The sequence below is a fragment of the Diplotaxodon limnothrissa genome, linkage group LG11 (genome assembly GCF_057381915.1).
Source record: "Diplotaxodon limnothrissa isolate DT_005_m linkage group LG11, D_limnothrissa_male_GT1.1, whole genome shotgun sequence".
In the NCBI taxonomy this organism is placed as follows: Eukaryota; Metazoa; Chordata; class Actinopteri; order Cichliformes; family Cichlidae; genus Diplotaxodon; species Diplotaxodon limnothrissa.
This window is the reverse complement of record NC_140606.1, coordinates 38,247,498-38,309,141: the sequence shown is the minus strand read 5'-3', so window position 1 is coordinate 38,309,141 and position 61,644 is coordinate 38,247,498. Positions and strand designations below refer to the sequence as shown.

Sequence of the window (61,644 nt, the reverse complement as noted above, 5' to 3'; positions counted from 1 at the left end):
CGTCTTCTATGCTCCTCAGTTGTGCTCCTCATGCCTGCTTGGATTTGATCTTTTGGACTTTGCTAGTGTTTTGTCTTCTGCATCAGCCTCAATAAAAGGGCAGCTACTCCTCCTTGTGCATTTGGGTCCCTGAAACAACAGTGGCCCTCGAGTGGCTCACTAAACAGAAACTTAAAATGTGGAAAAACCCAGTACTGTAAGTTTTGTCCCTGACTCCGTTTAAAGCTGACCCTTCCTTATTATAACCTTTGCATCCAGTAACTGCAGAGAAACAGTTTTAAAACATTCCCTCATGAGTCACATACTTACTGTAAAGCCTGTGAATTTCAGCCGCACTAGTTTATCAGACACGGAGGTATGAAACTTGGGTAGAAGGCTGCACTCCAGCTTTCCCATGACCACAAGACAGAAGTGGTTCTTCGTATGAAGCTACACATTGGTTGGTAAAATAGCCCAGTGATGACCACAGCCACAAATAATAAAACAGTGTGGTCTTTGGTTTGTGTGTCTGTGCTGCTGTCAGTGTATTCACAACCAATCACAGGTTTAAAGAGGAAGAGGGCATTTCTGTGTCACACTGCTCTTGGACATGACATCACAACTTCCTGTTTTTTAAAGCATGTTGTAAACACTGTTTTTAACGGTGCTATATCAATAAAGTTGTTTTTGACAGTTCATGTTTACTGGCTGTCTTTCAGGTGCTTTCTCTTTGGTCACTGTTCACCAGCCTGCTGTGCTCTCTGCAGCTCTGGGTCAGGATATCATCATGCCCTGTGAGCTCCGGCTGCAAGATGAGAAGCTCCTGTCCCAGCCCATCCTCTACTGGTGGAAATTAAATGAGATGGCTGCTGATTTCATACGGTTGATCCCCTCACAGACCCCGAACAATAGCCGTGCAACCCTTCTGGACAATAACGGGATGTCAACAAACAAGTCAATGATTCTGAAAAGTGTGCAGTGGGCTGACAGCGGGAAGTACCGGTGCAAGCTCTCGCTTCACACAGAGAGGAATGGAAATTTTAGGCAGAAGGGGGACACAACTTCCCTTGTGGTTTACGGTAAATACAAGGCAGAAGATTTGTTGTTTTTTTGTTTATTGCTTCACATGGGCGACCAAACGTAGTCACATTTCACAGTATTCACATCTACTGACTCTTGTTCTGCAGAGTTTGGCTGACAGAGAGGAGGTTTAAGGTTAAAGGTCAGGGGTTAGATTACATTAGACCGTGTCAGGAGGACAGAACAGCCCTCTGTGGCACGTGCACGTGAACAGTTTCCTCTGCAGACCTACAGAGCAGTCTGCAGAAAAGCTGTGAAATATTTGCTCTGAGTATGGAGGTAAAAAACACAGAAAGAAAAACAACGAGGGAAAGGCGACCTGTGTAAAAAGATTCACATGAAAGAGGAATTAAACTAGAGCTGACATCCTGTTTGATATTCTGTTTGAAAAAGAACTTTTAATTAGTGAATACATTTATTATTTATGTTAAATACTTCTGGTTCCAGTGATTAAACCCGAACTTCTGAAAGAATTTTATAAAAATATGTGTCTATGACCGTGCTGTACGTGTGTCTCTTGTTTCAGGCGCCACGGTCTTTAATGTCACCAAACACGCTCCCTGCATGCTAGGCTGTGAGGTCAGCGTGACGCGGGATGCTGGATTTTCTTTGCACATTTTTCACAACGGCCGTCGACTCCAAAATGTTACCTCAGCTCCAGGAGACGCCGACGCCGCTCTGCCGTACGTCACTCTCTCTGAGACCGTACCTCTGTGGTCGCGTGGGAAATACGAGTGCCAGCTGCACCTGAGGGATGACGTGATTACAAAGAGCATCTTCCACAGCAACCTGTCTGGTAATCAATTCAATTCAATTTTATTTATACAGCACCAAATCACAACACTGCTGCTAACGGCCATCTGCTGCAACCAGCTGGGGTGAGAGAAGGAAGACAGGACAAAAGACATGCTGTGGAAGAGAGACAGAGATTAATGACAAGAGTGATTCAGTGCAGAGAGGTCTGTGAACACATAGTGATTGAGAAGGGTGACTGAAACTCTTCAAATAAGCCTCTGCAGATGATCTGTTAGCTGTTTGACAACTACTCTTTCAAGGATGTTTGATATGAAAGGAAGGTTGGAGATTGGCCTATAATTAGCTAAGACTGCTGGGTCTAGAGATGCTTTTTGAGTAAAGGTTTAACTACAGCCAGCTTGAAGGCCTTCTGGTACATAGCTGATCATTAGAGATAGGTTGATCATATTTAAGATCGAAGCATTAATTAATGGCAGGACTTCTTTGAGCAGTTTTGTAGGAATGGGGTCTAAAAGACACGTTGATGGTTTGGAGGAAGTAATTATTGAAGTTAACTCAGAAAGATCACTTGGAGAAAAAGAGTCTAAGGGCATTGAAGATGATAACAGTGGGTGGATTATATTCTTAAACTTAGTTACAGCGCTTTGAGAAAGACATCTACTGTGATAAAGTCTACTCTCCACTGCTGTGTAATCAATTATTGTAAATGTAAATGTTATCAGGAAATGATCAGACAGCAGAGGGTTTTCAGGAAACACTGTTAAATGTTCAGTTTCTATGCCATATGTTAAAACAAGATCTAGAGTGTGATTAAAGTGGTGGGTGGGTTCTTTTACATTTTGAGAGAAACCAATTGAGTCTAATAACAGATTAAATGCCATGTTGAGGCTGTCATTTTTAGCATCTACATGGATGTTAAAATCACCCACAATAATTATTTTATCTGAGCTCAGAACTAAATTAGATATAAAGTCTGAGAAATCAGACAGAAACTCTGTGTAAGGCCCAGGTGGACGATAGATGATAACAAGTAAGACTGGTTTCTGAGTTTCACAGCTGGGGTGGACGAGGCGAAGCATCAGGCTTTCAAATGAATTAAAAGTCTGTCTTGGTCTTTCATTAATTAATAGGCTGGTGTGAAAAATTGCTGCCACACCGCCCCCTCGGCCTGTGCTTCGAGATTTCTGGTAGTTAGAATGACTCGGGGGTGTTGATTCATTTAAACTAACATAATCATCCTGCTGCAACCAGGTTTCTGTAAGGCAGAGTAAATCAATTTGTTGATCAATTATTAAGTCATGTACTAACAGAGACTTGGAGGAGAGAGACCTAATATTTAATAATCCACATTTCACTGTTTTACTCTTTGGTTCAGATGTGGATACTGTATTGTTCTTTCTTTGTGATTGTTTATGTTTAAGTTGTTTGTTGCTGGTTTTTAGTTTGTTTTTTGTCTTTTTGGAAGCTGACACAGTCTCTATGGAGATGGGTTTTTGGGGGGGTAGCAGGAGGAGAGAAGCTGCAGAGAGGCGTGTAAGACTGCAACTCTGCTTCCTGGTCCCAACTCTGGATACTCATATTTTGGGGGGTTTAATAAATTTGTCCATATTTCTAGAAATGAGAGCTTTTAGTGACCTCCGATTGAGTCAATCATCAGATTAATCATCGTCCTCCTGAGAGGAATCAATGACACTGCAGATTTTGAACAGTAAAAATTAAGCTTTACAGAAATTTTTTTAACAGGAAATAAGAAAAATCCTGAATTTCTGTGTGAGATTTTCTTTGCACGACTCTGTTCGCTTATGCTTCTTTAAAAGATGAGCTAAAATGTTTTTTAGGGGCACAGCAGCTGTGTGTCTGAAATCTGGACTTTATACTTTCTACAGTTTATTAAAGTTTTTGGTATTTCTTACTTTAATTTAAATTGTGAATTTAGTGATATATCATGTTATATTGTTGTAGTTAAGATGACTTCGTTGAATGAACATGAGCTAATAATTCCTTAATGATGTGATTGTCGTGCTTTTTCCGACGGCACAGCAGGTCGTCTGCTTTTATTTTATTTTGGTGTAGCTTTTCTTATAAATTTGACATTTTTTCTCATATAGTCACAAGTTTTCTTTTCATAAACTGGCCATTAAATCTTTGTAGATTTACTAAATGTTTTTCAGAAACTATTACTTTTACCTTATGGTAAATTTAGCAAGTTTTTGAACCCCTTTGCTCAACCTCTTCAGTGGTTATGTAAGTAAAGTGTCTAAAGACTAGGAAAGAAGTAACTACAGGTATGTTTTAGCATGCTTACCTAAACGACTAGCCTGACTGACTCACTTCGCCATCTTGTGGTACAACGTTGATATTACACAAAAGTACAGCCTGGCTCTCTAACAACTTCAGGCGCTGTCTCTTCAACACAGTACAGATTTTTTTGGACATAAAGTCCATGAAAGGTCTTTCTTTCTTTCTCCCTATGTTGACGTTCACTCTGAGGGGTTTAAACCGATTTCATGTACAATGTGTATCTTTGAAGAGGAAACCTGTTTAATCGTGAAAGGTTTTTTTCTCATTGGTTTCAGAAGTTGGAGAAGGTGATAAAAATGAGTCCACTACATGTTCATCAGCGCGTCATGGTGAGTTTGTCGTTTAAGCTTCTAGAAATATGCTCTTACTGGAAAAAGGACTCCAACACTGCACTCGTGTGTTATTGATAATGGGATCAAACTTCACACAAAGGGTTTTGTGCGTTTTGATTTCAGGCGTGTACCCAGAGCCGTGGTTCTTGTACGTGGCCCTCCTCCTGGTGCCTGTCACCGTCCTCATAGGCCTGTTGAGCGCCATGCTGATGTGCAGATGACTTTATCAGCATTTGGCTGGAATGGAGAGGCGGAGATGCAGCTGTGGAGATCCAGTCTGCCCGGAAATAATCAGAAATATTTAGTAAAGGTTTATCAGTGATAAAAGGCTGCAAATATTTATCAGTTTCCTCATCACTCAACTTTTAGAAACACATCAAGGTAACAAAAGACATTAAAGTGGTAACTATCGAGGGAACGAACTACAAAAACAAACAAAAAACGCTGCAAAATTTAACTGAAATGTTCACCACCAGGGGGCTCCACCCTGTTTTTTTCCCCTTTGCCAAGCCGCCATTGTAAATGAGGGTTTACTGTTAAAGAGCTGCCTTTAAGTAAAGGTTCAACTAACTCACCACACTATTCTTTCACAAAAACTGATATTACAGTACATCAGTAAGTAAAACTGACTCATGTCAAACGTTTCACAGATAAAAATCTCAAAGTGCTTCACAATAAAACACCAGAAATAAAAGTATTAGATGTCAAAGTCAGCCAGGACAGCCCAGCCATGTTTTTACCTCGAGATAATATCTGTTTGAGACACTATGCTGACATAGAGACACAGCGGCTACTTCGTTAAATTCTACTAACAGCTTCAGTTCATTATAAACGCAGAGTTTTTACAATAAGCACCTTAAAGCGCACGTTTCTGTTTCTTAGACGCTCCTGGTTTGTATTAGCGTGTTGTACCTTAAAAGCTTAACCAGGGACAACATCTACCTATCAGCTATGGCTCTAACTCCTACATACATGGGATCTTTATTAATGTAATAATGTTTACATGCATTACTAATGGAATGAATTATTAATCTAACTATAATATGTGAATAAACCGTGATTCTTACAGGTCTTTGTTTGTCTTTTGTGCATTTTATTTTGAAAGGTTTTGCTGTTGTGGATCTTTGTGAAACTTTGTTCTGGTTCCTCTTTCATCAGAAATGTGTTTTGTTTTGTTAGCTGTCACTTCCTGGCTCCTCAGAGGTATAAAACCATCGTTACGATTACACTCAGAGTTTTTTCTTTATGAACTGAAACATTTCTTGTAATTTTAACATCTCAGATGATGTTAGTCATTCATACGTTGCTGCATAGTCTGGATTACCAAAAACCAGCATCTCGAGTTTCATCTCCACTGAAATCTCAGTTGCCCCAACAGGGATTTATTACTGAAGCATTAAAAGGACATAACACAGTGTTGATAAAGTTGCACAGAGAGGTAAAATGACAGCTTAATATTATTTTGAGGACTTTCAAAAAAGAAGAGAAACCCTGCAGCGTGTTGAAAGGATGCTTCAGCCTAGAAACCGTTAAAAATACTGTTATGAATACATTTTATTGTAACTGAATCTCTAACATTAATATTAAAACCACGTCTGAGCTGTTAAACACCTCAGTGAAGCTGTGACAGCCGGCTAAACGGTCCCACCAACGGTCGTTTCAACAACGCGCAGCTTGGATTGATTTTTCTCAGCGGCCGTCATTGTGTGTGTGTGTGTGTGTGTGTGCATGTTTTTATGCACCATTAAAGGCTAAAATGGGGACTTGTGGTTAATAAAAGCAGCTGTGAAACCTCACTGCTGCCACCTAAAATGACAGATTGAGAAGTTAGCCGTAAAAATGTGAGTGAGCTGGAAACTTTCCGTGTGGTTGTCACTTCTGAGCTATGAATGACAAACAAGGACCTCGCCTGCTGTTCGCTTCAACATTTGGAGACTTATGATGACTAAATATTTCCTTTCTGTGCCCATTCAGTCACACGAGTCAGCCTCTTTCTGTTTGATTTTATTTTTTTCTTTGAATTTATGAATCTTACAGTCTTGCGTTTCCCTGCAGGCATGTTCTTAGCTGACACTCTGTCTGGTCGTCTGCTGCTGTGACCCTTTTATGTTCCCCTAAAAGGTCAAGGGGACGTGGGGAAAGTAACAAGTAGTGTCCGGGTTGAAAAAAGGAGACATGAAGGCAAAGTAGTTTAATTAAAGGTTTTTATGAAGATTTTTATTACTAATAAACTGAAAGTGATGGACAAACCGCTGTCTCCTATAAAAAAAGAGGAAAAATAAGAAAATCAACGAGTTGGTCATGAAACAGAAAAGGAGGTTAAAAAACGTTAAATCAATGTTACGTCCCCTGGCTAGTCTAGGGGGTTGAAGGGACGAACATAAATGTGGATAGAGAAGGAGGAGCCAAGATGGTAATTTTAGAAGGTTTATTTAATACTGGTGATGGGATTTGGGTTCAGACTGAGGTGTAACGTCAGGGAGAGCCAAGGCCAACATAACAAACAAAACATCCCTGACGTAAAAATAAAAGAAACTTACCTAACTCCAAAGAAACAAAATATACAACCTATAACCATAACCTACCTAACAACACATAAACAGGAGAAAACAGGGTGTCAAAACAAAAGGCAGCTCTCCCCTACAAGCAGTCTGAACATGAAGAAAACAACAACGCTCATACAAGATACAAAGGCATGCACAAGTATGCCAACCAAAATGGCCAGAGGGCCCAGAAGCACAGCTCCACAGGCCTTAAATAGTGCTCTGCTGATTACCAATTAGCCAGACTCTGCACAGCATCCAATCAGGACAGAGGAGGTGGAGCCTGGACAAAACAAAGGGTTAATAGGGAGAAGAGACGTCCTCCTGGGGGATGTAACACACACGCTCACCTCTCCACAGACCAGCAGAAAGAAGCCGCCACACACAGCACAGCTGGCACTACAGCTCTTCTTTCGCTGGCCTGAAGTACTCTCTGGGTATTTGCTGAGTACAGCCAGCTGTCCCAGAAAAGGTGACCCTCAAGGCTAGTGATGGGCAGATGAAGCCCCATGAAGCACTGAAGCTTTTCATCCAATTGGTTCACCCCAACGCGAAGCTTCATGAAGCTTCATTTGCTCTAGCAGGACACCTACTGGACGTAAAAATAATAGCTGGCATGAATTTGAAGAGTGTGGCATTTTGCACACAGCCTGTAAATGTCAACAACAAAAGGAGTGTGTAAAACATGTATATTGTAGTGATGGCAGTATACTGTGTATATTTATAGTGGCAGTATGGGAAATGATTATTTGGAAATGCTTGAAATGGAAATGATCATTTACTGTGAGGTGAGGTGTGGACAGTAGTTGTGCTTTTGTAACGTTGAGGTATGGACAGCTACACACTGAGGCTTTGAGCCTCAGTCCTGCCTGTTCACATTTTATTCTGTAAAAACTAAATTTTCACTGCTTTTACGTCCTTTTTAGTGGGGAGAACATAGCTAGGATTTAATGATTTAACAAATCTTTTGAATCCTTTGTCCTCCACAATGCTAAATGGCTGTGAGTCCTCAATCACCATGCTGACCAGGTCTTCATCTATTTGAGATTGTTCTCCTGAGGAAAGACAATAAAGACAAAGCACAAATATAAATATCACGCACGTAACTTATAACAGTTGTATAATATTGTTATATCATTTAGTAACATTACTGCATGCTATATTATCATTGCATTTGATGGCTCACCTGGTCTTGCTCCACAATCGGTGTTCCTCTTATTCTCATGAAAAGCTCTGTAGTGCCTAAGCATGGATGAGGTGTTGTTGTTATATCCCAGCTCCCTGGCACATAGCAAACACTTCACCTTGTACAAAAGTAAAGACAGCTTAACATAAATTGTATTGCACCATCAGTATCATGACAATACATCTTCTGTAGAAATTTACATACCTTGTTGGGAGGAATAAGATCAAAATGTTCCCACACAGGGGAGGACATCCTCCTCTTCTTAGCTGGCTCCATTCTCTCCTGACTTTCTCTCCTCACTCTCATAAACCTCCAAACGGTCTCCAAACTCTCTCTAACCGCAACTCTCCATCAAACACCCACATTTTGAATGAAGTCTGAGGGTTTATATCGCTGTCATATCTCGCGGCAAAGTTCGAACCACTTCATGAACCAGTCACGTGGTACAGCCGGGCAGCGAGGCTTCGGACGTCATCATTTTCAGCTCCTCCCATAAATGAAGCAAGCCTCGATACGCGCTTCGCGGAAACGCCCCCTCCATTACTCGACACACGCTCCGAAGCCTCGATACAGAACGTCCCATCACTAGTAAAAAGTGCCTCAGAGCAGCACACGGGCGTGTTATCGTACTGTTGTTAAAAGTTCGTTAGTTTTGGAGCAATGGAATTATGAAACAAGTTAGTCCATTGAGGAGCCCTGTACAACACGTCTTCACATGGCTACCAGACACGCCCCCCGTCATTTTGTTATTATTCAATTCAGAACTGCCCAGACCAGACACAGTGACGTTTCACCAGAATCCCTTTGATCTCTGATCTTCTTTATGACATCAGCACACTAAAACCTATAAATAGGGGAGAGGTTCTCACTCTTGGCAGTCTTTCAAAGAGAGTGGAAGAATTCACTAGGCAGGAAACTACTGGAAACTTGCGTTTCTGACACAGTTGACGGTATTTTTAAAAAATCTTTTAGTTGGTACAGAGATTTAGCATCAACTTCAATTTGAAATATGAGTCTGTCAAATCCTGTTGCATGCAACATGAGAGCCGAGAACGAAAAACTTAAACAGCAAATCAAAGAGCTGAAAAATGAGAATAAAACTCTCAAACAACAAAACTCTACCATACGTGACCTTAAAGTCGAGAACGCCGACCTTAAGGAGCAAAAAAGAGAGCTCATAAATGAGAACAAGATTCTCCAAAAAAACATTGAAGTTCTCTTCAAACGAAGTGGGTTCTCTAAAAACAAGAGGAAAAGAGACCTGCAACTAGAGAATGAAACAATTCACTTCAAAATTCAAGAGCTGGAATATTTGAATACAGTTCTACAGGATTCACAAAGCTCCAATAGCAAAGAAATTCAGCAACACAAAGAGGTGATGCAGGAAATGCAGGATGAAATCAGAGAGCTGCAAAGCAAAAAGGCAGGCTATGTTATAAAAGTGAAAGGCATGGAAAAGGACAACCAGTCTTTAAGAGAGGAAAATGATGTGATGATAAAACGCATGTGTGAGCTGAAAAGGGACTTTGAAAAGGAAAAAGATGACATGCAACAGGAAATACAGGCTGTTAAAACTGAGCTCCATCAGGCAAACACAGCCTTTAAAGAGTTACAAGAGAGTGAAGAAAGAAAAAGGATCATGAATGAGGAAAACAAAACAACGGACAGTGAACAGCTCAGACAGACCCTGGAACGCCAATGCTTTGCACATGAAATTGACATATTGAGGCGGCATAACGAACTTCTTGAACAGGACCTCCAGGAGCTTTCCAAAAGGAGTGGTGATTCTCAAAAAGAACTGAAACCACACGATGAGGGTGCGAAAGGAGAATCACGGATCTCCAAAGCCACTGAGAAAGACTCCGAACATGATTTTGAAGTGACCAACAGAGAAAAGGAGTTGTTGTGCCATGAATTTGAGGAAATGCAAAGAGAGCTTGAAGAGGTCAAGAAAAATCTGTATGATTCACAGGAAGAACATAACAATCTGATAAACAACTACGATGTCCAAGTTGACATACTCAAACAACAAAATAAGGCCTTAGAAAATACGGTTAGTGACCTTACCAAAAAGATGTGGAATGGACGGGAAGCGATGAGACAAATGGAAAAGAACTTTCAAGAACAAAGGAAGCTACTCGAAAATCTCCGAGGAGAATTCGAGGAAATTTAGCACAACTACGACTTTGGCCCTCCCTATTAAAGCTGGTTAACGCAGGTTCAATAGGGCTATAACTTAGACAATGGAAGTTCATTTGATTTAATTGGCCCAAAATGAGTGACTGCACCCAGACACTCAGTAGCAAAAAAATTACAGAGATTCAAGAGAGAAAACTGTTTCTGCATAGACTCCTATAGTACTGCAAGTCGTGTCATCGCTTGGTGTCCTGCATAGAGTGCAGGTTTAAGGTATCTACGTATCTTTCAGAATTAGAAGCTATGCTGCGTCAGGGGTTATAACAGCTGTGCCCCCCCCCAACCGGTCGAGGCAGATGGCCGCCCCTCACTGAGCCTGGTTCTGCCGAAAGTTTCTTCCTGTTAAAAGGGAGTTTTTCTTTCCCACCGTCACCAAGTCTAAGGAGCTTGGAGAAAAGCGCCTGGACTTCTTTAACTTAAAGAAGTCCAGGCGCTTTTCTTTCCAAGCTCCTTAGACTACTATGGCCTTGATGACTGATAACCTTCACAGACACTGTCATCAAGGGTTTGCTCACAGGGGATCATCTGATTGTTGGGGGGTTTTCTCTCTTATATTGTATGGTCTTTACCTTACAATATAAACAGCCGAGAAGCGGCTATTTTTGCGATCCGGTGCTTTAGAAATACATCTTAGCTGAACTGAACTCCATAACATCTGGACCGAAATGCCTACACACAACGGTAGGCATTTCAATCAAGAGCTCTGTCCAAAACGTTCAATGACAAGCATCAGCACCAGGATTGTTTTTTAGCTCACCAACAGTTTTTTATTGTAACTGCAACTTTGTAAGACTGGGTTGGGAGATGTTCTTGTGGTGAGCTTTTATTCACATAATTGGTTTCTTTAATAGTGAAATAAAATAAATTTGTATAACTGGAAACAGCGTTCTCATGTGTGATTATCACATTGTATTCTTTAAACCATGTAACAGAATATATAATATATATAATTTACTCATAGTCATATTAATGTCTAATGTGATTGAGTTTCCTCATCTCTACTTATGTGCTGATGTGTTCACTGAGGCCATTGTATGGTCCATTTTGGCTGCATTTCCATGTTTTAAACATGAAATTTGCTTATTTAAAGGGTGTCTCATGTATCTCTTATGCAGAAATATGTGTTGCCTAGCTGGACAAATGTAGCACAGGTCTACTATTATTGGCCTAATGTATTTTAACAATCATTTCAGCATCCAGATAATCTCTTTCATACTCCCTTAGATGAATTTAGCCTGGTTGTCATGAAATAGGCATTTGAAACAATAACTACCAGTATCTTCGAATGTGTGTGATTGCACTAATCCTACACATTCTTTGCAAGACAACTGGGTGCTTTTATGTAAAGAATGATCTGAGAACACTGAGGCTAATGAAGTAACAAGAGAAACATAGTAAGTAGTCTTTCAGTTTGCATGATCAATTTTGATTATTGTTCATTTTCATTTACCATGTCAACATGTTTTAGAGCAACGTTTTCTGATTTTGAGCTCTTTTAGGTGTAAGTCATCGTCAGTGATCACCCTAAGCCCAAAGCAACACCAAACATGGGCAACCAAAATGCATCATTTTGTTAGCATGTAATTGTTCTCCCAATTCTTAGAAATCAGGAAACAACAAAAATAACAATTTTAACTTACAGACATGAAACACTCCCCCACCCTGGAAAAAAGTCCATTTTGCCTTTTACAAAAATATAAGGTTAGTGTAATGTTAGATTTTGCATTAATACCTATGACTGAGACCTCAAAGGTAATTCCTCGACTGCTTCAGTAACAGCCTGGTTGATTTTAACAAGTTAAGTAAATTTGCGGTCAATTTAGACTCAATTCAAAATCTCCTACTTGGGACGAACACTAAATGTAAATAGCTGACTTTCTAAATAAACCTATCCATCTTTGCAAGGTCAATTTTTGCTTTCATTAAATTCCAAATGTTTAGCCATAATTAGCTTAGCTGTCCTACTCTTGTTACTGCTCTTTCCTACTGCTGTTACAATCAAATGAACATCTCTGCAAAGATAAATTAGCTGAGACCTTAGGTTGATGGTAGTTACTAGCAAACACAGAAACGTACATACACTATATAGTACAGTTCTATGATACATCACCAAATAGAACAATTTGTGGCAATGCAGACAAGCAGAGAAACAGTTTAATTCGTTGAATTTGTTCACTTGATCGGAGGTGTGTTTCCTGCAGATATACAACATCGGATCTCAATGATTTTAAATGAGTAAAAGCCCTTGTGCGTTTAACCGGATTATTTATACCTTTAACATTCCAGCTTATAAAACGAAGAGCAGATGACTTTGCGAGCTTGCCATTCAGGTACCAAAATGCAGGTGCAGAAAAAATATGTCCCAACCTCTGGAACCCCCCCGCCCCAAAAGAAAGAGGGGGAGAGGAAAAAAAAAAGGGGAAAAAATAAATAAATAAAACGAGCCTCAAAACCCCATGCTGATCTACTATTATCCCTGAGATCGCAACCCTCCAGGCTAGGATAGCACAGTGACTAAACGTACTGTTAACCGGTGATAGATGGACAAGCAGACTAACAATTCTAAGGAACAGTAGAAGTGGTTCTCTACAAGAACCGCTCAGTGTTTGTTTTGACTCTCCCTCTCAGGTCAATCTTTCAGAACAAACTTCAGTTATTACTTCCTTCGTTGTTCTCTTGCACCCATTCCTACTTCCTAATGTTGTAGAGTTTTAACCCTCAAAGTGTCTTGAGCTGACTGTTGCTGTGATCTGATGCTATAAAAATAAAGTGGAAAATAAAATGGACTTTTCACTGATAAATCATGGCCGAACACACTTGTAAAATATACTTTCAAACATTTCAACAATATTTTTTATTTTTTATTGAAAATTAAACTGTTCTTCTTGTTTCTGCTCAGGAAATCTTGTTAGCAGGTCAGCAGCAGAGAGCTGAAGATGTCTGGCAGCTCAGGTGAGTCACAGTATTGCGCAGGTATAAAACACTCAGTGCAGTGCTTCTTCTTTTACATTTGTTTGCTAACTTATTTAACTAAAACTCTGATTTATAAACTCCTTTGTTGGAAATCCAGAGCTGCAGTGTTTCTCCCTGCAGGCTGGAGCTGTGTCTCCCCCTTCTGGCAGTGAGAGTAATTACACAAACACTGTCGGTGCTGAGGATGAGAAAAAGCCTCAGCAACGGTCACAGATGGCTTTCTCTGTCAGACCGTCATGCTTCCTCTGAACACCGAGTCTCTTTTTATCTGAATCATCACAAAGTTTTCTCTGTTTGCATCACTTGTCATGATTTGGAGTTTGAGCCTGTTTATCAGCACCGACCTGTCTGCTGCTGTCTTCTTCTTCTGTTGCAGCCTCCAGACGTCACTGAGGACCAACGAAGAAGAATGAGGCCAACGCCACTATCACCTGTAATATACCTGCTGCTGTCTCTTTTTATCGTAATCATCACAAACTGTTTTTCTTCACATTTGCTCTGTTCTCCTTGTTCTTTCAAAATAAATGAACACTCCTGCCACCATCAAAATAATAAAACTTAATTTAAAGGTTCTCCCCACAACCTTGTGTGTTCTGTAACTCCTCAGTAAGTCCGGTGAAAATGAGCCCTGTCTGCTCCTTTCTGATTCAAAACTCTCACTGTGCCTCTTTAGTAAATCCCAACTGTAGCTTTTTAACACTAAAAGTTGACTTTGCACCTGCTGCAAAGCGTTAGGAAATCTGGCCATATTCCAACTCGCATGAAGAAGTGAAATTTTCCATCCATCTGCAGTCTAAGCAGCAGGGAGAGCAGGGTGATCAGCCAAGCAAAGAGCCAGATCTCTCCAGCGTGTCCTGGCTCTGCCCTGGAGCCTCCTCCCTGTAGGACATCCCTAGAAGACGTCAGTTAAGCGACCAGGATGCCAGTGATAGAGACAAATGACAGAGCTCCTCCTGTCTCTAAGACAAAGACCAGCGACGCTCCAACCACAGCTCATTTCATCTCACCCCGTGGAGATTTGCTCCGTCACTGTCACAACTACTACAATGACCTCACCTGCAGTGATGGGTGAGTCCTTCTCCTCTTCCCCGGATTCGATTCGATGTTCTCTGTGGAAGGCGTGGCAGTGGGAGTGGCCACTACCTCCTCTCAAATCAAGTTACAGTTTGCTAGAATCATTTCAGGGCCAGCTAAAAGTCTTGCTTCATGTCCTGTCCAAACTCCTACTGAATTTTCCTCTCAGCCGCTGCCTGGGCCACACTGGTCCATGTTGAGGCTGCAGCTCATGCTTCCACCATGTGGAAGAGGCCTCTGCAAGACCCTCCCGGGACATATATGTTTAGAAACGCCAGGTCTGTCGGGTACCAAGCACCTGATTCAAGTCACCACCAAGTGCTGATCAGCTGAGCTTCTCTCTCTTCACCCGTGTGTCCAAGAAACTGCAGATCTGATGGTATGATGACAAAATCAACCACTGACCTGTAACTGAGAGTCCCGTTCAACACCATCACTCACTGAATCACACACGCTCTCTTTCTAAGGAGTGCTGGAACATCACATTTTCTCTCTGCACTCATGTTAAAGTCAACTTTAACACTTAACACCTGTTAATGTCGGTGTAAACCTGCCTCCACTGGTTTACACCGACCTCAGCAGGCATTTCCTGCTTCTAATCTCTGCTCTAAATCAGATTCCATAACAAAGTGGTTGAGTCGCAGTGTTGTGATTAAGTCTGCACTGTGTACTGTTTCAGCTGTCGTCACATGCAAAGTGCCCACTCAGAGAGAAGGTTATAACCTACATGTGGCTGACGCTTCCTGTTGGTGACCCATATTTGTCAGTAAACAGCTAACCACAGGAAGCTGCAGGCTGAATATTGCTCCATTACTTTATTACCTGCTGTCACAGAGCAGATATATTGACTGGACCCTTGATTAGCGATGCCCTGCTAGTATTGGCTTGGACCCTTTTTGCATTCAGAGCTCTCTTAGTCCTGAGATTCAGTAAGATGCTGGAAACGTTCCTCAGAGACGTTAGTCCATAAGGACAGATGGTGTCATGAAATCAATATCCTTAGTATCCTTATTTTCCTATTATATTGTTTTATGTACTGAAGGCTTGTAGAGCAAGGCCACTTTTGACTTTTGCTCAGGTATCAGACACCTGATCAGGTGACTGATCAGACACCAAAGTCTGGGAGCATTTCCCCACAAAAACGCTCTGCCAGTGTTTCAGGCTCACCCAAGGATTCCTCTGACATGTCAGAGATGAGGTCTGTATCAGCGTCATCTTCTGATGCTGAGAAAATTTCCAGTGACCTCGCCGTTCTCCTCATGATGAGAGTCATCAGAAAATCCAAACCTGAAACTCAGCACTTTTTTGCCAGGGCAGCATGTACTACAAAAGAACCTGACGCGATCCTCAAGCGTCTGAGAGATCTGATGCAGCCTGAACTCAGCAGCACAGAGTCCGTCACAAGTCTGATGAAGGACAAGAAAAAGTTCATCAAGAAAATGACCAAATGCCTCATCAAGGAGTTTGGCTCCCCAGACACTGTGTTAAAGGCTGCGATGGCAAAGGATGCGTCTTTTGATGAGGTTCTGACAAAGCATCTAAAAATGCGCCTCGGAGTCATCCCCGGTCCTCCCAAAAAGTCCAAAATTTCCAGGTTTTTTTCAGCGTTGGGAAAAACTCTGCGAAAACCCTTCAGGTGGTTCACTAAAGCCAGAGATGATTGAAATGACCATCCTGGCTTTTCCCCGCCGCCCTGCTTCTTTTAACATCTTGAAGCAGAATTTTAGCACCAAATCCAAATTCTAACAACTGTAGTTCACGCCATCTCGTCTCCTTTTTGATTTCCATCCCCCCCAACCGGTCGCAGTGGATGGCCGTCCCTTCTGAGCCCGGTTCCGTTGGAAGTTTCTTCCTGTTAAAAGGGAGTTTTTCTGCCCCACAGTCGCCTCGTGCTTGCTCAGAGGGGGATCGTTTGATTGTTGGGGTTCTCTGTAGTACTGTAGGGTTTTGACCTTACAGTACAAACAGGGAGGAGACTTTGTGATTTGGTGCTTGATTATGCAAAATATCTAATTTGGCATAAAATAAAAATTTAAAATAATTAAAAATACATTCCAACTTTGTTTGTGTTCTTCTTCTGTTGTCAAATATGTAGAAAGTGTTGCACGTGTGATTTTAGTCATTTAGCATCAACATGTAGCCAACATGTGTCTGTTTGTGATCCTGCTGCATCTGTTTTTGTCTGATTTGTATTGATAATAATAATAATAATGATAATAATAATAATAATAATAATGATAATAATAATAATGATAATACTTTTTATTTATAGGCGCCTTTCAGACCCTCAAGGTCACCTCACAGTAGCACGTAAACAACACCATAAAAAACATAAGAAAAATGTATATATAGCAAACATGGTAGATAAAATTTAGACATAAACAGTCATAAAAGTAAATATAAAAACTGAGCAGGTAAAAACGGCCTAAGACAGATCAGGTGTATGCAATTCTAAACAGATGGGTTTTGAGTAGTGATTTAAAAGTATTGAGACAGTGTGTGGAAGTATGCCCTAAGAGTGGGGCTTTCCCACACTGCGTTGGCGTTATTCATTTTCAAGCTGATATCATTTGTACAGTTAGTTTTATGTCTACTGTTTTTCTGCACACAGTATACAGCAGTTCCTGCAAAATAAAATGGATGGAAGGAAATCCATTACAAGCTGTAAATCCGCCTGAATGAAGCTGTAGTTGGTGCATTTGGCCTCTGGGAGGCAGTGTTGCATTCAGCTTCTACTTTGGACCAAACGCTGATGCAGATTTGAGCTCAGGTTAAACTGACTGAGAATGCAAAAATACAGGTGGAGCCGACAGCAGACCCTTTAAGTGCTCGTCTGCTTCAGCTACACCCACCATGCACAAGCAGCTCACATGAACTGGGTGAAGGAGGCTGGACAATCGCATGAAGTGGGTTTTCAGAGGATCTCTGGACTGAGCTGAAGCAGTTTGGACCCTCTGAGTAAAAACACATAAAAGCTGGTTGACACGTTCTGAGTCTCGGCTCGTGTTCAGTCATCTTTTCTCTTTAATTCGCCTGTTAAAGCAGGAGAAATAGTTTTTCTGGTTTGGGATCAGGCAGACTTCTGCATCGGGGTCAGGAAACACAGGACAGACATGAGAGGCTTCTTTATTATTACAAAGATGGTTTCAGACTGCAGTTTGGTTGTTGTTACATTCAATAAAGTGTAAAAGTGTTCATGTTTGACATGAGATGGTCAAACTTGTGTAGACGCAGGGAGTTTCCAATAAGAAAGAAGCTCTAAAATAACAAGACAGGAAGAGTGTTAACACACACACGGCAATACAAAAAGAGAAGTAAGTGGATTATTCTGGACTGAGGTTAGATTGTCTTTGAGGAAGTTTAAAGTTAAAGAAAATGTGGAGATCATCAAACATCGTTTCCAAGCTAATGTCCATGACCCACATCAACTCATGGACTGAACATACACACACACACACAACCACTAGCACTTTATACAGCCTCTGTAGAAATTAGCCACATATCTCACTGATCTAAACTGCGCTACTGTAAACGCCGTGTAGACAATCATACTGTACAATACAATAATTATAATTCTATAAACGGTTTATAGAAGATCAACCATCTTCTATAAACCACATGCAAGTTATAACCAGCTGTTTATAACTTGCATAGTTCATATTGATATCCTGTTCATAGCCTGTATACTCACTACAGCCTGCACATACTTAGAGCTTATTCATGACATACCTTCATACCATGAACATTGTAACAGACCCATTTCTGTAATACATCTATATTGTGGCTAAAGCACTTTCTGGATGGATGCAAACTGCGTTTCATTGCCTTGTACTTGTGACGTGTGCAATGACAATAAAGTTGAATTCTATTCTATTCTCGTGGTGCAATGTGAAGGTTTGGCCAGCAGATGGCGCCATGGTCTTAAACTCCTTAGAGTGTTACTGTGGAGGTGAAGGGCTGGACTTTTAAATGGTCAGTCACACATTTTCAGGAAGAACGATGAAGTCCTGAAGGAAAACTCGATCATTACCACTCAGACCTTTTCTACTGTTAGCATCTCTGAATAACAAAAATGTTATTGTCCAACAAAACGAGCATTTTTCTAAAGATAAAAAAGAGTCAAATCAACCTGTGAACATCAGCCATTAAAAATCAGCTGATCAGTCACTTCCTGGTGGGCAGACTAAACCGACCCAGAGTCACAGCTCCCAACTTTGGAACAGCTTTCCTCAGCCCATCATTTACTTTATCTCATTCTCACGAAAGCCCCTCCCACGGTAAAAGAGAAAATAACAAACAATACAATTATTCAAAACACATGATCATCATGAAAAGGAAAAATAAAGACATGCATCTGTAAACACATCAGCCACGTCCATGTCAGGGCAGCGACTGCTGACAACTCATTTTATAGATGAGCTTTAATCTGTTTCCTGTTGTTTTTGGCTTTTGTTCCTCTAATGTGCGTGTGCGCGTGTGTGTGTGTGTGTGTGTGTGTGCGCGTGTGTGTGTGTGCGTGCGTGTGTGTGTGTGTGTGCGTGTGTGCGTGTGTGTGTGGGGTCTGATCTGAGCTTAGGATAAAGAAGGATGATTTCCAACTGTCAGTCATGCAAAGCTACGCTGTTACAGTCCAGCAGTCAGAGTACAGAGATGGAAATAAGTTGAATTACACAGCAGATCATCTGAGGAACATCAGCCAATAACGTTCAGACTAAACCGCCACAGTCTTCCTTCTCACTGTAAGCGGCTGTCTCCTCCTCTCTGTGGAAAACCTTCCCATCAGGCTGCGTCCTCCACCTCAGCTTCACCTCCTCAGTGACTCCTTGCTCCACCAGCTCCTCCCTCACCTGAAACACAGTTTTCACACATTAACAGAAGCTCCTCATTAATCAGCCGTTGTTTCTGTAGTGAGCAGAAAACGTTGTTGGTGCTGTTTCTGGGGGAAATGAACTAAATGAACTGGCTGGGGATGAAACTGAAGTCTGGAATTAGGCCTCATTGCCTGTCATTGGTTCACGTCGTCTCCTCACAGTAATCTGAAATTAAGTGACTTCTTCAAGTTACCAGTTAAAAAGGTTAAATAATACAAATGGATGGGATTGCATTAAACGAGCCCCGTATCTCTGCAGCTGTGTGCTGTCACGTGTCCCTGAACCTGCACAGACTCACTGCTCTCTATCATTTCACAGTAGTTATAGCGGTCTGTTCCTTGTATCGGGGCCCGTGTGACCTCTGACCTGCTGCAGGATGGATTCTTGCACTGTGGGGTCGTTCAGGTCTGCAGATCCCGCCCTCAGCTGAACCTTCACTGACCTCGAGGCTGAAGGTTTGACATCTGCAGAGAAAGAAAAGGGCCATTCAATTCAATTCAATTTTATTTATACATCACTAAATCACAACAACAGTCGCCTCAAGGCGCTTTATACTGTGCGGTAGACCCTATAGTAATACATATAGAGAAAAAACCAAGCAATCAAATGACCCCCTATGAATAAGCACTTTGGCGACAGTCAGAAGGAAAAACTTTTTCCCTTTTAACAGGAAGAAACCTCCAGCAGAACTCAGAGCTCAGGGAGGGGCGCAAATGGAAGAACGCAGTCTTACATATTTGTTTAATATGTGCATTGAAGGACATGTCCTGGTCAAAAATGACTCCAAGGTTCCTCACAGTGTTACTGGAGGCCAAGGTAATGCCATCCAGAGTAAGAATCTGCTTAGATACCATATTTCTAAGCTTTTCAGGGCCGAGTACAATAACCTCAGTTTGATCTGAATTAAGAAGCAGAAAGTTAGCGGCCATCCAGGTCTTTATGTCTTTAAGGCATTCCTGCAGTGTAACTCATTGGTGTGTGTTATCTGGCTTCATGCACAGATAGAGCTGGGTGTCATCTGCATAGCAGTGTAAATGTATGCTATGTCTTCTAATGATGCTGCCTAAGGGAAGCATGTATAATGTAAAAGTGCTATATAAATAAAATTGATTTGATACTTTACTTAGGCAATCAAATTAAGATAGATTTTATGTTGTTGGTTTTAAAGAACTGGATGGATATTTTAATGTATTTTTTATTTCTATTTTTCAAGAGTTGGAGAAGTGCCCTTTTTTCATAACTTGGCCTACCCTTTTTAGTTTTGTTAATATTGGCAATAGTGAGAAGTACTATGGTTGGATTCAAATGTATTTAACATAGGGCATCTAATTAAGGTAAATGTCATGTTTTTAGTTGGTAGAATCTGATGAGCAATATTTTATTTTATTATTTTTTATTTTGTTTTTCAGTTTTCCTCCTGAGTGATTGCCACCTTAACGTGGTCAGGGGGTTTGTGTGCCTCAGTGACACTAAGATCTAGACCTGCAGAAGCTGAGCCTTCAGGGGGGACACCCAAGTTGGTCAGGTTTTAGGGTAGAGGTTTGACAAAGTGCAATCCAATTACATGACAAAAACAGTTATTCAGAGCACCCCACATTCGCCTCAGCTGCCACCATGTGCCCCCTTTACATTTCTGTCTGCCCCCTCATATATGCCTGTCTAGAACCAGCCCAGCACACCTCCCCCTCGGCCTGTGCTTCGAGGTTTCTGGTAGTTAGAATGACTCGGGGGTGTTGATTCATTTAAACTAACATAATCATCCTGCTGCAACCAGGTTTCTGTAAGGCAGAGTAAATCGATTTGTTGATCAATTATTAAGTCATGTACTAACAGAGACTTGGAGGAGAGAGACCTAATATTTAATAATCCACATTTCACTGTTTTACTCTTTGGTTCAGATGTGGATACTGTATTGTTCTTTCTTTGTAATTGTTTATGTTTAAGTTGTTTGTTGCTGGTTTTAGTTTGTTTTTTGTCTGTTTGGGAGCTGACACAGTCTCTATGGAGATGGGTTTTTGGGGGGGTAGCAGGAGGAGAGAAGCTGCAGAGAGGCGTGTAAGACTGCAACTCTGCTTCCTGGTCCCAACTCTGGATAGTCATATTTTGGGGGGTTTAATAAATTTGTCCATATTTCTAGAAATGAGAGCTGCTCCATCCAAAGTGGGATGGATGCCGTCTCTCCTAACAAGACCAGGTTTCCTCCAGAAGGTTTGCCAATTATCTATGAAGCCCACATCGTTTCTGGGACACCACTCAGACAGCCAGCAATTTAAGGAGAACATGCGGCTAAACATGTCACTCCTGGTCTGATTGGGGAGGGGACCAGAGAAAACTACAGAGTCCCACATTGTTTTGGCAAAGTTGCACACCGATTCAATATTGATTTTAGTGACCTCTGATTGGCGTAACCGGGTGTCATTACTGCCGACGTGAATTATGATCTTACTGAATTTACGTTTACCCTTAGCCAGCAGTTTTAAATTTCCTTCAATGTCGCCTGCTCTGGCCCCTGCCGGTGTCTCTAGCTTCACATGTCTGAGAACAGAATCACCAATTACCAGAGTTTGACCCCCGGCGGGTGTGTCGCCGAGTGGGGAAAAACGGTTAGACACATGAACGGGTTGGTGGTGTACCTGGGGCTTCTGTTTAGGACTATGCTTCCTCCTCACCGTGACCCAGCCGCCCTCTTTCCCCAGCTGCTTGGGGTCTGCCGGGGAACAGCTAGCGGGGCCTACGCTATCTTCGGCTGCACCAGCTACAGGGGCCTGGCTAGCTATGGGTGAATGAAGGGTGCGAAGCCGAGTCTCCAATTCAGTAATCCTGGCCTCCAGAGCTGCAAATATGCTACATTTGTTACAGATATCATTACTGCTAAAGGAGTAACTAAACATCTGACACAATGAGCAAGAAAGTGCAGGAGGGACAGGTGAAGTAGCCATGGTGCACGTGAAGATTATACTATGAAAACAGAAGTTATCTAAAGGTTTTTAATTAAATTGCTACGCAGATAAGCTACTCAACTACTACTTCCTGTTCCTGTGTTGAAACAGGAACAGGAAGTGATACTCTACCGCAGACAGAGCAAACACTAAATGACAGCGCCACCCAAAGCATCGGCAGTGCTGTGCCAAGAGTGTCCGGATGAGCCCAGGAGGACCAGACTGTGCAGAAACACAGAGGACAGACTCACCTCTGGAGCAGAGGAAGGGGCGTTGGTCATCACAGTTATGACTGTTGAAGGAGCCTGTTGATCCGACTATTGTGGCACAGTTTACGCTGTCATCAGGCTGCCCGGGCCCCCACGGCAGGTTGGAGGCTGTGCTCGAGTTTGACCACGTCCAGTATTTTCTGTACAGTCCAATCCAGGCACCAGCAGTATCTGACAACATAGAAGCGACCTGGCTGTTGTCCTGCGTGTTGGTGATGGTTTTCAGGTCTGTGTACGTCTGTCTGCAGTAAGACTGAGCATCAGACCAGGTCATTGAGTTCTTCACCTGGATGTGTTTGTTAGTCGCAGCTGAAACAAAAGATCAGACGGATTCAAACCTGCAGCTAAAATGTTCAGTTTGTCAAACCCTGGTACCAAAGTCTGAAACACTCACCGTCATAGCAGACAAAGTAATAAGTAGCTGAGCACGGTCTTGTGGACCATGATCCATCACTAGATATTGTAACACACTCATTGGTCCCTGGCTGTCCCGGTGACCACATGTTAAACCAGGATGACTGAACTGGACCGAGGCGAGACCATTTCCAGCCGCTCTTGGAGAGTCCAATCCACGCCTCGGTGCTCCCCGCCCTTTTCTGGGCTTCCTGGATGAGAGCTGAGCTGTTAACGATGGCGAGGTCAATGTACTCATCTCTGCAGTATTGCTGAGCATCGTTCCAGGACTTCTGCAGGTCAACCAGGTGGAGCTGTCTGACTAACTGATCAGACTGAAGATGGCAGACCATCACGTAACCTGAGAGGACACGAGTCAGTCAGCGCGGTCACAGACTCACCTCAGCTCGACTATTTTAGTCATCAGGAGAATAAATTCTTTACATGCTACCACAACGCAAACTTTTTGTTGACATCTTTAAAGACGTGAATATATGTTAATATATGTGTCCTTCAAAGGATGTGTAACTCGTGTACTGGTTAAAAGCTGTTTTACGGTGCCTGTGGACACCTACACACTGGTTTCCTGCTCCAGGGCGAAACTCTCACATCAGCTTAAAAAGCTGCTTTAACAGTGCTAAGTTTGTTTTTCACTCTGGCCTTATTGCACATGTATTTGGACGATTTTTCCTCTTCAGTGTGCACAATGAAGGAAAACGACGTGTTAGTGGTCGAGGCTCAAAGCTGAACAACACGTGCACTAGGGCTGGGCCATATTATAGCGTTCACGGTAATACCGGTACAATGTTAGGCAACGATAAGAAAATGAAATATCATGATAAATATTTTTGGTCATATCGCCCTGCTCTAACGTGCACACGGACGTGGTAAAAGCAGTCAGGATCTTTTTCAGCGAGCTGACGGGTTTGCAGCGTTTCAGGCTTTCAGTCAGATTTCTACACAGAAAATAAAATCAAGACGTGTTTTTCTCAGCAGTGCACACAAACAGCCACGTTCATGCACTGACTCTTCCCTCCTTTCTTTCTTTACTCTTTTACTTCACTTTATACAAACTCTTACAAACTACCGACCATTAAACTGTCAATCAAACTTCTAACTGGACCCAAAGAAACCTTTAGAAGTTTAGTTGACATGACAAAGGTCTTTGGAGATTGTACGAGTGTTCCTGTGACTGCTTGAAGCTCGTTTACAGACACCTTTAAAATAATCCCTATGGAGCAGTTCACTTTGTGCTTTCTTTGATTTTCTGACATCAAAAGTTTTATTCAAACTGTAAATGAGGCGACTGAGATGAGTTCACAGACCTGAGAGCAGCAGCAGGATCAGTCCACACCTCTTCATGACTGAGAGCTGAAAAACTGTGAAGACGTCCTCATGAATCTCATCTGCAGCTGCTCGTTCATTATTAATCATAACACTTAAAGCAGCATCAACAAAGAGGCAGCTGTCTCTGTCATTCACTCCATTTCTATCTAATCTAATCATTCAAACAAAACTATCAAACATATTTAATATTTGAAACGTTCAACTTTAAAAATGTTGTCTTCCTTCAATTATCATCATTTTGTTTATTAGAATACCAGACAATGAATGTGTGAGATTATCAAATAAACCAAACATATGCAGAACATACCCGACACGATGAGACGTCTGTGCAGCTGTGACACAGTCAGAACTCTTCATCTGATATAAATGTCATCCTCGCTCCTCCTCCCACGTCCATCAGAGACTTTGTAAAAGTGGTTTTTTAGAAAGCAGCCCAGTGTTCATTACAGTGCATTTGATTAAAGATGCTCAGAGTCGTTTAACTGAAGATGACTTATTCAAAGTTATTACAGATGCAAACAGACTGACGTCTGCCCGACCACTTCAATGTTCCTTGAATAATCTAAAGAACTTGGAAAGAAAAGCATCTGATCTTCTTTAATTTTCTTGAAGATGTTTCATGCGAGAAGCTTCTTCAGTTTTAAGGTCAATTGGTGGTGAGTGCCAGATTTCCAAGCTCTATGGGAGTGTCCCCTAAGGAGGTCATGGATCTGCTATTGATCCTCTACCTAATCACACGGGCCAAGGTGTGAAAACGGGTGTGGGTCACAATCAGCCAAGATTTCGGGTGAGCTCACTGTGAAACTTAGCCCCACCCTATCATGTGATTTCCTGAGTTGAAATGGCTCATGATGTGAGCGGGCATTAAGGTGTCTAGGAAGGATCACCAAACTGGCTTATTGATGGCAGACAGTTGGTGTCGAAAGCCTCTGTTCAAAGAGGGTTGTTCATTGTGGACATAGATGGCTTCTTCACTTGTCTTTCAAACCATCTGTCTTCTCAGTCCAAATTTTGAACATTAGTGTCCTTGAAAGAGTGACCTTTGTCCTTTAGATGCAGATGGAGAGCCAAGTCCTGTCCCGCCAAGGTGGCTCCTCTATGTTGTGCCATGCCTTTATGAAATGGCTTTTTGGTGTCTCCAATATAGAGTTCTGAGGATTTTTGAGATCCCTTCCCAGACACCTTAAAGCCCACTCCTTAGAATACAATGACCTGGATGACTGAGAAACCTCAATTTTCCAGCTGACGTGGCAGGTCCGACTTAAAAACTCCCACTGGTTCAGAGGTAGCTGAGGCCTCCAGCTCAGCCTCTGGTTAGGCTCCGGGCAGTTTCTATGAAGGAGCCGGTTGAGCCTCACAAAACACATTTTCAACACAGTTGTTCAATAAAACATTATTTATATGCCCACAATCGGTGTGGCAGCAATTTTTCACACCAGCCTATTAATTAATGAAAGACCCAGACAGACTTTTAATTCATTTGAAAGCCTGATGCTTCGCCTCGTCCACCCCAGCTGTGAAACTCAGAAACCAGTCTTACTTGTTATCATCTATCGTCCACCTGGGCCTTACACAGAGTTTCTGTCTGATTTCTCAGACTTTATATCTAATTTAGTTCTGAGCTCAGATAAAATAATTATTGTGGGTGATTTTAACATCCATGTAGATGCTAAGAATGACAGCCTCAACATGGCATTTAATCTGTTATTAGACTCAATTGGTTTCTCTCAAATGTAAAAGAACCCACCCACCACTTTAATCACACTCTAGATCTTGTTTTAACATATGGCATAGAAACTGAACATTTAACAGTGTTTCCTGAAAACCCTCTGCTGTCTGATCATTTCCTGATAACATTTACATTTACAATAATTGATTACACAGCAGTGGAGAGTAGACTTTATCACAGTAGATGTCTTTCTGAAAGCACTGTAACTAAGTTTAAGAATATAATCCACCCACTGTTATCATCTTCAATGCCCTGTACCAACACAGAGCAGAGCAGCTACCTGAACGCTACTCCAACAGAGGTCGATCGTCTTGTTAATAATTTCACCTCCTCACTACGTACGACTCTGGATACTGTAGCTCCTGTGAAAACTAAGGTCTCTAATCAGAAGTACCTGACTCCGTGGTATAATGTTACCCTGGAAGTGGTCTTATACTGGAACAGGTAAATCAACCTTCACAAACTGGGGCACAGGCGAGCCTGGTGTGGGGAAGTGTGTGACGGTATCTGCATTGGGATTCTGGTCGACCAGAGACTGTTCAGAAGAGAAGCACTTCATCTGTTACAGCGGTGAGTGGCATCGGCACCTTAAAGCACCACGACGAAGGAACAATAGTCTCTCAGATAGATAGATATATTTATATATTTATATTATTATGTACAACTAAAACACATTTAGTCGAAGAAAAGATATCATGATCAGCATTTCTTAAAAATATCAGTTTGTAGTTTAAAAAAGGCGAATGTTGTTGGTGAACATTTCCAGCCTGTGCTCTGACTCTGTCTGCTCGTTTCTCTTCCAGGTGATGCTGGCCGTTACATCCTGGTGCAGGACTCGAGGAGCTTTCATGGCGCTCGGTCCTACTGCAGGGACAGGTACACAGACCTGAGCACCGTCAACAGTGTGGTGAACAACACGGAGATCGTGACTCTGCTGGCGTCAGACATGTATGATAGTTATTCAGTGAATGGAAATAGATGGCTGATTCCCTCTTTGTCATATGCCTGGATTGGTTTGAGCAACAGCTGGGAGTGGTCCGATGGCAGCGACGTCCAGCTCCTGCCTCTGACTTTGCAATCAGGAGATGGGGACTGTGTGATGGTGGACCAATCATCATCATCGTTCCTTTTCCAGCCATGCGATAATACCCACCCCTTCCTCTGCTACCAGGGTGAGTCTGTGCTCACTGTTACTGCAGAGCCTGATCCTCCAGGTCTGATGGGCTTGTTGTTCCTCTGCAGATGTCCAAACTCCAGTGTTGCAGCGCAGGGTGAAGGTTCAGCTGAGAGCGGGCTCTGCAGACCTGAACGACCCCGCAGTGCAAGAGTCCATCCTGCAGCAGGTCAGAGGACACACGACACCCTGTTCCTGCTGCAGAGCTGCAGCAGAGCCCCACCAAACTGCAGCCTCTTGCATCTTTAAACTAAAAAACCAGAGGATCATTTGGTGGCATTTTCCTCTTGTCTGCATGTCCTCAGTCAGCAAGAAAGAAAATAGTCAATGACAACAGTGTTGTCATGAATTCACAATAAATAAAAAGCAAACAGAAGCTTTAACCCGAGGAGTAGGAATTAGAAACTAGAGGAAAGAAAACTTGACTTTTTAGGATCTCGACCTTTCTGACTTTGATAACATGTCGTATTTAAGATAAGATAAGATAACTCTTTATTGTCATTGCACAGTCATACATAGTACAGTAGTACAATGAAATTGGAAAAACTGTCCTACGTCGGCACTACATATAACACAACACGACACGATATGACACATCACAACGTAACAAACAACACAACACAGTATATTAACTTAGTATAAAAAAGAAGAATAAGTGTATTTGTATTGCACACTGTTATTATTGCACATTAATTATTATTGCACCTTGTTATAAATATAAATATTATTGTTATCGTTTTAAACATTGTTACCTCCCCCTAAAAAGTCCAGGGAGGTATCCAGTCAGGTCAGCTATTTACATTGATCAGGGCTATTGCCCTGTTGTAAAAGCTGTCCTTGAGTCTATTTGTTCGGGACCTCAGCAGCCTGAACCTCCTGCCAGACGGCAGCAGCTTAAACACCCAGTGTCCTGGGTGTGTGCAGTCCCGTAGGATGCTGCGTGCCCTCTTGAGACAGCGAGTGCTGTACAGGTCCTTCAGGGAGGGAAGAGGATGTCCAATGATTTTTTGGGCCATGTTGATGACCCTCTGGAGTTCCTTTCTGTGTGCTGTGGTGCAGCTGGAGAACCACACACCGATGCAATATGTCAGCACACTTTCAATGGAGCAGCGGTAGAAGACGGTCAGCAGCTCCTTCTTCAGGTCCATTTTTCTGAGGATTCTCAGAAAGTGGAGACGCTGTTGGGCCTTCTTTAAGACCGCAGAGGTGTTAGAGCTCCATTGGAGGTCTGTGTCTATGTGCACACCCAGAAACTTGAAACTGGAGATTTCAAACAAGCGGGAAGAAAATGTCCAAATACACAACAGGCCAAACATGTCACTGAGATCAATGGAGACAAGTTTGACAGTTGTGTGTCTTTGCTGATGAGATACATCACTGGGAAAGAATGAAATTCAATCATCCTGTGCTGGTTAGAAATCAGTCACTGTGTCTTTATCAGGTTATAACGCTTTCTCTCTACACTGTCAATAATCAGTCTCAGTGATTGATTAATGAGGAGCTTCTGTTAATGTGTGAAAACTGTGTTTCAGGTGAGGGAGAAGCTGGTGGAGCAAGGAGTCACTGAGGAGGTGAAGCTGAGGTGGAGGACGCAGCCTGATGGGAAGGTTTTCCACAGAGAGGAGGAGACAGCCGCTTACAGTGAGAAGGAAGACTGTGGCGGTTTAGTCTGCACACCAGGAAGTGACATCATCTGCTTTTACACTCAGCTCTCTCTTCATAATAAATATTATAAAATGTATTTAAACCAATTTATTATTGTTTTTTTAACATCTCCACATGTAACTGAGTTACATGTTTAAATGGAGCCTCGTTTGCTCTCACTCTGGTCATTTTCTTGCATAAACAAAAACACAGTGAGGACTGAAATATGATCATCTTTATTTGGAAGAGAAGCATCCAGTCTGCTGAACTGGAAACAGTTAAAATCATCCACATAATAAACATCTGCTCCTAAATCCTCTCTCAGAAAAGCTTCGTACATCATGTAAAGCCAGACGTAGGCTGAAAGTGTTCATTCAGGTTTATTTGTTTAAAGATATCAGGAGTATTTTCTTAATGCAAAAATCGGCCTTATTCAAATTCATCTGAGAAGCAAACTCAAACTGACCTCCATCAACCACCACATGGTGAGTGAGCTGTGAAACCATGAAGCCAGACTGAGGTCATAAACAGTAAACATTGCTCATGTATTCATCCTCTCTGACTTTCTTCTGCAGTTTTAGTCTGTAAGTGTAATAAAGCTTTTCTCACAGCATCAAACCTTGAACACGTCTGCTGCATCAGGTCTCAGGTTTGTGTCTTCATTTGAATGTGAAGCAGAGTTTTGCATGCGATCACTGTGTTTGCATGGCTGCGTCACCGCCTCAGTGATATCTGAGTGAAGCTGTAACCATTATAATTCTGGAAAGGGCGGAAAAGCTCAACTGCTCACACACCAGCAGATATCTTTCATTCAAAATGTCATTTTAAACATATCCAACACATATATTTAGTAATAGTTCCTCACTGTTTGTTAAAACTGCAAATGTAACAGTTGGATTCAGCAGTTATTGTGAAAATGTAAACCACATGATCAGCAATGATGTGCAAATCAATGAAATGAAATCCAGCTGTGCTGGAGCAGAGATTTAATTTCATTTAAGATTTACTTTCCAATTAAATCTATGATTACTTCAAAAACAGTTGGAAAGCAGCACTTTAGGGTTCAATACCCACTAGGGCCAGGTGTTACCTTTCTGCCCTTCCTCTGTGGTGGTTAGCCTTTGGTGAAATCATTCAGGGGTTTGACAAGTTTTGGCCAGTCCTTCACAAACCGTCGATAGTACCCTACAAAGCCTAGAAAAGACTTGAGCTCACTGAGTGTCTGGGGTCATGGCCAGGTTCTGAGAGCTCTGAGCTTCTCGGGATCAGTCTCTACAACTTTGCTAGAAACAATGTGTCTCAAGTATCGCACTGAACTTTGGGAAAAGGAGCACTTTTGGGGAGAAAGGTTCAACCCATATTCTCCCACTTGCTGAATGACATGTAGAAGCCTGGTTTCACGTTCCTGCAAAGAACTAGAGAACACAATGATGTTGTAACCCAGTGAGTTTACACGACTCAGTAATGCAATACAACATTGTTATTGTTAATTGTGATTCATCATTATTCTGTTAATCACTGAGTTGAGCTAAAGTAAATCAATAATAACAGATAAATAATATAAATATGAAATAAAACCCCAAAGAGTTTATTTAACACCCCTACTGGTTAGGAAGGAACAAGCCCCGCCTTCCCCGGCTCTGCACCGTCACATGTGCTCAGACACAGAAGCTGTGTCCCAAAACGTCGGCCGCATCCTTCGGAGGACCCGGCCTTCGCGGTCTACGTGGGCCGGGTCCTTCGAAGACCGAGAAGGCCGGAAGTGCGAGGCCGTGAAATGGGACGGTCCAGCCTTCAGATTAGCGTCAGCGCTGTGTGGGTGGAGTTTAATAAACTCGGCCGTCTGCTCCTTGCTATCTAAAATATAACAGGACACTGGAGTAAACTCTCGACTGTCTCACACTTCTGTTTAATCAGTTTTCTGTTTTAGATTAGATTAGATTAGATTAGATAGAACTTTATTAATCCCTCGGGTGGGTTCCTCTGGGAAATTCGATTTCCAAAAAAGCACAGCACCGACAGAAGTTACAGAGTTACAGAATATTATATATATATATATATATATATATATAATACACACACACACACACACATATATATATATATATATATATAAATACAGAGACAATATAAATAAAATATACGAAGGGGATAAATAGAATAAATAGGAATAAAAATAAAAATAAAAATAAAAATACAAGTGAATTGCACATTTCAAGTATTGAGTCTATTGCACCGTTGACTATTAACAAAGGTATTGCACAGTGAGGTGAAGAGGCACTACAGCTTAGTTGTTCCCCCCTCCTTTGTCCCCCTGTCTCCCCTCCCTCTCCCCTCCAGGGAGGAGTTAAACAGTCTGATGGCGTGTGGGACAAAGGAGTTTTTAAGTCTGTTAGTTCTTGTCTTGGGGAGAAGCAACCTGTCACTGAACAGACTCTTCTGGTTGTTTATGGCCGTGTGCAGAGGATGCCCAGCATTGTTCATAATGTCCATCAGTTTCTTTAGTGTCCTTTTCTCTGCCACTGTCACCAGAGTGTCCAGCTTCATGCCGACCACAGAGCTAGCCCTCCTGATCAGTTTCTCCAGCCTGGATGAGTCCTTCTTTGCTGTGCTGCTCCCCCAGCACACCACAGCATAGAAAAGTACTCCAGCAACCACCGACTGGTAAAACATCCTCAGGAGCTTCCTGCAGATGTTAAAAGACCTCAGCCTCCTGAGGAAGTACAGTCGGCTTTGGGCTTTTTTATACAGGTGCTCTGTGTTGCATGACCAGTCCAGTTTGTTGTCCACCCACAGCCCGAGGTACTTGTACTTGTTGACCACCTCCACCTCCTCCCCCTCTATCTGAACCGGCAGTGGACCTGCTCTAGACCTCCCGAAGTCCACAACCAGTTCCTTAGTCTTTGAGGTGTTGAGTTGCAGGTGGTTTGTGTGACTCCATGCGACAAAGTTCCTCACCAGACTTCTGTACTCCTCTTCCTGATCATCCCAGATACACCCCATGATGGCTGTGTCGTCTGCAAACTTCTGAATGTGGCATAATTCAGAGTTGTAGCAGAAGTCAGAGGTGTACAGGGTGAAGAGAAGAGGGGACAGCACAGTTCCCTGTGGTGCTCCTGTGCTGCTGACCACAGTGTCAGACGTGATGTCCTTCAGCCTGACGTACTGTGGTCTGTCGGTGAGGTAGTCGGAGATCCAAGCCACCAGGCAGGGGTCCACCTCCATCCTGTTCAGTTTTTCCTGAAGCATACAGGGCCGGATGGTATTAAAGGCACTGGAAAAGTCAAGAAACAGGATCCTGACCGTGCCTTTTCCCCCATCCAGGTGTGAGTGGGCTCTGTGTAGGAGGTACAGGATGGCATCCTCCACTCCGACACCCGCTGACGTTTATTCAGCTGTGTGAAAATCCCGGAGGAACCAACCTGATGGATTAATAAAGTTTTATTTAATCTAATAATCTAATAACTTTGATCTCAGCCAAACGATTTACTCCGGAACAAATAAAACACAGAAAAAAGGAAAACAATTACATTTTTAAATTCTCCGAGTGACTTCAATATCATGTTTAACCTGAGTAGTGACAGAGTGGCGGTCTGAAAACGATGAAGCCGGGAGTCCGCTGCTCTCGCCGGCTGGAGTGACCATTGAACCCCCCGGCTTGCTATCGAGCTGGTGGGTAACAGACGTCTCCGAAAACGTCGGCGCACTTTTGCAAATATGCGATGTCTTGATAAACCGAGCAGATATTTGAAGTTTACAAAGCTACTTTCTCGCCTGAAAATATGCTAAAAGTTTATTTTGTGACCCAGAAAGATTAATAAGAGTAATTTTAAAACTTAGTAGCAGCCGCTATTGTTGGAAACTGAAATTTGGCTGGGCCGCGCTACGAATTCTGGGATATGTGAGAAGGAAGACTGTGGGTCGGTTTAGTCTGCACACCAGGAAGTGACATCATCTGCTTTTACACTCAGCTCTCTCTTCATAATAAATATTATAAAATGTATTTAAACCAATTTATTATTGTTTTTTTAACATCTCCACATGTAACTGAGTTACATGTTTAAATGGAGCCTCGTTTGCTCTCACTCTGGTCATTTTCTTGCATAAACAAAAACACAGTGAGGACTGAAATATGATCATCTTTATTTGGAAGAGAAGCATCCAGTCTGCTGAACTGGAAACAGTTAAAATCATCCACATAATAAACATCTGCTCCTAAATCCTCTCTCAGAAAAGCTTCGTACATCATGTAAAGCCAGACGTAGGCTGAAAGTGTTCATTCAGGTTTATTTGTTTAAAGATATCAGGAGTATTTTCTTAATGCAAAAATCGGCCTTATTCAAATTCATCTGAGAAGCAAACTCAAACTGACCTCCATCAACCACCACATGGTGAGTGAGCTGTGAAACCATGAAGCCAGACTGAGGTCATAAACAGTAAACATTGCTCATGTATTCATCCTCTCTGACTTTCTTCTGCAGTTTTAGTCTGTAAGTGTAATAAAGCTTTTCTCACAGCATCAAACCTTGAACACGTCTGCTGCATCAGGTCTCAGGTTTGTGTCTTCATTTGAATGTGAAGCAGAGTTTTGCATGCGATCACTGTGTTTGCATGGCTGCGTCACCGCCTCAGTGATATCTGAGTGAAGCTGTAACCATTATAATTCTGGAAAGGGCGGAAAAGCTCAACTGCTCACACACCAGCGGATATCTTTCATTCAAAATGTCATTTTAAACATATCCAACACATATATTTAGTAATAGTTCCTCACTGTTTGTTAAAACTGCAAATGTAACAGTTGGATTCAGCAGTTATTGTGAAAATGTAAACCACATGATCAGCAATGATGTGCAAATCAATGAAATGAAATCCAGCTGTGCTGGAGCAGAGATTTAATTTCATTTAAGATTTACTTTCCAATTAAATCTATGATTACTTCAAAAACAGTTGGAAAGCAGCACTTTAGGGTTCAATACCCACTAGGGCCAGGTGTTACCTTTCTGCCCTTCCTCTGTGGTGGTTAGCCTTTGGTGAAATCATTCAGGGGTTTGACAGGTTTTGGTCAGTCCTTCACAAACCGTCGATAGTACCCTACAAAGCCTAGAAAAGACTTGAGCTCACTGAGTGTCTGGGGTCATGGCCAGGTTCTGAGAGCTCTGAGCTTCTCGGGATCAGTCTCTACAACTTTGCTAGAAACAATGTGTCTCAAGTATCGCACTGAACTTTGGGAAAAGGAGCACTTTTGGGGAGAAAGGTTCAACCCATATTCTCCCACTTGCTGAATGACATGTAGAAGCCTGGTTTCACGTTCCTGCAAAGAACTAGAGAACACAATGATGTTGTAACCCAGTGAGTTTACACGACTCAGTAATGCAATACAACATTGTTATTGTTAATTGTGATTCCTCATTATTCTGTTAATCACTGAGTTGAGCTAAAGTAAATCAATAATAACAGATAAATAATATAAATATGAAATAAAACCCCAAAGAGTTTATTTAACACCCCTACTGGTTAGGAAGGAACAAGCCCCGCCTTCCCCGGCTCTGCACCGTCACATGTGCTCAGACACAGAAGCTGTGTCCCAAAACGTCGGCCGCATCCTTCGGAGGACCCGGCCTTCGCGGTCTACGTGGGCCGGGTCCTTCGAAGACCGAGAAGGCCGGAAGTGCGAGGCCGTGAAATGGGACGGTCCAGCCTTCAGATTAGCGTCAGCGCTGTCTCGGTGGAGTTTAATAAACTCGGCCGTCTGCTCCTTGCTATCTAAAATATAACAGGACACTGGAGTAAACTCTCGACTGTCTCACACTTCTGTTTAATCAGTTTTCTGTTTTAGATTAGATTAGATTAGATTAGATAGAACTTTATTAATCCCTCGGGTGGGTTCCTCTGGGAAATTCGATTTCCAAAAAAGCACAGCACCGACAGAAGTTACAGAGTTACAGAATATTATATATATATATATATATATATAATACACACACACACACACACATATATATATATATATGTGTGTGTGTGTGTGTGTGTATTATATATATATATATATATATATATAAATACAGAGACAATATAAATAAAATATACGAAGGGGATAAATAGAATAAATAGGAATAAAAATAAAAATAAAAATAAAAATACAAGTGAATTGCACATTTCGAGTATTGAGTCTATTGCACTGTTGACTATTTACAAAAAGTATTGTACAGTGAGGTGAAGAGGCACTACAGCTTAGTTGTTCCCCCCTCCTTTGTCCTCCTGTTTCCCCTCCCTCTCCCCTCCAGAGAGGAGTTAAACAGTCTGATGGCGTGTGGGACAAAGGAGTTTTTAAGTCTGTTAGTTCTTGTCTTGGGGAGAAGCAACCTGTCACTGAACAGACTCTTCTGGTTGTTTATGGCCGTGTGCAGAGGATGCCCAGCATTGTCCATAATGTCCATCAGTTTCTTTAGTGTCCTTTTCTCTGCCACTGTCACCAGAGTGTCCAGCTTCATGCCGACCACAGAGCTAGCCCTCCTGATCAGTTTCTCCAGCCTGGATGAGTCCTTCTTTGCTGTGCTGCTCCCCCAGCACACCACAGCATAGAAAAGTACTCCAGCAACCACCGACTGGTAAAACATCCTCAGGAGCTTCCTGCAGATGTTAAAAGACCTCAGCCTCCTGAGGAAGTACAGTCGGCTTTGGGCTTTTTTATACAGGTGCTCTGTGTTGCATGACCAGTCCAGTTTATTGTCCACCCACAGCCCGAGGTACTTGTACTTGTTGACCACCTCCACCTCCTCCCCCTCTATCTGAACCGGCAGTGGACCTGCTCTAGACCTCCCGAAGTCCACAACCAGTTCCTTAGTCTTTGAGGTGTTGAGTTGCAGGTGGTTTGTGTGACTCCATGCGACAAAGTTCCTCACCAGACTTCTGTACTCCTCTTCCTGATCATCCCAGATACACCCCATGATGGCTGTGTCGTCTGCAAACTTCTGAATATGGCATAATTCAGAGTTGTAGCAGAAGTCAGAGGTGTACAGGGTGAAGAGAAGAGGGGACAGCACAGTTCCCTGTGGTGCTCCTGTGCTGCTGACCACAGTGTCAGACGTGATGTCCTTCAGCCTGACGTACTGTGGTCTGTCGGTGAGGTAGTCGGAGATCCAAGCCACCAGGCAGGGGTCCACCTCCATCCTGTTCAGTTTTTCTTGAAGCATACAGGGCCGGATGGTATTAAAGGCACTGGAAAAGTCAAGAAACAGGATCCTGACCGTGCCTTTCCCCCATCCAGGTGTGAGTGGGCTCTGTGTAGGAGGTACAGGATGGCATCCTCCACTCCGACACCCGCTGACGTTTATTCAGCTGTGTGAAAATCCCGGAGGAACCAACCTGATGGATTAATAAAGTTTTATTTAATCTAATAATCTAATAACTTTGATCTCAGCCAAACGATTTACTCCGGAACAAATAAAACACAGAAAAAAGGAAAGTTCTCCGAGTGACTTCAATATCATGTTTAACCTGAGTAGTGACAGAGTGGCGGTCTGAAAACGATGAAGCCGGGAGTCCGCTGCTCTCGCCGGCTGGAGTGACCATTGAACCCCCCGGCTTGCTATCGAGCTGGTGGGTAACAGACGTCTCCGAAAACGTCGGCGCACTTTTGCAAATATGCGATGTCTTGATAAACCGAGCAGATATTTGAAGTTTACAAAGCTACTTTCTCGCCTGGAAATATGCTAAAAGTTTATTTTGTGACCCAGAAAGATTAATAAGAGTAATTTTAAAACTTAGTAGCAGCCGCTATTGTTGGAAACTGAAATTTGGCTGGGCCGCGCTACGAATTCTGGGATATGGTGGACCATGAAGGACACACAGAAACAGTTCATAACTTCAACTCATTCATGTCACCTAAAAGGTAAACCTGTTTCTCCATCACAGCTCTGATGATTCAGTAAGGACATCTGCTGGTTTCATCTTCATGTTTCCCTCTCACCACACATCCAACCGACATCATGACCAGCAGCTTTACAGCTGTGGCTCCAGCAAACATCAGATCGATCAGTTTCATGACTGAAAGAGCAAAAGGAGAGGGAGGGGAGAGGATGAAAGAAGAAGAGGCAGCTGTGCAGCAAAGACAGAATAACTCCAGCTTTGTGTCTTTTTCATTGTAGCGCGTAATATTACATAATATAATAATTTCTCTGAATACGAGACAATTCCGTTTTTTACGGGATGTTTCCCACTTCCCACTCTAATAATTAACCTTATGAACAAAATAAAGTTCAACATCAGTAACATAGCACCACCCAGCTGTATAGAAACTCCGTCATGCTAGCTACTACGCAGTACGAAAAAGTCAGCATAACGAAAATAAACTCCACCTAAACTTGGTTCATATCTGACCCAGAGAGACTGCAGGTCGTAACTTCTTACCTGAAGTTCAGTTCACCTGACACTCGGACCGGCGGCCGCCTCGGGTCTCTCCTCCTGCCTCCCCTTTCCCTCCTCCACCTGCTGGCCTCCACCACTTGCTAATGTTACTGAATCTGTGGAAGCTCCGCGATGCCACCACACGAAGTAACGAGTAACGAGCCTATCTAAATCCCAGTAACGAGTAACGTGTTCCTGATTTTGGCATAATAACTAGTTACCGTGCTCGTTACCACAATAATAACGTAGTTACTGTAACGTTACTTAATAACGCGTTAGTCCCAACACTGTTAATGAGTCGCAGCAATGCAAAGAAACACTGAATCATTTTAACCAACATCAAAGCTGTCACAGAAATAAGAATATATCCACGTGTTTGAATAAAAATAGACTGGGTGTTTTCTCACAGCTGAAACTAAAGCAAGAAGCAAAAGGAAGCTGAAACGGTGCCTCCAAACACACTGACAGAACTTTGTGGGCTTGATTTAAGACTCCCTGATTGCAAACGGATCAATAACAGGCTGCACTTGTGTTAGACTCAATTTTAACCACCTAAACTTTTAACATCATGCAGCTGTTTGATGGAGAAGAAAATCTGAGAGAAACTGATCACACCAACCTGCCTCTGCCTCCACCTGCAGGCTGTGCGGCTCAGAGACAGTCTCCATGTTGGTCTTCAGAGCACAGGTGTAGCTCCCAGAGTCCTCTGCAGTCAGGATGAGAGGGAGGGAGGGGTCAGTGTCTGAGAGGGCGTGGCCATCTTTGAACCACGTGACCTCCAGTTGGTGGAAAGTGCAGACTGAAGCGCAGAGCAGTGTGACGGTTTCACCTCTGCTCAACTTTTTATCATCACTGGAGCTGATTATTCTCATTTTAGACGTGTTCATTAGTTTTAATAAACAGTCGTTAATATTAAAGATTAATATTTGTGTCAGAACCAGGATATTTTTCTCTCACCATCAACTCTGACAGTCACTCCTGTCTGGTTAGTAAAACGTCCTTCACGATGATCAGCTTCCATCCTGAAGCGAAAGCTTGCGTTGTCTCCCTGCTGAACATCTCTGATCTGTAAAGTTTGTCTTCTTGTCTCCCAGATATTGATAACGAGGATCGATGTTTGCTGAGTCACTGTCACACACAGACGGAGTGTTAGTTAGCAGTACCGGTGGTTCTGACACCAGAGGACTCTGACGATCTTTGGTGGAACTTCTGTTTGATTCACTTTGAAAGACTTCAGAGGTGTGAAGGTGCAGCGGAGGGTGGCAGTGGATCCTCTGACAGCACAGGTAGACCTGAGAGGATAGATCACAGTTTGACCCACAGCACCTAAAGAAGAGCAAACACAGAGCTGAGATCCGAACACAGTGACTCAGTTCACAGACAGAAAATACAGACTGCTGTGTGTGAAGCTCTAAAACAAAGTTTCCGAAACGTAAAGAAGTCGGGCAGCCAGGAAGAAAGGTTTGACGTGAAAACACAAGCAGCTACAATAAGACACATAAAAATGTTAAACACGTCTTACCTGCCAGCAGGAACAGGAGCCCACAGACTGTTTTTGTCCCAAACTGCCATCCTTACGTTTTAATGAGCCGACTGAATGACGACTTCTTTAAACGTGTGGTCAGCAGTGCTGATGAAGACACTGACTGACACACTGGGTTTGATTTCTTTGCGATCAGCTCTGAACCTCATTTTCTTTTACCTCTTAATAGAAAACATTGAAATTTCCTATTTGTCGCAACATTTCATCAAAATGACCAAACAGTGGAAAAATGCTGCTGATGTGCCTCTCACCTCCCCCTCTCCAATCTGCTGTTTTTCACTGTAAACATCAGATTTAATGCTTCTGTTGAGCTCTGGTGAAAAACCACGCTGAACATCAGCATCACAGTATAACAGTCTGTGAAAGGATCTGTGGTACCCTGGATGTTTGACCTGCTTTCTGATCTTTCATTGGACAAAGCTTGAAAAGTGCATGTTTGTTATCATGTGTGATGTGCTCTTATTTTTAACCTACATGTGATACGTGGACCATCCTCGACTCTTTCCATCATCAGACTGTGAACACTGATGATGCTTTCCTGGGAATGTCTGCTGGATCCTCAGCTCGCCCTGTTAGCTGAAACACCGGGTTGTGACATGTGGGAGTCAGGATGTGATAGCTGTCAGTTGGTTGCCAACAGGCTGCAATCGTTCTTCTAATTTCGTCACTCCGGCTTTTGCCATGTTTGATTTATGCAACAGGTTTTTTTTGTTGCACATATTTCTTTCTTTTCTACGTCAACGTCACGCGATTCAATTCAGCTTTATTTACATAGCGCAAAATCACAACAAATGTTGCCTCGAGGCGCTCATATTGTAAGGTGAAGACCCTGCATTAACAAAGACAACAGAGAAAACACAAATGTTTCCTCTGAGCTGCGCACATGCAAAACCTGCTGACGCAGTCTCCGCGCACAAACAATCCAACCTTCATTCAAATTGAAATCAATACGTAACAATTCATTTGAGGAGTGACGGTGGTGAGAGCGAGTTTTTAGATGTGAGAGATTTGTGACGTTTAGCGTGTTTGGAGTGTGTAGTTAATGTGTTGTTTTGTGGATAGTTTTAGTTTGTGTGTCAGAACAATGAGGCGGCTGCTGAATGTCGCAGTTCTGCCAAAAAGCCACCAAAGGCAGATTAAAGTGTAAACGCAGGTGGAAGCAGGAGCAGTGCTACACCTGCTGCTGTCAGGCCTGCAGGGATCAGGCTGTGATTTTCTCCTTTGTAGTGGACACAAATAATTTGCGTGACTCATATTTGATGCAGAACACCTGATTGTTCTGTAAATAGTTTGAAATGGTTATAAAAACTGCCTCGGCTGCATTTTTAGGTAAACAGCTGCAACTTTGTTGTTTGCAAAACTCTTTTTTGAAGAATTAACTAGTAACTATAATTAATTACTTTTTCAAAATAACTTGCCCAACATTGGTAATTAAATAGTGTATTTTGCAGACAAAGAGTTCCAGGACTGTCTCCCAGACCACAGCAGGAGCTTCACACAGACTCGTTATACAAGTCAGAGCATGAAAAAATATTGTTTTCAAAATTGGGGTTTAAGTAATTTTCACTTCCAATTTGGTGTTAATATACTGCACAGGTCATGGACAAGATGTTTGCACTTTTCACTGTAAGTGGGCTAATGCACTTAATTAGAGCTACAGCGGAACCCCGATTTGTTCCCGAGGGTCGAAGCACCCATCGCGCGTTCTGAGTGAAGCGATGCTGAACGATAGGCTGTAGGCTAATTGCTAACTAGAACAACAATAAATCGTTCAAGTGGAACAGCGAAACGCAAGTACGGAAGCCAAGGGGTTGTCACGTGATTCAGAAGACATTGTGGGCATTGGAGGCTCAGCCAATCAGAGCCAGCAGATTTCGTTACGTGGGCATTTTGCCGTAACACGGGCAGAAATATCGCCGTTCAGCGCCTTCATAACTTGAATTTTTCATGAAACGGGGTATTCGTAAGTTCCAGTGTATTCTAACAGAAATACTTTAACAGAAGAATTAAACTGCACACGTCTGATGTTACTCACAGTGGTCCAAGGCACCGCTCAGGGTGTTTGTGTGTTTGCGCAGACACATGAAAAATTACAGGCAACATTGCATACGATCCCCACTGCTTTAGCAACAGTGGGAAGGAAAAACTCCCTTTTAACAGGAAGAAACCTCCGGCAGAACCAGGCTCAGGGAGGGGCGGGGCCATCTGCTGTGATTGGTTGGGGTGAGAGAAGGAAGACAGGATAAAGACATGCTGTGGAAGAGAGACAGAGATTCAGTGAGGACTAGGTGTTACAGTCCCTGATAATGCTTGTTTAGATGGAGAGACTCTTGAGGGACGGCTGTTATGAGGAGGAAAGCCCAGAAACTTTGCCAGCAGCACGCATCGTTGTGTGCCTCAACTGCCGGTCTTTTACCCAGGCTAATCTGCCATTTTCCTTCCTTGGTTAGGTTTAGGGATTAGAGATCTGATCTAGATTATCATTTTAAATTTGGGACACATCATCAGCAGTGGACCTTGGATTCATCGGGTGTTTCGGCCATTATCACTAGACACCCTCATCCGAGGAGGCCCTGCCAGGGTTGGTCAGGCCCTGGAGTGTCAGTGGTTTATGTTAACTTATTATTTCTCTCCTTCTTTCTTCTGTTTAGTTTCCTACAGTTTATTTTCTATCTATTATTATTACAAATAATACTCACCTGTTTAGCATTTATGGAGCCTCACTTCTTCAAAGGGATAGAAAAGGTGATCGAGAGAAGTAAGACAAAAGGGACAAGATAGGAGAGAGCAGAGAGGAGAGCTGGAAGGGGGGCGCCCGATCTGGCTTCCCACACCTCCCCGCCGGATCCGGCTGTACGCTCTTCCTCCCCACTGCCTCCCAGATAAGGGAAGAAGAGCGGAGAATTTCTTTTCTCTCGTGGTTAGCTGGCAGAGTGATGTCAGCCCTTTTTAACCATAGCCAGTGACTGGTCCTCTCAGCAGTGTTAGCTAGCTCTCTTATAGCCTGCCGTTGCGCCTGTCCTCTGATCCCAGTCTCTCTAAGCAGCTTTGCTGTTGTACTGGCAACAAAGCCCCTGCACCCCACCTCCACCGGGTGCACCTTGATCTTCCAGCCTCTGCGAATGGTACTCATGGCCGTTGGTCAATGGTCTTTGATCAGTGGGTTTTGGTCAGTGGTTGTTGATCAATGGTCATGAGAATTTGCATAATTATGATTAAGGACCTGACCTCCCAGCCCATTGTTCCTTCAGTGGGCTGGTTTCAGTCATTATGCAAATGAACTGTTTATAAGATTGAGACCTGCAGTCAGCTGAGACTGAAGACGTCACCTGATGATGACGAAACGTTTCTCCCACAAAACGCTACGACCAGATGAACAGAATCAACTTCTGGAGATTTACTTACCTGGATGATTGAGATGCATCAAGATGTTATGTCTTCTAACGATACTGCCTAAGGGAAGCATGTGTAATGTAAATTTCTCTACTTACTGATGATGTCAGCCTTTATTGATTTCATTGTCATCTGCATATACACACATGATCACACAGCCACAGTACTTTTTTCTTTCATTAATGTAGTTTTACTATGCATGTTGCACTTTGATGTTTAATGGAAACAAAGTCTCCTGATTCTGACACAAATCGTTAATATTAGCAAGCGTTCAGTAAAACTAATGAAGACTGAGAATAATCCTCTCCAGTGGTGATAAAAAGTTCGTCATAGGTGAAACCGTCACACTGCTCTGTGCTTCAGCCTTCCACCAACTGGAGGTCACAGGCTCACAGATGGCCACGCCCTCTCTGAAGCTCCTCCCTCATTGCGAGGAATATATTTATTAGGACATAAGTTTGATGTAATTTTAATGAAGAGTTCCTCAGAGACCCTCCTGAAGCTGTGGGTGCTTTGACACCATTTCTCTGTTTCAACATGAGGTCAGATTTTTCTAGAACTCACCTTCAGTCCAAAAAGTTTTTCATGTTTGTGGGTGAAAACAGAAACCGAACACGTGTATTTATTGAAAATCTCTTTATCACCTGACAGAAAGAAACTGCAGCAATTTCTTACAGACAGTGAAATCCTAACCGTACGTTCACACACAGGCTGACAAACATCAGAGAAACTTATATACAAAACAAACGGGCTCTGTCTCGAAGATCAACTTTACTTGGTCCCAAATAGAAATGATTTCAGATTTCTGGATTGTTCGACACACACGGAAGTGTCCAGTGTACTGTGATTACTAACAAATGTCCTCGTCATCACAGAGTGTTTTTCATTTTTACAAACGTAGAAAAGTTTGTATAAAAACCCGTCCTTTATTAGTCTGCTGCTTCATGTGCTCTCAAATGTTTCTGAATTTCAAACTTCTCACTGATTTCATTTTCATGGTTAATGTGACTTTATGTCCTGAGACTTTGGAGAAATGGACACAATTTAAAAAACAAAAAAAAAGAAAAAATATGAGACCTCAGAAATAAAGAAAAACACTTTTTATAATTAAACGTTTAAAAATATTACATTTGTAGTAAAAAAAACAAAAACAAAAACAGATGGCGTTTGCCTTTAAACTGCAGTCCGCTTCATTTTCTGGGCATAAAATTTAGAGTTTGATGTGACTTTAGTGAAGTTTGAGTGTGTGTGTGTGGGTGTGTGTGGGGGGACGGATTACTGAACCACGGACACATTTACAACGACAGAGGTGCCCGACAGTACTGGAGAGAAAACCCATCAGCGAGTGACAGACGGGAGGAAAAACTTGCAGGAACAGGAAGAAAAGGAGAATCCCTGCTCACTCAAAGAGCTCCATTCCTCTTACATTTCAATTTTAGATCATTTGTAGGCACGCAGTATCCTTTTCAAGTTCTCTAATGTTACTCTTTTTAACGATGCTGCGGAGGCTTCCCCTCCACGACGCCCTCACACACCTGCAGCTACGTCAGCTTCAGCCGCCAACAGCAGAGAGCAAAGACGGAAGAAAACCTCAAACACTTTGATATTCACCCTTTCATTGTTACATTTTAACACATTCACACGTCAGCGATTAGAATCACCAAGAGTCACTAAGAGTCCTCTCCCTTATCTGATGAGCTTGAGCCCAAAATCAAGGCCATAATTAGTGATAACAGTTAATAAAAGCATTAAAAGAGATCATCAAAAGCTCTGAGCTGATTTTGCTAAATTACCCCCGATATTCATATTTGTCCACACGGCATCAAAGATATCAAACACAGACAGGAAGTAAAAAAGTATGTTTTAAAAAAAAGGCACAATTTCACTTTTAAAATGTCAAGAGTGACACAAAACATTAAAAGACCTGAAAGCTAATGCTCTGTAATGTCCAGCAGGGGGCGACGACTCTGGTAGGAAAACAAAGTCTGTCGCTCGTTTCATGTGAAAGCGTTCAAAAAAAAAAAAAAAAAAAAAAAAAAAAAAAAAGCGTGCATCACCAACCAACAGGTGATGTCACAGCAGCTAGGTCCATCTTTTAGGTACAGGCTATGAGAATTTAAGGAGGACTAAGGCACGTTTGGCAAAGGACCGCATTTCCACAGTGTCCGGATAAAAAACATGAAATGAACTTTAACTCGTCTGCATCAACTAAACGAGCGTTTATGAAACAGCCCCTGGATGGTTGACGAGCAGACGTCTCCCCCTGCTGGACACTCCGAGTCATTTCAACACAAGTAAGGCTGATGAATAATCAACTTTAGCACGCTCTCAGTCTCGACCTGAGCATCGTGAGGCGTTCAGGGACACAGACGGTACTTCAACAATCAGGAATATTTTCCTTGGTGTGCAACATTTCATTCAAATTAAAAGTAAGGAGAATATATTTTAATATCAGGATTCTGCTGGAGAGACTCGGACCAATCGGAGGTGCCGACGCCTTCGAAAACACTTCTGTGATTTTCCTTCTCGTCCATCTGATTATTTCTATGACAACAGGACGATAAAGCAAAGCGTTTATCACAAACTGCGTAAAAATAAATCCTACAATCTAAACTACAGCAGAAGATTTAGTGGTTTGATGGTTTTAGTGTCTCTCGTTTTCGGCGCTCTGCACAGCGACAGGGTGATGATTTCTGAACAGAGCGCCCTCAGCGCTGGGAAAAGAACTACAAACTGGATTTAAAAAGAAAAAAAACATGGACGTGAGGTCAGCATTGGAAGCTCCACCCCTTCACTATCATGTTAGAGGAATATTGGGAAAAGTAATGAGCGACCTCACGCGTATGAGCAGAAAGACACTTAAACTGTCTCGTTGGTTTTGAGTCTTTCCTCCTCTGCCGGCGTCTGGATGCCGTTAGTGTGCTCCTGCTTCTTGTCTTTGTTTAGGAAGGGAAGCCCCTTGCTCTTCACCATCAGGCCGAAGTCGATGGAAAACGCCACAGTCGCCAAGAACCCAAAGACCTGGACAACAGAGAAGAAGAAGAGCGCTGCTGTAGGTGACCTGATAACACACTAGGGCTGCCACGATTAGTCGACTATTAAAATCGTCGACGACTGATTTAATAGTCGACGCGTCGTTTGAAGCTTTGTAAGATCACAAAAGACGCAGGAATAAGTAGCAGGATTTAAGAGTGTAATAACGGACTGAAACAGAAGATGGCAGCACTGCATGTACAAGGATGCCAGCTGCCGTTAAACGCCGAAGAAGAAGAAGCTGTGTCCCAGAATTCATAGCGCGGCCCAGCTCAGTTTGCAACAATGGCGGCAGCTAGTTAGTTTTAATATTACTCTTATTATTCTTTCTGGGTCACAAAATAAACGTTTAACATATTTTCATGGAGAATGTAGCTGTGTAAACCTCAAATATCTGCTCAGTTTATCAAGACACCGCATATTTTCAAAAGCGCTCCGACGTTTTCGGAGACGTCTGTTACCCACTAGCTCGATAGCTAGCCGGGGGCTAGGCTAACTAGAGCCGTGAGAACACCGGACTCCCGGCAGATCGTTTTCAAACCCACCGCCGTCTTTCGCTACTCAGGTTAAACATGATATATGAGTCACTTAGATAACTTAAAATGTTATTGTTTGGCTTTTTTTAGTATTTTATTTGTTCCTGAGTAAATCGGTTTGGCTGAGATTAAAGTTATAGTTTTTACACAGCTGAATAAACGTCAAGCAGACAGCTGACTATCAGAAGTGTGAGATGCTGGAGAGTTTACTCCGGTGTCCTGTTATATTTTAGATAGCAAGGAGTTTATTAAACTTCACCGAAACAATCTGCAGATTTCATTAGAGTTTAATAAACTATCATCTTGTCTTTATTTTTAGTTAGCACAGACCTTAAACACTTAAAGCTGTAAGCTAATGATAGTTATATAAGAGCAGATGCTGCTGGTGCAATAAGCTGTAGTTTTACGTCCAATGGATGATGATCTGATTAGTCGACTAATCGCAAAAATAATCGGTGACTAGTCGACTATCAAAATAATCCTTTGTGGCAGCCCTATAACACACACTGTCAGCCAGGAAGGAAAGGAAAGGAGGAGATATAGAAGAAAAGGAAAAGGAAGATTCAGGAGGTAGGAAAGGAGGGTAGTGCGAGTCCGAGGACGTTTTCTCACCACAGCAACGGTTGCCTGAACCAAAGAGCCGCGGTCTGCGGCGAAGACGCAGGAGGAGATGAAGAGCAGCACAGCGATGACCCCGGTGTAAATCAAGTCCTGTAAAAGAGAAGAAGAAGAAGAAGGTGAGACGAGCGCCTCCGACAGTCTCCGAGTTGCCGCCCTCAATCTGACCGGATCAACAAAACAATAAAAGTGGACTTTTCTCAAACTGGAGGCGCTGCAGCGTGACGTAAAACAGCCACACGCTTCATTTTGAGCCTTGAGTCTGGATTTTTTTCAGCATGCTGAACCCTCGACTCACCGTTCACGGCCTCACTGTACTTAATAATAAAGCTCTGTTTGTAATACTTCACATGTGACAGATTTTCATGGAGACAATCCTGCTGAACATCCACACGTTGGTTTAAGTCCAAGTTCATATTCAGAGCTACAATCCAACAAGTCTCGGTGTGTTAAAATGTTTTGCTGCTTTGATCCATCAGTTCTATGATGTTATCTTTGTGCCACTATTCTGAGCGCATGAAACAAAGTTTGCAGGTGCAAGTGTTGCATTTTGAAGAGAAATTTATTTTGAGTGACGAAAAGCTGAATTTGAGTGAACAAACTTCATTGCTGCGTGCAAAAAATGTATTTCAGTGTTTGCTGTTATCCACACACACACACACACACACACCCTCTCGCTCAGTTTTTGCACTTGCTCGCGCTCTCAACGTTTATGCCCGTGCGCGCTCAACTCTTTCTCTACACCGTTGTATTTGTGCCACAAAACCAGCCAATCACAGACTTGGATGCAAAAATATCTGATTGGCTGTTCTGGTCTCCAATCAGCTCGAAATGACAAAATGCAATATCCCAGAATGCATTTCATCCAAAACTCAAAGGAGGCAGTGGCGGAGGAACACAGAGTGGCAGAGTTTGAAATATTACTCTTTCTGGGTCACAAAATAAACTTTTAAGATATTTTCATGCGAGAATGTTTCTGTGTAAACTTCAAATATCTGCTCGATTCATCAAGACGTCACATATTTGCATAAGTGCAAAAACTGAGCGAGAGGAGCTGCTGTTGTGTGTGTGTGTGGAGATAATAGCAAACACTGAAATACATTTTTTGCACGCAGCAATGAAGTTTGTTCACTCAAAATAAATTTCTCCTCAAAATACAACACTTGCACCTGAAAACTCTGTTTACGTGCGCTCAGAGTAGTGGCACAAAGATAAGTTCTAACACTCTGGACTCTGACTGGAGGCTACAAGTGCAGTTCAGTCTGCAGACTGTAGGTGGCAGCATCACACAGTTATATGACAGCTGCTTTTACTGGTTTCCAGCCACAGTGTGTGTGTGTGTGTGTGTGTGTGTTTCTGTGTTTTTGTGTGTGTGTGTGTGTGTGTGTGCGTGCGTGTGTGTGCGTGTTTCTGTGTTTTTGTGTGTGCGTGCGTGTGTGTGTGGGGTCTGATCTGAGCTTAGGATAAAGAAGGATGATTTCCAACTGTCAGTCATGCAAAGCTACGCTGTTACAGTCCAGCAGTCAGAGTACAGAGATGGAAATAAGTTGAATTACACAGCAGATCATCTGAGGAACATCAGCCAATAACGTTCAGACTAAACCGCCACAGTCTTCCTTCTCACTGTAAGCGGCTGTCTCCTCCTCTCTGTGGAAAACCTTCCCATCAGGCTGCGTCCTCCACCTCAGCTTCACCTCCTCTCTGATCCCTTGCTCCACCAGCTTCTCCCTCACCTGAAACACAGTTTTCACACATTAACAGAAGCTCCTCATTAATCAGCCGTTGTTTCTGTAGTGAGCAGAAAACGTTGTTGGTGCTGTTTCTGGGGGAAATGAACTAAATGAACTGGCTGGGGATGAAACTGAAGTCTGGAATTAGGCCTCATTGCCTGTCATTGGTTCACGTCGTCTCCTCACAGTAATCTGAAATTAAGTGACTTCTTCAAGTTACCAGTTAAAAAGGTTAAATAATACAAATGGATGGGATTGCATTAAACGAGCCCCGTATCTCTGCAGCTGTGTGCTGTCACGTGTCCCTGAACCTGCACAGACTCACTGCTCTCTATCATTTCACAGTAGTTATAGCGGTCTGTTCCTTGTATCGGGGCCCGTGTGACCTCTGACCTGCTGCAGGATGGATTCTTGCACTGTGGGGTCGTTCAGGTCTGCAGATCCCGCCCTCAGCTGAACCTTCACTGACCTCGAGGCTGAAGGTTTGACATCTGCAGAGAAAGAAAAGGGCCATTCAATTCAATTCAATTTTATTTATACATCACTAAATCACAACAACAGTCGCCTCAAGGCGCTTTATACTGTGCGGTAGACCCTATAGTAATACATATAGAGAAAAAACCAAGCAATCAAATGACCCCCTATGAATAAGCACTTTGGCGACAGTCAGAAGGAAAAACTTTTTCCCTTTTAACAGGAAGAAACCTCCAGCAGAACTCAGAGCTCAGGGAGGGGCGCAAATGGAAGAAAGCAGTCTTACATATTTGTTTAATATGTGCATTGAAGGACATGTCCTGGTCAAAAATGACTCCAAGGTTCCTCACAGTGTTACTGGAGGCCAAGGTAATGCCATCCAGAGTAAGAATCTGCTTAGATATCATATTTCTAAGCTTTTCAGGGCCGAGTACAATAACCTCAGTTTGATCTGAATTAAGAAGCAGAAAGTTAGCGGCCATCCAGGTCTTTATGTCTTTAAGACATTCCTGCAGTGTAACTCATTGGTGTGTGTTATCTGGCTTCATGGACAGATAGAGCTGGGTGTCATCTGCATAGCAGTGTAAATGTATGCTATGTCTTCTAATGATGCTGCCTAAGGGAAGCATGTATAATGTAAAAGTGCTATATAAATAAAATTGATTTGATACTTTACTTAGGCAATCAAATTAAGATAGATTTTATGTTGTTGGTTTTAAAGAACTGGATGGATATTTTAATGTATTTTTTATTTCTATTTTTCAAGAGTTGGAGAAGTGCCCTTTTTTCATAACTTGGCCTACCCTTTTTAGTTTTGTTAATATTGGCAATAGTGAGAAGTACTATGGTTGGATTCAAATGTATTTAACATAGGGCATCTAATTAAGGTAAATGTCATGTTTTTAGTTGGTAGAATCTGATGAGCAATATTTTATTTTATTATTTTTTATTTTGTTTTTCAGTTTTCCTCCTGAGTGATTGCCACCTTAACGTGGTCAGGGGGTTTGTGTGCCTCAGTGACACTAAGATCTAGACCTGCAGAAGCTGAGCCTTCAGGGGGGACACCCAAGTTGGTCAGGTTTTAGGGTAGAGGTTTGACAAAGTGCAATCCAATTACATGACAAAAACAGTTATTCAGAGCACCCCACATTCGCCTCAGCTGCCACCATGTGCCCCCTTTACATTTCTGTCTGCCCCCTCATATATGCCTGTCTAGAACCAGCCCAGCACACCACCCCCTCGGCCTGTGCTTCGAGGTTTCTGGTAGTTAGAATGACTCGGGGGTGTTGATTCATTTAAACTAACATAATCATCCTGCTGCAACCAGGTTTCTGTAAGGCAGAGTAAATCGATTTGTTGATCAATTATTAAGTCATGTACTAACAGAGACTTGGAGGAGAGAGACCTAATATTTAATAATCCACATTTCACTGTTTTACTCTTTGGTTCAGATGTGGATACTGTATTGTTCTTTCTTTGTAATTGTTTATGTTTAAGTTGTTTGTTGCTGGTTTTAGTTTGTTTTTTGTCTGTTTGGGAGCTGACACAGTCTCTATGGAGATGGGTTTTTGGGGGGGTAGCAGGAGGAGAGAAGCTGCAGAGAGGCGTGTAAGACTGCAACTCTGCTTCCTGGTCCCAACTCTGGATAGTCATATTTTGGGGGGTTTAATAAATTTGTCCATATTTCTAGAAATGAGAGCTGCTCCATCCAAAGTGGGATGGATGCCGTCTCTCCTAACAAGACCAGGTTTCCTCCAGAAGGTTTGCCAATTATCTATGAAGCCCACATCGTTTCTGGGACACCACTCAGACAGCCAGCAATTTAAGGAGAACATGCGGCTAAACATGTCACTCCTGGTCTGATTGGGGAGGGGGCCAGAGAAAACTACAGAGTCCCACATTGTTTTGGCAAAGTTGCACACCGATTCAATATTGATTTTAGTGACCTCTGATTGGCGTAACCGGGTGTCATTACTGCCGACGTGAATTATGATCTTACTGAATTTACGTTTACCCTTAGCCAGCAGTTTTAAATTTCCTTCAATGTCGCCTGCTCTGGCCCCTGCCGGTGTCTCTAGCTTCACATGTCTGAGAACAGAATCACCAATTACCAGAGTTTGACCCCCGGCGGGTGTGTCGCCGAGTGGGGAAAAACGGTTAGACACATGAACGGGTTGGTGGTGTACCTGGGGCTTCTGTTTAGGACTATGCTTCCTCCTCACCGTGACCCAGCCGCCCTCTTTCCCCAGCTGCTTGGGGTCTGCCGGGGAACAGCTAGCGGGGCCTACGCTATCTTCGGCTGCACCAGCTACAGGGGCCTGGCTAGCTATGGGTGAATGAAGGGTGCGAAGCCGAGTCTCCAATTCAGTAATCCTGGCCTCCAGAGCTGCAAATATGCTACATTTGTTACAGATATCATTACTGCTAAAGGAGTAACTAAACATCTGACACAATGAGCAAGAAAGTGCAGGAGGGACAGGTGAAGTAGCCATGGTGCACGTGAAGATTATACTATGAAAACAGAAGTTATCTAAAGGTTTTTAATTAAATTGCTACGCAGATAAGCTACTCAACTACTACTTCCTGTTCCTGTGTTGAAACAGGAACAGGAAGTGATACTCTACCGCAGACAGAGCAAACACTAAATGACAGCGCCACCCAAAGCATCGGCAGTGCTGTGCCAAGAGTGTCCGGATGAGCCCAGGAGGACCAGACTGTGCAGAAACACAGAGGACAGACTCACCTCTGGAGCAGAGGAAGGGGCGTTGGTCATCACAGTTATGACTGTTGAAGGAGCCTGTTGATCCGACTATTGTGGCACAGTTTACGCTGTCATCAGGCTGCCCGGGCCCCCACGGCAGGTTGGAGGCTGTGCTCGAGTTTGACCACGTCCAGTATTTTCTGTACAGTCCAATCCAGGCACCAGCAGTATCTGACAACATAGAAGCGACCTGGCTGTTGTCCTGCGTGTTGGTGATGGTGCTCAGGTCTGTGTACGTCTGTCTGCAGTAAGACTGAGCATCAGACCAGGTCATTGAGTTCTTCACCAGGATGTGTTTGTTAGTCGCAGCTGAAACAAAAGATCAGACGGATTCAAACCTGCAGCTAAAATGTTCAGTTTGTCAAACCCTGGTACCAAAGTCTGAAACACTCACCGTCATAGCAGACAAAGTCATAAGTAGCTGAGCACGGTCTTGTGGACCATGATCCATCACTAGATATTGTAACACACTCATCAGTCCCTGGCTGTCCCGGTGACCACATGTTAAACCATGATGACTGAACTGGACCGAGGCGAGACCATTTCCAGCCGCTCTTGGAGAGTCCAATCCACGCCTCGGTGCTCCCCGCCCTTTTCTGGGCTTCCTGGATGAGAGCTGAGCTGTTAACGATGGCGAGGTCAATGTACTCATCTCTGCAGTATTGCTGAGCATCGTTCCAGGACTTCTGCAGGTCAACCAGGTGGAGCTGTCTGACTAACTGATCAGACTGAAGATGGCAGACCATCACGTAACCTGAGAGGACACGAGTCAGTCAGCGCGGTCACAGACTCACCTCAGCTCGACTATTTTAGTCATCAGGAGAATAAATTCTTTACATGCTACCACAACGCAAACTTTTTGTTGACATCTTTAAAGACGTGAATATATGTTAATATATGTGTCCTTCAAAGGATGTGTAACTCGTGTACTGGTTAAAAGCTGTTTTACGGTGCCTGTGGACACCTACACACTGGTTTCCTGCTCCAGGGCGAAACTCTCACATCAGCTTAAAAAGCTGCTTTAACAGTGCTAAGTTTGTTTTTCACTCTGGCCTTATTGCACATGTATTTGGACGATTTTTCCTCTTCAGTGTGCACAATGAAGGAAAACGACGTGTTAGTGGCTCTCAAAGCTGAACAACACGTGCACTAGGGCTGGGCCATATTATACCGTTCACGGTAATACCGGTACAATGTTAGGCAACGATAAGAAAATGAAATATCGTGATAGAATATGGGTAAAACACACATGTGTAGTGCCTTTGTTTTCATACGCACATGGCCAAAAGAGCATGGCGGCAACGGAGAATGAGAAGGGGGAAAGCGGATCGTTGAGTGAAATGGATGAACCAGAATAGGTTTGTAAAAATGGTGCAACTTCAGTGATGTGGAACTGGTTTGGTGTTTGTCCGTCAGATCATTCAGGTCCCGAAGTCAAACAAACACTGCAGCGTCACTGAGAGTTAAAAACTGTGTAAATTCTTTCATCTTTAATAAAACGATCAGCATTGCTGCTTTACCAGGTGTAACTATGAAGTTTAACATCCAAGCATCCATGAAAACAGAATTTATTACATTTAACGGAGTTAGAAGCTAGCAGGAAGTTAGCTCGCTAGTTTCGCTTGTTCTGACTGAGAGATTTCTGAAAAAATTCAAACTTACTGCTCTGCTATCACTTCCAACATAAATGAAGACAGGAAACTAAACAGCTGTGATGTTTGTAAAGTTACTGAAGTTGGGCTAGCTGGTATATAATGATGTGCTACGTGATCGCTAGCAACACAGCTATGTTAGCATAGCATAAACACTGAAGCTGGAGGATGAACGCTAACACTTTTCCACTCGATAAAAGTTAACGTGAAGGTTCCTCATGGTTAGAGACAAATGCAGTCGCATAGCAGGATGCTATAAACGGACCAAACTCGTCAGGAGAACAACTGAGATAATCCATCCACAATACGAGGTTAGTCATTAATATACTGCAACAACATGGGAATAGAGCAGCTGTGATAGAAAACAGCATTAATGAATCGATGGTACAGAAGTGGAGGAAGCAAGAAGAATGAGTTGAATAAAGTTTGATTTATCTGACTGCTTTGTTTCGCTTAATGTGTCTTATAATCCCGTGCACCTTATGGTCTGAAAAATACATATTTGACTTTTTTATTTGGCACACTGCAGTTTAATGTTGCAAAGCTCCTCTTTTTAACTTCGGTGGATATTATACATGGTTATGCTCAGGATATGTCAGCCCATTTCTACTGGAAATGCCTTTTGGTTAAACTTTCAGCAAAGAATTTGCATTTGCACTGTTACATTTTTATAAAGCTTTAATGTACATAAAACAGCTGCTTGTTTAAGTGAAAATAAATGGATGGGTTTTTGTGCGCTAGCAAAGTTGTGGAGTTGTATTTTGTCTCGCATCAATTATATCGTCAGTTCTATCGCAAATTTTCTAATCTATATCGTGATAAATATTTTTGGCCATATCGCCCTGCTCTAACGTGCACACGGACGTGGTAAAAGCAGTCAGGATCTTTTTCAGCGAGCTGACGGGTTTGCAGCGTTTCAGGTTTTCAGTCAGATTTCTACACAGAAAATAAAATCAAGACGTGTTTTTCTCAGCAGTGCACACAAACAGCCACGTTCATGCACTGACTCTTCCCTCCTTTCTTTCTTTACTCTTTTACTTCACTTTATACAAACTCTTACAAACTACCGACCATTAAACTGTCAATCAAACTTCTAACTGGACCCAAAGAAACCTTTAGAAGTTTAGTTGACATGACAAAGGTCTTTGGAGATTGTACGAGTGTTCCTGTGACTGCTTGAAGCTCGTTTACAGACACCTTTAAAATAATCCCTATGGAGCAGTTCACTTTGTGCTTTCTTTGATTTTCTGACATCAAAAGTTTTATTCAAACTGTAAATGAGGCGACTGAGATGAGTTCACAGACCTGAGAGCAGCAGCAGGATCAGTCCACACCTCTTCATGACTGAGAGCTGAAAAACTGTGAAGACGTCCTCATGAATCTCATCTGCAGCTGCTCGTTCATTATTAATCATAACACTTAAAGCAGCATCATGCTCAGAACTTCATGCTCTTAACATTTAATCAAATCAGAATCAGGTTACGTTCATTGTCGAGTGTCTTCATTCGCCTTACAGACAGGTCTGAACACAGCAAACATGAGAACCACATTTTTTGAGGTTTATTGTGTTTGTTGTTTCTTTGACATCACCTGAAAGGCTTTTCTTTGATGAGATACACTGATGAAGCTTCCCCTTATTCAGACGGAGGTTCTTGGTCAGCCTGAGAGCGAGAATGACGGTAACCCTGAGTAAGAAGCACGAGACTTATCAACACTAAAACAAGCAGAAATTATTTAGTTAAATTATTATTTAGAAACAACAAAAACAGGACAGTTAAAAGTTTTAACTCCAGTAAATCGATGTTTCAGCACATCATTTTTTCTCTCCTTATGTTTTTGGATTTGGTCGTCTCTGCGTCAACACGACGTCTCTGTGGTGCATTTCAGAGGAGCTAACAGTGAAACTCAAACCTGTGAGTTCCTCCTCACCCAGGCTGCACGACATGTTTCAGTTACAATGAACTTATTGAAAAATCAAAGGAAGTGAAACACTGACCACAGAGACATTAAACCCACCACCTCAGTGTGTCAGCCAGTGTCTTCATCAGCACTGCTGACCACACGTTTAAAGAAGTCATTCAGTCGGCTCATTAAAACGTAAGGATGGCAGTTTGGGACAAAAACAGTCTGTGAGGGCTCCTGTTCCTGCTGGCAGGTAAGACTGACTGTGATGATGATGATCATTTGATTTGCTTCTCAAACTTTGGTTTGGAATAATTTTGGCCAAAAAGCTTCTGTTTTCCCATCAAACTGTTATTAATGAACAGATTTGATTGAGTTAAATGAGTTTTTTAATCTCTTGAATGTTTCAGATGGATCAAAAATTCTCTCTCAAGAAAATCTGAACAGTAAAGAAGTTTGAATGGTTGTGTCTGATGTTGATCTGATGACATTACCTTTGCATTCTGCATCAAAAAGTCAGAACTTTTCAAAGATCTTGTTGTTTGAACTGAAACTTTGTTTTAGTGCTTCACACCGCAGTCTGTATTTACTGACGATCCCTGGCTGCCCCAGTCTGCATGGCAAATATCCTTCGGCAAGATACTAACCCTAAGTTGCCTCTGATGCAGCCATCGGTGTATGAAAGCACTGACAAGCATAGAAAGCAGTGTTTGTGTGAATGGGTGAATGTGGCATGTTGTATAAAGCGCTATAGAAGAGTCAGTCCCTTTACCGTCCATCACTAAACTGAGTCACTGCGTTCTAATCGCTGTTTGCTCGTCTTTAGGTGCTGTGGGTCAAACTGTGATCTATCCTCTCTGGTCTACTTGTGCTGTCAGAGGATCCACTGCCACGCTCCCCTGCACCTTCACACTGACTTTCAATGAGAGTGAAGTTTCACGAGAGGCCATCAGAGTCCGCTGGTATCAGAGCCGGTGGTATCAACTCTGTCAGCTCACCAAACCATTTGGGTACGACAGTGATTCAAAAAACAACACACAACATAATTTTGCTAAATGCCCAAAGTAGCCAAGGGCATCTGGTGAGCTTTTTGCAGCATCAGCTACTACCAGATTTAAAGTGTGGGCACCACATGGGACCAAAAAAGCTCTTGAGTTTAGCTGAAGCAACCTTGCCTGAACACCTTTATTTTTTCCCTTCATGTTGGCCCCATTGTCATAGGACTGTCCTCTGCAGTCTTCAAAAGGAATGTTAAGCTCCTCTATCCGTTTTAGGATGAGAGTTGACAAATGATCTCCTGTTGATTCCTCTGCAACAATGACAGAGAGCTGTTCCTTATGACTCAGATCAGGTGTGCAATCTAAAATGATGGAGAAATACTTTGATATCTTCCACAATGCATTTTATTATTCTTGAACTGATGGTGTCAATCAGTTCATTTTGGATTGTTTTTCCCAGATAACGTATGTGACTGCCAGCTCCACTTTCTACTCTACTGACATGCTGCTTCATCACTGGATCAAATTTGGCCATAAGCTCCACTTCTTTCAGAAAATTGCCATTGTCTGGTTTATTTAATGTGTCTGTGGACCCCCTGAAAGCCATGTTTCTTTCAGCTAAGGACTGAATTATTGCCACCAAACGATGTAGAACTTCACGCCACCTTTTTCTCTCAGCCTCAGCAAGTGCCATCTCTTGTTTATCTATTGTGAGTCCTTTCGCAAAACGGACCTCCAAGTCCTTCCATGTTGCCATGTGAGCATTATGCTCCTGGCTATCCTCATGGACCTTGAGCAAGTGGCTTGCATTTTTCCAGTCCTTCAGACCTTCCCTACTCAGTTTGTAATCTCTCTTGGAAAACATTTTGCAGCAGAAGCAGTGCAAGCTATCCTCTTTTTTCGAATACATAAGCCAGGTTCTTCTCACCTTTTCCCCATTGATTAAGAGTCTGTTAAAATAATCATGCTGACACCTTCGCCCGTCTTTCTGTTTCGGGAATGTGAAGTCACTATCAATTACAAATGGACCTCTGTGAACTAACTCTGTTCGTACCTTTTCAGTTAAAGCAGAAGGCCAGTCAGCAGGGTCTATTGGTGCAGCAGGAAGACCGCTTGATGCTGCTGCATCATGGCTGGGTTGTGCTGCTGGTGCTGCTGATGCTGCATCACTGGTGGGTTGTGCTGCTGAAGTGGAGGCAGCAGCGGTAGATGTGGTAGATGGCCCAGGGGTGGGATTTAGAAACTTCAACAGTGCATCTGAAGAGAGGAGTATGTGACACCACTGAGTATTAAAGTCTAATAATAAAAACATATGATTCCAGGAATAAAATGAAATGATATAATATAAATGAAAAACCAAAGAGATATATGTATGATGTTAACTGATATGCAAATTAGATTAGATTCAATTTATTGTCATCATTACAGTGAAATGCTGAATAGCAGAATGCAAAGTAACAGTATAATATCATATGAGAATGTTATGTTATGATTATCTTTGACCGAATCACAGCAGTGCTCATATTAAAAAACAGCATTCCCTCTCATGTGATATTGCTTAATTAGCATTAATGATGTGCGCTTTAACAACTAGGCTTACAACTATAATATATACAGGGGTGGAAAAGTGACTATTACCTGCAGGGTAAACGTTAGCTAACCAGAAGGCAATAACAATGTAAACAAAAAACACCTGCTTAAAAGATGAATACAAATGAGGAATGGTGGGAAAGGTGGGAGTACTGTAATTACCTAACGTTACATTATTATTTTCCATAACAATTTAGCCCCCTCCACAATATTAACTGACGTTAAAACAGTTAACTAGCTATTTATTGATTAGCAATTAGCGAATCATGTAACATTAGCTTAATGCTAAAAATTTAGGTTACTATCACATTCAAATAATTTCATGTAGGCTAACGTTACCTACCTCTGTCTTTTTCTCGTTTCTCCTCCTCTTCTTCTCTCTTTTTTCTTCCCTGGCCACCTGACAGTTTTGGCCGTTTTGACATCTTGTGTCCAAAAGGAACCATGATACGGGAAGGGAGGGGGCGCATTGTACGGGGAGGGGGGGCGTAATGTTGTAACAAATAATGTTTCTATTAACTAAGCTTTACTTTGCATTTTAATTAACGTGGGATTATTTTTTGTATTTAGAAATAATAGTACCAACTTTTTTTTTTTTTTCAACATTTATGGCACTGGCGTGGCGCCCCCTGATGGACGGCGCCCTTAGCATTTGCCTATACGGCCTATGCCACGGGCCGGCCCTGCATTGAGGAGCCCTGTACAACACGTCTTCACATGGCTACCAGACACGCCCCCCGTCATTTTGTTATTATTCAATTCAGAACTGCCCAGACCAGACACAGTGACGTTTCACCAGAATCCCTTTGATCTCTGGTCTTCTTTATGACATCAGCACACGAAAACCTATAAATAGGGGAGAGGTTCTCACTCTTGGCAGTCTTTCAAAGAGAGTGGAAGAATTCACTAGGCAGGAAACTACTGGAAACTTGCGTTTCTGACACAGTTGACGGTATTTTTAAAAAATCTTTTAGTTGGTACAGAGATTTAGCATCAACTTCAATTTGAAATATGAGTCTGTCAAATCCTGTTGCATGCAACATGAGAGCCGAGAACGAAAAACTTAAACAGCAAATCAAAGAGCTGAAAAATGAGAATAAAACTCTCAAACAACAAAACTCTACCATACGTGACCTTAAAGTCGAGAACGCCGACCTTAAGGAGCAAAAAAGAGAGCTCATAAATGAGAACAAGATTCTCCAAAAAAACATTGAAGTTCTCTTCAAACGAAGTGGGTTCTCTAAAAACAAGAGGAAAAGAGACCTGCAACTAGAGAATGAAACAATTCACTTCAAAATTCAAGAGCTGGAATATTGGAACCAAATTCTAAAGGATTTAAACAGCTCCAAAACCAAAGAGATCCAGCAACAGAAAGAGGTGATGCAGGAAATGGAGGCAGAAATCAGAGAGTTGCAAAGCAGCAAGACAGGCTTGGTTATAAAAGTGGGAGACATGGAAAAGGACAACCAGTCTTTAAGAGAGGAAAATGATGTGACGGTAAAACGCATGTGTGAGCTGAAAAGGGACTTTGAAAAGGAAAAAGATGACATGCAACAGGAAATACAGGCTGTTAAAACTGAGCTCCATCAGGCAAACACAGCCTTTAAAGAGTTACAAGAGAGTGAAGAAAGAAAAAGGATCATGAATGAGGAAAACAAAACAACGGACAGTGAACAGCTCAGACAGACCCTGGAACTCCAATGCTTTGCACATGAAATTGACATATTGAGGCGGCATAACGAACTTCTTGAACAGGACCTCCAGGAGCTTTCCAAAAGGAGTGGTGATTCTCAAAAAGAACTGAAACCACACGATGAGGGTGCGAAAGGAGAATCACGGATCTTCAAAGCCACTGAGAAAGACTCCCAACATGATGTTAACGTGACCAACAGAGAAAAGGAGTTGTTGTGCCATGAATTTGAGGAAATGAAAAGAGAGCTTGAAGAGGTAAAGAAAAATCTGTATGATTCACAGGAAGAACATAACAATCTGATAAACAACTACGATGTCCAAGTTGACATACTCAAACAACAAAATAAGGCCTTAGAAAATAAGGTTAGTGACCTTACCAAAAAGATGTGGAATGGACGGGAAGCGATGAGACAAATGGAAAAGAACTTTCAAGAACAAAGGAAGCTACTCGAAAATCTCCGAGGAGAATTCGAGGAAATTTAGCACAACTACGACTTTGGCCCTCCCTATTAAAGCTGGTTAACGCAGGTTCAATAGGGCTATAACTTAGACAATGGAAGTTCATTTGATTTAATTGGCCCAAAATGAGTGACTGCACCCAGACACTCAGTAGCAAAAAAATTACAGAGATTCAAGAGAGAAAACTGTTTCTGCATAGACTCCTATAGTACTGCAAGTCGTGTCATCGCTTGGTGTCCTGCATAGAGTGCAGGTTTAAGGTATCTACGTATCTTTCAGAATTAGAAGCTATGCTGCGTCAGGGGTTATAACAGCTGTGCCCCCCCCCCAACCGGTCGAGGCAGATGGCCGCCCCTCACTGAGCCTGGTTCTGCCGAAAGTTTCTTCCTGTTAAAAGGGAGTTTTTCTTTCCCACCGTCACCAAGTCTAAGGAGCTTGGAGAAAAGCGCCTGGACTTCTTTAACTTAAAGAAGTCCAGGCGCTTTTCTTTCCAAGCTCCTTAGACTACTATGGCCTTGATGACTGATAACCTTCACAGACACTGTCATCAAGGGTTTGCTCACAGGGGATCATCTGATTGTTGGGGGGTTTTCTCTCTTATATTGTATGGTCTTTACCTTACAATATAAACAGCCGAGAAGCGGCTATTTTTGCGATCCGGTGCTTTAGAAATACATCTTAGCTGAACTGAACTCCATAACATCTGGACCGAAATGCCTACACACAACGGTAGGCATTTCAATCAAGAGCTCTGTCCAAAACGTTCAATGACAAGCATCAGCACCAGGATTGTTTTTTAGCTCACCAACAGTTTTTTATTGTAACTGCAACTTTGTAAGACTGGGTTGGGAGATGTTCTTGTGGTGAGCTTTTATTCACATAATTGGTTTCTTTAATAGTGAAATAAAATAAATTTGTATAACTGGAAACAGCGTTCTCATGTGTGATTATCACATTGTATTCTTTAAACCATGTAACAGAATATATAATATATATAATTTACTCATAGTCATATTAATGTCTAATGTGATTGAGTTTCCTCATCTCTACTTATGTGCTGATGTGTTCACTGAGGCCATTGTATGGTCCATTTTGGCTGCATTTCCATGTTTTAAACATGAAATTTGCTTATTTAAAGGGTGTCTCATGTATCTCTTATGCAGAAATATGTGTTGCCTAGCTGGACAAATGTAGCACAGGTCTACTATTATTGGCCTAATGTATTTTAACAATCATTTCAGCATCCAGATAATCTCTTTCATACTCCCTTAGATGAATTTAGCCTGGTTGTCATGAAATAGGCATTTGAAACAATAACTACCAGTATCTTCGAATGTGTGTGATTGCACTAATCCTACACATTCTTTGCAAGACAACTGGGTGCTTTTATGTAAAGAATGATCTGAGAACACTGAGGCTAATGAAGTAACAAGAGAAACATAGTAAGTAGTCTTTCAGTTTGCATGATCAATTTTGATTATTGTTCATTTTCATTTACCATGTCAACATGTTTTAGAGCAACGTTTTCTGATTTTGAGCTCTTTTAGGTGTAAGTCATCGTCAGTGATCACCCTAAGCCCAAAGCAACACCAAACATGGGCAACCAAAATGCATCATTTTGTTAGCATGTAATTGTTCTCCCAATTCTTAGAAATCAGGAAACAACAAAAATAACAATTTTAACTTACAGACATGAAACACTCCCCCACCCTGGAAAAAAGTCCATTTTGCCTTTTACAAAAATATAAGGTTAGTGTAATGTTAGATTTTGCATTAATACCTATGACTGAGACCTCAAAGGTAATTCCTCGACTGCTTCAGTAACAGCCTGGTTGATTTTAACAAGTTAAGTAAATTTGCGGTCAATTTAGACTCAATTCAAAATCTCCTACTTGGGACGAACACTAAATGTAAATAGCTGACTTTCTAAATAAACCTATCCATCTTTGCAAGGTCAATTTTTGCTTTCATTAAATTCCAAATGTTTAGCCATAATTAGCTTAGCTGTCCTACTCTTGTTACTGCTCTTTCCTACTGCTGTTACAATCAAATGAACATCTCTGCAAAGATA

At 42.3% G+C, this 61,644-nt stretch overlaps 3 protein-coding genes and 1 pseudogene across 3 annotated transcripts in view; 1 reads left to right on the top strand and 3 right to left on the bottom strand.

Moving 5' to 3' along the window:
* LOC146623567 (uncharacterized) overlaps positions 1 to 4,669 on the top strand; it is an 8,244-nt gene extending 3,575 nt beyond the window's left edge. The window contains exons 2-5 of the mRNA XM_085365998.1: positions 699 to 1,058; positions 1,586 to 1,855; positions 4,392 to 4,445; positions 4,572 to 4,669. Of these exons, the coding sequence (XP_085222124.1) occupies positions 699 to 1,058; positions 1,586 to 1,855; positions 4,392 to 4,445; positions 4,572 to 4,669 (782 nt within the window). The remainder of the gene's footprint in view (positions 1 to 698; positions 1,059 to 1,585; positions 1,856 to 4,391; positions 4,446 to 4,571) is intronic.
* A 14,457-nt stretch (positions 4,670 to 19,126) lies between these two features.
* Positions 19,127 to 24,398, bottom strand: LOC146623566 (putative C-type lectin domain family 20 member A). The gene is made up of 5 exons (XM_085365997.1): positions 24,218 to 24,398; positions 22,894 to 23,253; positions 22,482 to 22,808; positions 19,658 to 19,755; positions 19,127 to 19,267 (listed from the first exon to the last, which is right to left on the bottom strand). The coding sequence occupies exons 1-5, from the start codon at positions 24,396 to 24,398 to the stop codon at positions 19,127 to 19,129; spliced, it is 1,107 nt and encodes a 368-aa protein (XP_085222123.1).
* Positions 24,399 to 34,042: 9,644 nt separating this feature from the next.
* On the bottom strand, positions 34,043 to 38,764 carry LOC146623565 (uncharacterized; annotated as a pseudogene).
* Positions 38,765 to 47,907: 9,143 nt separating this feature from the next.
* LOC146623564 (putative C-type lectin domain family 20 member A) lies at positions 47,908 to 54,274 on the bottom strand. Its single transcript, XM_085365996.1, has 5 exons — positions 54,238 to 54,274; positions 51,675 to 52,034; positions 51,263 to 51,589; positions 48,439 to 48,536; positions 47,908 to 48,048 (listed from the first exon to the last, which is right to left on the bottom strand). Exons 1-5 carry the CDS (start codon positions 54,272 to 54,274, stop codon positions 47,908 to 47,910), a joined length of 963 nt encoding a protein of 320 aa, XP_085222122.1.
* Between the last annotated feature and the right edge of the window lie 7,370 nt (positions 54,275 to 61,644).

What these genes read in the sequence shown, in the direction of transcription:
- LOC146623566 (XM_085365997.1), bottom strand. Translation starts at nt 24,398, where the DNA reads ATGATTAGATTAGATAGAAATGGAGTGAATGACAGAGACAGCTGCCTC. An exon ending in GATCCTGCTGCTGCTCTCAG is followed by an intron (nt 23,254 to 24,217) that starts GTCTGTGAACTC and finishes GTGTCCTCTCAG; the next exon opens with GTTACGTGATGGTCTGCCAT. An exon ending in CCCCTTCCTCTGCTCCAGAG is followed by an intron (nt 19,756 to 22,481) that starts GTGAGTCTGTCC and finishes CTTTCTCTGCAG; the next exon opens with ATGTCAAACCTTCAGCCTCG.
- LOC146623564 (XM_085365996.1), bottom strand. Translation starts at nt 54,274, where the DNA reads ATGAAGAGGTGTGGACTGATCCTGCTGCTGCTCTCAG. An exon ending in GATCCTGCTGCTGCTCTCAG is followed by an intron (nt 52,035 to 54,237) that starts GTCTGTGAACTC and finishes GTGTCCTCTCAG; the next exon opens with GTTACGTGATGGTCTGCCAT. An exon ending in AAGAATCCATCCTGCAGCAG is followed by an intron (nt 48,049 to 48,438) that starts GTCAGAGGTCAC and finishes ACTGTGTTTCAG; the next exon opens with GTGAGGGAGAAGCTGGTGGA.